We start from the raw sequence: 60,948 nt of genomic DNA on the forward strand, positions 1-60,948 counted from the left end.
TGGCGGGCGATTATATTAAGCATTTATCGACGCTTAAGAAATGAATAACGTCTTCATAAGCGAATCACAAGACGCACACGTTTAAATGTAGCCGACCTGCAACGTGATTGGCTGCCGGAAATTAGAGCGACGGGACTGTAGATGAAGCAATCTTAAACAGTGATCTATTACGTCAAGTTTTTTTTTTTTTTGTTTAGAGGTTGCTGTATTTCCGTTCCATAAGTAAGCTTGTTTCTAACGTGTTCATTATTTGTCATACATTTTCAAATATTCTGTAACAACTACATAAAAAATATTACCCTTTGAACTTCCTTTCGTATGACGTGTATTATTTCTTCTTAATGCACATAGCGCAAAGAAAAGTCTTATTCTAGACTGTTTTTCATTACATTAACAAATGATAGTCCACAATAACTGATACTACGTCTGTTGCAGACAAAGAGAAGACTGCTGACGGTTCTAGTAAAGCACGTGGAAGGTACAGGACCAGTGCATGGCATTGAATGTAGCAGATATCTTTTTGTCCCTCAGAGGGAGACAGTAGGCCAATATTATTCGTTAGTGCTGAAAGGAGTGTCTACATTACGATAACTAAGCTGCGAATCTATGTGGCAACACCGTTTTGACTTGTCATGTGGCGCTGTTGGTAAAGAAGTTCAAAAATGAACATTATGGAAATGTCAGAAGTCTGTTGATTGCTTTTGGCGGGTTTAACACGCTGACTACCACCGTCTTTTATGTTCATTACTTTTGAATACTTGTGGAGACAGTTGTCCTCTATGGCAGTCAACGTGTTAAATTTATTTATTGGTTGGAGTTGAGAGGCCTCTTCTTCCACATCTCCAGAAATACAACTGCAAAAAAAAGTGTTCATATAAATTTGTTATATCTTTGTATTCCATAGGAAGAGACAACAGTGGAAAGCACAAACTCCATCTCTGGCTTCAAATGGGAAATCAAATTTGAGGAAGTTGAGGTACCATCTCTTGTGATAAAGAGTGAACCAGAGGTGAGTGACGTTTATTGATTGGTCTGTTCTTAAATGTCTTGACATTGAGTTCATGTAGCCTACTGTTTTGTTTCTAGCATCCTTACAAAACTTAACAATCCTTTGAATATATATTTTGATGTACCCGGGTTTTCAGCTCTACGTGCTGATGCTTTATCCACTAAGCCACGCCGGATACAACCCCAACGCCGGTTAGAATCGTCTCAGATTAAGCTCCATCTCTTGGGTTCCCTCTAATGGCCGCCCTCTCCACTACGTCATAGATGTCTATGAACGCAGGACCGAAGTCCATACATGTGTTGAGGTGCACTCGAATGAGTGACTGGTTGGCCGGGATCCGACGGTATGGGCGCCGTCTTAAATCACAAAGTGATTTATTACGCATATCATATATATTTTGATGTACCGAAGTACATATGATATTTCCATGCAGATATCCTGCGTCATCATATGATGAAAGAGTGATGGAACGGAGAAAAATTCTCTCCGGCGCCGGGATTTGAACCCGGGTTTTCAGCTCTACGTGCTGATGCTTTATCCACTAAGCCACGCCGGATGACATGATTGAGACTACAAGATTACTAAAACAATTCTCGTGTTTCTCATTATGATGTAATGCAGTGACATGTCCGCTTTCAGGTAGAAGAGAATTTTAGCATTTGAATCTCATAGGCTACTTTATATGCAGTGGTTCTTAATATTTCCTTATTTACACTCACAATATGAGGCAGTATTGTAATTGTTTTAGAATGTTACTTTATCTCAAACAAATCTTTATTTATTCATTAATATTTTACTTACTTACAAATGGCTTGTAGAGAACCCGGAGGTTCATTGCCGCCCTCACATAACCCACTTCATTGGTCCCTATCCTGAGCAAGATTAATCCAGTCCCTAGCATCATATCCGACATCCCTCAAATCCATTTTGATATCCTCCCATTTACATCTCGGCCTTCCCAAACTTCTTCTTCCCTCAGATCTTCCAACTAACACTCTATATGCATTTCTGGATTCGTCCATACGTGCTACATGCCCTGCCCATCTCAAACGTCTGGATTTAATGTTCCTAATTATGTCAGATGAAGAATACAATGCGTGCAGTTCTGTGTTGTGTAACTTTCTCCATTCTCCTGTAACTTCATCCCTCTTAGCACCAAATATTTTCCTAAACGTGTTTATTTTTTTCCGGAAATTAGTAGTAGTTCTCTGGGACTAAATCTGGATAATATGGGGCATTGTCAGTCATTTCGAGTATACCGTCATAATTTTTTTGTAATGCAGTAAGAGTGATTCTCTTGCAAGCTGAGCACACTTTTTTGAAATCTTACTAGTACAGAAGAAGAATAATGCTCTAACATAGCAATTTCATCTTGTTCTAAGTAGTCTATTCTCCTGGGTCCTAGAGTATAGAATAGTCTATACTCTATATGGGCTATTCCATATGAAATCGATCAGTAAAAAACCTCGCATTTTTTTATACTCTAATTTTTTCCTTATTTTTACAAGGTGCTGAGGGGAGTGCATTTTAAAAAATATACTATCGAAAGTCAAACGGTTTTCGTATTATTGAGCGACAAATTTAGCGTATTTTATAAAAATAAGCCTCTTTCAGCGCTCAGAGCTCTGGAACCATTTACTGCATAACGTTGAACGAGAGCTTATTTTGAAGCTGACATTTGGTAGGTTATGTTAAGAAGTAATCCTTATTTTTATTGTACACAGAGAGACAGATAATCTGATTTTACTTACTTTTAGGCTTTTTGCCCATTTGTAAAAATGTAAAAAAATATTGAGAAAAACCTTGCATTATTAAGAGGGATTCGGCATTGTTTGCTTAGTGGCTCGGCAATAAGTTTCGAGGGTATTAAATAGATTATTTTCACACGCCTAGACTTGAACGGTGCAGTACTGCACGCACTGGCCGAGAGCTGAAGATAAGCGAGCATTGGGCGTCATTCTACTCCTGTGTTTATGAAAAGCTGTGATAAAGCTAGCCCAGCCATGACTGCTAGACGATACGTCACGTGTTTGTGTCCTGGCCTTGCTTGTCTCGGGTAGCTCCCGTCTCACAGTCAGCTGGTTAGTTCACGCGCGTACTATTTATTTTCTTTATTTCATATTTTCAGTACTTTATTATCAACATACCATCAGTAAAACATATGTGTTTATTTGTACTTTCAATGCGGAATCTAACTATATATTTTAAAAATATTTTTTCCTAGCCAAAGACGTCTTAATGAGGTAAAATCTAAATTTCTCCGTTTCCATAAAAAGTAAGAAAATCTGTTTATATGTCAATATAAACTTTAATTTCTCAGCATCAAAATAAACCATGATTTTGATCATTGGGTGAAAGGGTTTCGGAGCCACAACAGTTTGAAGTTGCTAATTTTATGAAAATACGGTAAATTTAAATATTTTTAATTTAAACACTATGAAGTTCTGATGCCTCAAACTATGCACAAAGCATTGTATCACACTTCTCTACGTACTAAAAAAGTTTCATTCTATTTAGAAATTGTAAGGTCAATTTTCTCTATATTTTGGTCGATTTGAGATGGAATAGCTCATTTAGACATGCATTTAGTTTCAAATTTGCCACTAGGTGGCATCGTTGTCGATCACTTCTTTCCTGTGCTGACATCTCTTGGGACTTCCAGGATGCACAGCAGGATGAGGTAGCACAAAATGCAAAGCCTGCAGTTGGGGAGGAGGCACCAGAACGTGTCCGCAAAAGAAGAACACCGGTCCCACTTCCGGCAGAGGAAAGCCGCAAACATCCCAGGCATATGCCAGAAATTGTAGCAACAAAAATATTTCAAAAGTGTAGAAAAGAAGGATGTAAAAAATTATCCAGGACAAGATGCCAGACGTGTAGGGTTTTCCTGTGCCTACAGCCAAACAGAAATTGTTTTGCAGATTTCCACAAGTAACTTAGTCTGTAGGACAAGATGCTCAACAAGTGAGATTCTCAAATTTGTTTCTACAGATTTCCATGTGTAGTCTTAATTTTACTTTTTCTGTTCTTTTTACGATAGTTGTATTCATCTTGACATTATATTTCTATCATTTATTGATGTTTAAGTCGCTGATAGTGAAGTGATGTGATATTTATTTTGTTTGATAAGTGACTATAAGGGTTAAAAAATATATGAGATGTGTGTGAAGGGACAGGAAGAATAGTAGAATATATCAGCGTTTGTGCCCTATTGTAACCTGCAGAATGTTTTCATAATGTTTCCTCATTTTAGTGACGCTTTTTGAAGTGCAGAATTATATTGAACTTTAAAAATAAAACAAAAACTGTCTCGGACTCTGGAGGCTATCTTAATTATTCTGCATTTGTCCGAGAAGCAATCTGATGCAAGTACCAAGTTTGTTCCTTGGTCACAATATTATGCAGAAAGTTAGACGAATCCTCTACAAAATTACGGAAAAACAGCGTGAAAATTTTAACACTGAATCGTTTGTCATCAAAGGTCAGACTATTTAACTGATAGGATGAATTTGCGGTATTGGCCAATAACATTTCGGAACCGTCTTAAAATCAACCAATTACAGTTGTGTTTTTTGATAAGACGCTTCATACAATACTTGAGTGTAACATTTCAGCTTTTCTTACTTTTGAGGTTAAGTATTGTTGTTTCGTTTTTCCGCTTTGAGTAATTGGTAATAGTATTTAGTATGCCGTGATAGCAGTTTGTTTTTGAACTTCATTACAAGGAAACATATTAATACCTTATTGCCGTATTTTATAATAATTATTATCATTTACGTAAGTAATTTCGGTTTTGGAAGCTATTTAATGTTATTCGTTAAATAAGTTTATTCTATTGCACTTGTGGTTTCATCTTATCAGTATAATTTCACGATGTACGATGTGAAAAACGCATACATAGGACATTATGAAATTTCCTACCATATTTCAACCCAATTCTTCTGTAGTACAGAATAGTTTCATGCATGGCATCAATATTAGCTACAATGGTCACAGGAACAGATATTTGAATTTTTTATGTTGGCTTACGAAGAATATTGATTCTTAAGTGTTTCCTTCATATCTACCAGGCAACCCTTCGAAAATTACATACCTCCACCAGTGATTCAATGAAAATTATAATTGGTACAATTTATTCGCAGATTCACAATATACTGGCCGCGAAACCAGGTGGCCCGGGTTCGATTCCCTGTCGGGGCAAGTAACCTGGTTGAGGTTTTTTTCGGGGTTTTCCCTCAACACAATATGTGCAAATGCTAGGTAACTTTCGGTGCTGGACCCCGGACTCATTTCACCGGCATTATCACTTTCATCTCATTCAGATGCTAAATAACCAAAGATGTTGATAAAGCGTCGTAAAATAACCTACTGAAAAAAAAAAGATTCACAATATAGAATGGGCTGATCTTTTTATCACGAAACTCGAAGTGACTATTTATCAAAGAATGGTATTTTTACTAAAGTAAAAAATTTTGCTTTTGTTCATAATGGAGGCTTATTGTTAACTCTATACGGGTACCCTTTAATGTATCTGGTGAGAGAAGCAGGGTTATTATATGTTCTTGGTTGCTGCCTCGCAGAACAGAATCAAAGTTGTTGTAGTTTGTAGACAAACCTTAGCGAAGATAATGAAATCTGAAAAACTGATATCCAGTCTACAAGTTCTAATCCATTTTAATATATATGAGAAAATTGTTCCAAAGTTTGAGACTGTCGTCAAGTGTAAGATATCTCAATGTAATATACAATATAGTCTTGTGTGGAATTTCCTTTCATCTTTTATTTTTCCAACTTCTATTACGAGTTTGTTTCATATAGCCCACTTAAAACTGAGAATTGTGTACCATATGTTTTGCATTAAAATTCATTTGGAACTCTTAATTATTCATCATTATATACTTTTAACTTGTTTTGAATATGTTTAATGATTTACAAAACTTATCATATTACTCAAAACATGTAATATTAATTAATATTTATTAACTAGATAATTAATTTTTATTTAACTAGTTAATATTAACTTTGTACATAATGAATATACAATAACTTGTCAATCATATTCATTGTATTAACAGTCCACTACTGTTGTAGTTAGCGCACCTAGTGCTAACTCCCCTTTCAACCCTTCTTTCCGAGATCATTTACCTAAGCACTACTAAAAGTGGGTTGGCGCAGTAATGTCTTTTAGCTGCCCATGATCTAAGGGATGTCATAGGGCATTAATTATTATATGCTACCATAACACTTAGAAAGAAACATGTTTTTTTCTCTTCTACAGTTGTCAGCTACCGTCCCTAAGAGTGACATGCAATGAATAAACCTTGACACTGGATTCAGCTGTAGAAAATATATAAGAGGACATTGCTTCTTTTGTTGAGGAAGGTTGACTCCTTGATCCTTATGATGAGTAAATTGTTATTGCAATTTAAGTCTCGTAACACGAGTTTAGATATGCTGCAGAGCAGGCGTCTTTCCTGGAAGTGAGAAGCCTCTAACTCATATTGAATCTGGAATATATTGGAGAGAGGTACACCAGTGGCTTGCAAAAGTTTACTGAAATTCATTTTTTCTTTTCTATCTCAGCTACTATAAAATCTAAATGAACAAAACTTTTCATACACTTCATAAAACACAATTCAGAATATTAAAATAGCTAATAATTACCTGTAAAAATAATATCAAATTTGTATATTTTTTGCAACCATAAACTGGGGTTACTTTGAACATTTTTTTTTTCAGAAAATCATGTTTAGCTTTCTACATGCTGTACTTGTGTTATAAATGGGGGTAAATTATCATAAATCATTCTCATACCAAATTTACCTCCATTTATAACAAGTGCAGCATGTAGAAACCTAAATATGATTTTCTGAAAAAATGGTCAAAGTTTCCTCTGTGTTCAAAGTAACCCCAGTTTATCTAACTGTAAAGCTTTACATAATAAATTTATAATGAATTAAATATCTGCATGATTCTTTTATAGAAATATTCTAAAGACTTGTATCAACAACATAATGTAGGATATTTTACCTATTCCTTCAGGAAATATAATTTTCTTAATAAAAATTTTTTATAAAATTTAATATTGAAGGCAACGATTAAGAAAAAAATATGTCCTAACAGATAGCTAAAAGATTCTAGACTATGATGTTGATGTATTTCTTTAAAATATTCCAGTAACAGAATCATACAGATATTTAATGAATTGTAGGCTATATTTTATTATATATATGCTTTGTGGCTGTAAAAAATTAAGATATTATTTTTACAGGTAAATATTAGCTATTTTACTATTCTGAATAGGTTTCATAAAGTGTACTGTATAGGGCTAGGATTTTGATGACCTATAAATAATGAAAAAATGTCCTAAAACAATGCATTTATGAACTAAAAATCTTATAAAAATGCCCTTAAAATTCCCTAAAAATTGTTCTTACATAATTGGCTAAGTAGGAATATTAATATTTAGATTAGTAATTAAGATAAATTCTAGTACCAACATTCAAGTTTATTTAATTTTACATATTTTTTGTAAGTAGTACACTTTAATTAATTATTTCACCTGATGTAGTTCCATGTAGTCCACCACAAGGTCACTCTGGTTGGCGAGTCGGTATAGCTCTGGCCTTCTATGCCCAACGTTGCGGGTTCGATCCCGGGCCAGTTCGATGGCATTTAAGTGTGCTTAAATGCGACAGGCTCATGTCAGTAGATTTACTGACATGTAAAAGAACTCCTGCGGGACAAAATTCCTGCACAACCGGCGACGCTGATATAACCTCTGCAGTTGCGAGCGTCGTTAAATAAAACATAACATTTAACTCTTATCCGGAACTAGCAGGTATAGAGGAGTCTATATTGAAGGGGTGGTTGGACTGATCCATTACGTGAGGATGTACTACGTTAAAATGACAATATTTGTGCAGAAAAAACGACTAGAATAATATACAAAATAATGGGTATTAATTGAAAAAATACGGAGAAAATATGAAAGGAAATAAATAATATTTTATATTAATAATGGGGATTTATGGCCAAAATTAAATGAAAATACCCCAAAAACGACAGAATAAAACAAAAAATGCTCTTATGAGTTGTAAGAGGTAAAAAATGCAAAGAAAAAAAATGCCCTAACAAATGTGTTTCAAAACACTCAATTTATCACATAACATAAATACTAAAGCAGCAATGTTTCTGGCTTACCAGAAAATAGATGCAGTTTCATCAAAATCCTAGCCTTAGTAATGTATGTATATTCAGCATGAAATGCTTTTATAGTAGTAGAGATATAAAAAAAATGAATTACACTAAATTTTTGCAGGCCAATGGTGTAACTCCCCCCTTTAAGTGTGACATGTATCTGTGAAAGTTATTTTATTTAAATACGGTAAACTTTAAGCAGCCTTCCTGCGTTTCTAGATATGCCGTTATGGCAGGGACTAATGTAGGGTATTATCCTTTTTGTCATTCTGTTATATAAATTTTATTCTTTTATAAGTAGAGTGTGATGTCTTCTGCATTTGTTCCTTCTACACAAATGGCAAATGTAACAGCAATTACCAGATCTGTTTTGAAGAGGAAAGCGCATTAGAAATTATAGGTTTGAGTTCGTTTTCAACATTTGAACAATATTGAAAAATTCGATTTTAATTTCACCCTTACTCTCTTACAATGTACAAACAATTACCATTTAGTGTGATTGAAGTTTGGTTCTGCTTCACTTAAATGTTAATAAGACCGGATAGATTCACTTTCACAATTCTCAAAAGAAAAATCTGAAGGACATTAATATTTCTATTCAAATCAATACTTATGTAAATGGGAAGCTACTAAATTCTTTTGCGTTACATTTGGTGATTGTTTGTCTTGGAGACCCCCATTGCACAAGTTTAATTTCTAAACCCAATAGCATTTGTTATCAAATCAGAATTTTGAGGACGATAATAAATCACGATGTATTAATGTCTTATTATTTCGCACACGTCGAGTCAAGGCTTTCATATGGTATTTGTTTTTGGGGATCTGGAACCATGCTGAATGATATATTTATTGCTCAAAAGTGTATTATCAGATGCATAGCGGGCGTTGACAGTAGGACCTCTTGTAGGGAACATTTTTTACAATATAATATTCTTACTGTTTATGGTTTATATATTTTTAATTTTTTACAACTAATTTATAAAAATCTGTCTGATTTTCACTTAAATTGTGACTTCCATATCTATGATACTCGTAACAAAAATAGTTTAACTATTCCAGCACACCATCTTACAAACACTAGTAGAACCTATATGGTCTGTGGTATCAAAATCTACAATAGTTTGCCTGATGACATCAAATATACAAAAAATTCTCTCAAATTTAGGAATTATATAAAATAAATTAATAAAATTCTGTCCCTACAATCTTGAGGATGCACGCATGGGCCCTCGAAATGAATAATGTTTTTTATATTTGACTTATTTTAAATTAAATTGTAATTTTATATATTTGACCATGTCTATGCATATATTATGCCTTCGACAATAAAGTTCTATCTATCTACCTATCTATCTATGCTTTTGATCACAAAGCATACTTGAAAATGTTTGACTCAGATTCTTTTCTATTGTATGGTAATTCAAATGCAGGGTGATACGTGTCTGTGAAATACAAGAACTCTGTGTTTTCTTTTCGGTGCGTGCAACAAAACCCGTTAATCTTCAGTTATGTAGCTAGTAAGGTTGATGTTTTCTGTGTAGGAGATTATAATATGGAAATTCTATTAATATTTTGCCATCTACAGAAGAATTGCATACTTTGCATTGAATCATTGTAGAAATATCTCGATGTTTACAACTAAGTTGTAAACTAAACATTTCACTCTAGGGTTGCAAGGAGTAGTGAAGTGCATTCCATAACCTCTCCTACTCAAATCCCATCCTCACCTTCCCGTGGTGCAACCTGTTTCTAACAAACGAGGCTCTGGGGACCGAGTCACAGCGGTATAACTGTTCCATCAAAAATGGAGGAAATGCCATTTCAGCGAGCTGACCTGTCCTTTAAATGGCTAAACAATGGCAGGTGTGATCTTCCAAAGAGTTTGGGAGTTGCTTACAATAAAATGGTGATTCTTTTTGCTACACGACTTCTATATTGGAGAGCAAGAATGTTAAGTGAGTAATTATTAAGAAGAACTCGCCATCAGTTACCAACAAAAACATTCTACCAGAACTGTTTTCGCGGGCTGAAGTAGCGTTAAATATCATCAATTACCAACTTTTCCTTAAATTTGTTTTCAACTTGTATATTCATTTAATTAATTTTATTTTCTATCTCTCTCCAACGCATTGTTATTGGTGAAAATACAGATCTGCTTTCATAATTCTGTGAGGTAAATGTATCTCATTGAAGGGAATTGCGATGTGAAATGTTGACAGTTGAAGGATGATCACCAAGTTGTCTTGCACTACATTATGAGATGGCGTGTGATTGTGATATGATTATTCTTTGTACTGAGTACACACAGAGCATCATCTCATCCCAGGTGTAGACCAGCCTTCTGAGACACACTTTGGAGAACGACTCCGTCTCGAAATTTATTTTTGCAGCTGGTTTCATATTTGTGAGTGACGAACAGTCGAGTATTCGTTATTAGACAGTTGAAGGGTTGGAAAAGGAAGTTATTCAATGCCACACTTTTAACAAAAATCCTTTTTGTTGTGCGAGTTCATTTTTTTTTTACACATATTCGGACATGATCAGTAAGATATAAAAATTTCCGAAGAAATGAAGTATGTAGGGATGCCGAAGAAATTATGATACCACACCTACTAGAATTGGACTGTAAACCTTTAGTACGCCATTAGGTTAGTACCAGCAGGCTATCATACAACAAATTTTGATGCGGAAATAATGGCTATTCATATCTCACTCAAACACCTACTATACAGAATAGATAAATTTCAAACTGCTGTCATTCTCTCTGATTCTGAAGCAGCATTATATGCAATAAATTCATATAAAATGATGTCAATCCAAATTAAAGAATGTCACAACAACTCCAAAAACTACAGAAAAGAATTCAATTGCAATGGATACCTGCACATTGCGGAATTGCTGGAAATGAAACTGATTTTCTTGCCAAAAAAGGATCCAATTTAATTGAGAATACAAATACAAGCCTACCTTTTACATCCATGAAAAGACTAATTAAAAACAAATATAAAATCAAGAAAAACCGAATACTAAGTAACAAAGCCAAAGATAAAAAATGGAGCATTTTAATAATAAAAAAAAAAACAAATTATTCCAGAAAATCCCAGTAAATCTGCAGTAGCAAAATTCAGACTGCTTACGTAACACGATTATTTGGCTTAACACTTGCATAAAATAGGAATTTACAGGAATCCAAATTGCCCTCTATGTAACAAAGATGAAGAAATGACTGAAGATCATCTACAAACCTGTGAAGTTCTACCTGATGGATCCACCACAGAAAAATATTGGAGAGCAAGAACGCTAATGGCTTCGTTGCCAAAGCCCAGCATTGGATAACAACAACCTTTAGTACGCTCTCCTGTAAAATCGTGTTGATGTGGGTGAGGACTATCATTTTCAACCCATCAATATTCTTTTTTACAATTTGGGAAGTTTCAGCGTGTATATATCATGTTGATTTTATTTGTTATTAAAGCATCGTCAGGTAAAACACTTTTCACAAAATATGGTCAATGTGTCTCAATTTTGGGAATTTTTTTATATGACGCTTTTTATGCACACCAATCTTTATTCTTAAAGATTTATTTTGTACAACAAATATATGTTTATCTTCAGATGAGTTGTTCCAGAATATTAATTGTTATCTGTGTCGAAACTTTCACTAATGGAACCTTTCAATTGCAGAATTTTTAATACTGGCGAAAATGGAATGACGTATAAGGAACACATAATACCTCAAAATTATACCTCAACAGCCTATATACGAAAATACACCTGAATCAGAAACGTCATCAAAATGTTAGAAGGAGAATTGACGATGCCTCTCACATCCGTAGTTACTTTTCCAAGTACATGTAATATTGGTGTCGATTTCTGACCCTGTCTCTGCAATGTCAAAAAGCCAAAATTCATATTCATAATGGTGGAAATACATTCACATGCGACTCTTATGTCCTGTGTTTCTCGGGAAAGCGACTTCTGAACGTCCACCTACGCGAACACACTGTTATGATCTGCAATATCTATGAGAAATATTTTCTCGGATAAACGTAAGAATACAGGAGAGAGGCCTTACAAGTGCGAAGCCGGTGGAAAATATTACTCAAAGCCGGGGACAATTTTTTTTTATTTATTTTGTTTTTTATTTATTATTATTTTTTTAATTTTAATATTATATTATTATATTTATATATATATTTTTTCGGACAATAAATGGTCATAAATTAAGACATGTGAGAGAGGCTTACCTAAATCTAAGAATTCATACTGGAGAAAAGCCTTTCAAATGCGATTACTCTCTGCCTTTCAACCGTGGGAAGTTTCTCTGTGTTCACAGTGGAGACAAGCCATTGATATGCGACATATGTGGGAAATACTTTTCACAGTCGATCTCTCTGAAAAACCATTGATACAGTCGCATGCCGAAATGCCAGTTAAACTCAAAGTGAGTGGAGGATGTGTCAACATGAAAGACTTCTGCATTTGCACACAGTTATGAACACCAATAACGTCTACGGGATATTATGTTTTGTAACTACCTCTAATCACGTATGGAATAATGTACTGTACGAGCTTACAGACTCTCTCTATGGAAAAATTCTCACGATTGACATTTTGTCCTAGAAATATTACACGTGATCACATGCGAGAAGCCATTCTAATGATGTCGGTGGGAAATTCACTATTTTATTACATAAAGTTTTAGCTTTTCTTTATGTAAGGTTCAGATAAATGTTTGCTAAAACGTCAATTACTTATAAGTAAAAAAAAATAATAATAATTCTGGGCATATTTTGTAATATCGAAATTGGAAAAAAAAAGAGTAAATAAATAATTGAATAAAATAAAATGGTAAAGATGTTGCACTTGTATTTTAGAATTAATTAACTGATGATAAGTTTTTTAAAGAAGATGGACTAAGAAATGTAGGAATTTCATAATCTCAGTAGCACGTCACCTCAACACAGTCAGTCATATCCGAAGTCTATATTGCATTCAGTAATTAATGTCATTTATCGTGTAAACGACTATCAATATTATTACAACTGAAATTTATGAAACTGTAACAAGTGCACCATACAATTAAGGGAGGACAATTTTTTTAAATTTGGCAAAAGTTGATATTTTGCCAAAAAAAGTGCCAAAACTGTTCTTTAATATATGTAGAATACAACAAATGTATTTCATTGGCTATGTTCCATTATTGGAGGTCATTAGTAGCTGCTTTAAATGGCACGCTGTTTCTTGATTTCCCACAAGCATGATTTTGTGATACGGTACTTGCCAAAGTTTATATAACTCAAGACCACTAAAGGAAATTTCATGAAGTTTAGAACACACCTTTATCAGACTATAAGTGAACTTTTGTATTAAACAAATAAGAAATACCGTATGTGAAATTTCACCATTATCTTCCCTTAATACTGCTATTTAGTTCATCTGTCCACTGTGAAGTTATGGACTGACGTTTTGTGCTGGTAGTGCGTAAAAGTTCCGTGATGTATTTAGGAATTTACTCAACTGCTCTTCAATATGGCAAAAATAATAAAAACACACTATACTTGTCATGAGCCATTACCTAATTCCAGTGTTCTTTCTGCGTTTAATTCTTTGTAAGAGTTTTCAATTGTTTTAAAGAAAGCAATAAATTAAGAGGAGTGCAATTCCAACACTTGATTTTGTACAAAGCTTTGCCTACTTTTATAAGCGGGGAATGATGGTTGAAAACAAGAAATTTATAGGCCTATTTGGTACAGCATGTTATTTGAAAGCCTTCATTTATGTTTTGTGCAATGACTATGAAGTCTTTATTGTAATGCTAGTACCGGTAGTTTTTATTATTATTACTTTTTTTTCATAGTATTCAAATGAAGATGAGAAATTAAAACATCTTTGCACTATCCCAAATACGAGAGGACGAAATACATGTACCTATTCAGGTTCGAGTTAAGAAAATATCAAGAGTGCATTCCACCCAAATGATACTAGGAAAGACAAAGTTTGGGTAGCCAAATAGATATTTGGATTTTTATTTCTTTCAGCACTGTTACGTTTCCTGTCCGAACATCGCTGCGACATGTTTCATAAGTCCAGTGTCATATTACATTCTATATATTATGTAGTTAATAATGTTCCATTCTGTGTGTATCTCTCTTACAACAGTCTACAACTCTACACAATCGGTATCAAGGTGGCAGTGACATTTTCTGTATAAAATTATTGTAAACGTACCTACCACATATCTAATTTGATTTCTACAAATATGGTATAATCAATTGGTGCAGGTATGTGTTATGTTATGTGTGGAAAAACCACCGTTTTATCATAACAATGCTTGTTGATCTGCTAGCATTGCTGCTCCTGTCACATAAATCGTGTTTCAACTTCACAATTTCAAAATCATCAAACATTTTCAAAACTGCATGTCCTTAACCTACAAAATGCTCGAATAATCGTGAGACTACTGCGATCATATTGTATTCTATTAAAAACTACTTTTGATGTTTCTGCAGCTGGAGAAATATGAGAAACTCAAGCCCGATAGTGCTTCCCCTATAATAAAAACACAGTTTGGTGACTGCATATTCTAGTACGAATGTTACAGGCCTATTGACCTTCGACAAAGTTCCTATTATTTACATTCATGCACTCAGTTTTCAAAATTCTTTTTTAGGTTCATGAGCCTTCAATTTACTCGTAGCAATATTCTGCATACTACAGATTTCTTCATTCATATCTTAAGAGAAATTACTCAGTATTATATACGTTTACGCTATTATTTATTGTAAATTAAATTAAATTATTAGGTAAGAAAATACAGAATTATGATATGATATATTTATTCCACCAGCTTACACCGGTCGTGATGGCCCTTCACATTTCTGTATACAGTGCCAAAACTCCCTTGCATACCGGTATATATTCTGTTTACCCGTTTTTAAACATCCGGCTGTTTCATATAAATGACCCTGATCACTTTTCTACCATTTCTCTCACCTCTCTTTCCCTCCCTTCTTTTTCTACTTATACCTCCCTTTCCCAATTATCTATCTTATTCTTACTAACCTCATTTAATTAAACAATCGCTCCTCTCAATTCCTTATTAATTTTTTTCCAAGATTGTTTACATTTAGTTGAACTCTTCCATAGTTGTTATCTTATTTATTCACTTGAATCACTAATGTTCACTGACCACTCATTCCCACTAATCTAATTCTTATCTTTACTTCCAGTACATTTCCATTCCCACATTTTTTATTATATTTGTATCACTACTTACTTATTATCACTCTCTGGTTATTACTTGTACTGTATGTTATCCTTTTTCACTATTAAGTTCTTCCCTTGCCTTACCGTCTTTTCTGTCACTCATGCATTCTATTTTCACTTTATCACTTTCCTATGCTTTGTCACTCATGCATACTATTTTCACTTTATCACTTCCCTATGTTTTGTCACTCTTGCATACTATTTTCACTTTATCACTTCCCTATGTTTTGTCACTCATGCATACTATTTTCACTTTATCACTTCCCTATGTTTTGTCACTCATGCATACTATTTTCACTTTATCACTTCCCTATGTTTTGTCACTTATGCATACTATTTTCACTTTTTCACTTCCCTATGTTTTGTCACTCATGCATACTATTTTCACTTTATCACTTCCCTGTGTTTTGTCACTCATGCATACTATTTTCACTTTATCACTTCCCTATGTTTTGTCACTCATGCATACTATTTTCAATTTATCACTTCCCTATGTTTTGTCACTCATGCATACTATTTTCACTTTATCACTTCCCTATGTTTTGTCACTCGTGCATACTATTTTCACTTTATCACTTCCCTGTGTTTTGTCACTCATGCATACTATTTTCACTTTATCACTTCCCTATGTTTTGTCACTCATGCATACTATTTTCACTTTATCACTTCCCTATGTTTTGTCACTCATGCATACTATTTTCACTTTATCACTTCCCTATGTTTTGTCACTCATGCATACTATTTTCACTTCATCACTTCCCTATGTTTTGTCACTCATGCACACTATTTTCACTTTATCACTTCCCTATGTTTTGTCACTCATGCATACTATTTTCACTTTATCACTTCCCTATGTTTTGTCACTCATGCATACTATTTTCACTTTATCACTTCCCTATGTTTTGTCACTCATGCATACTATTTTCACTTTATCACTTCCCTATGTTTTGTCACTCATGCATACTATTTTCACTTTATCACTTCCCTGTGTTTTGTCACTCATGCATACTATTGTCACTTTATCACTTCCCTATGTTTTGTCACTCATGCATACTATTTTCACTTTATCACTTCCCTATGTTTTGTCACTCATGCATACTATTTTCACTTTATCACTTCCCTATGTTTTGTCACTCATGCATACTATTTTCACTTCATCACTTCCCTATGTTTTGTCACTCATGCACACTATTTTCACTTTATCACTTCCCTATGTTTTGTCACTCATGCATACTATTTTCACTTCATCACTTCCCTATGTTTTGTCACTCACGCATACTATTTTCACTTTATCACTTCCCTATGTTTTGTCACTCACGCATACTATTTTCACTTTATCACTTCCCTATGTTTTGTCACTCATGCATACTATTTTCACTTCATCACTTCCCTATGTTTTGTCACTCATGCACACTATTTTCACTTTATCACTTCCCTATGTTTTGTCACTCATGCATACTATTTTCACTTCATCACTTCCCTATGTTTTGTCACTCACGCATACTATTTTCACTTTATCACTTCCCTATGTTTTGTCACTCATGCACACTATTTTCACTTCATCACTTCCCTATGTTTTGTCACTCATGCATACTATTTTCACTTCATCACTTCCCTATGTTTTGTCACTCATGCATACTATTTTCACTTTATCACTTCCCTATGTTTTGTCACTCATGCATACTATTTTCACTTTTTCACTTCCCTATGTTTTGTCACTCATGCATACTACTTTCACTTTATCACTTCCCTATGTTTTGTCACTCATGCATACTATTTTCACTTTATCACTTCCCTATGTTTTGTCACACATGCACACTATTTTCACTTCATCACTTCCCTATGTTTTGTCACTCATGCATACTATTTTCACTTCATCACTTCCCTATGTTTTGTCACTCACGCATACTATTTTCACTTCATCACTTCCCTATGTTTTGTCACTCACGCATACTATTTTCACTTTATCACTTCCCTATGTTCGTCACTCATGCACCAACCTCTTAAGTTATAACTTTTCTGTCCCTTGCTTCTTCCCTCTGGCGTACCTCTATTCGGTATCGCCAATGTTATTTAATCCCATCCAGTTCTTGCAGAATCTTGACTTCTTATCTTAGTTTCTTCTTCATCTCTCGATCCGTTTTGTAATTGCTGACGCATATTTGTTCTTGCAACTAGATTCACTGAACCCTTTTTGCTGTTCTCAGCTCCTGTATGCCATCGTTCGGTTCTCCTCTGTCTACCTGATGCCGTCATTATTTTCTTCCTCAATCGCCTTTTGACATCCTCATCCACTGTTGTTGCTGTGCTTGACACTGTTACTTGGTCGCTGGCCTCTCTTCGTGGTTCACGTGGTTCAGTGACTGTATCATTTCATTGCTTGCTATTCTTTGTAATGACCTCTCCACCTTCTAATTTTCAAATAGTGTGCATATATCAACAGCTCAAAAACAGGAAACAGGTAATTTTCTTACATTGTTCTTTCAGTTGAAATGGATGTTATCAAGACGGAACCCGAGGTCGATCCTTTGGCAGTTAGTGCGTCTGATGACGCAATCAAAGAAGAGGCACCAGATGTAAGGCCATTTTTTATGTCCCTTGTTCATTTCTTCACTCCTGTACTATGAATTACTACATTATGCAACGAGCCTATAATGGTAATAATTATGACGCGAGTATGTTTATGAAACGAGCGCAAGCGAGTTTCATAATTTTCATACGAGCGTCTTAATTACCATTGTAGGCAAGTTTCATACGACTTTTTATGCTCGACCATATTTCTAACTTGAAATTATTCATAAGTATTCATGTTATTCTTATCTGACTGGGGAGCGGAACTGACCTTGTGCAATATCTCATAAATTGTGAGATGTGCGCAGACGCGAAAGTATTGATTTTTTTCCGAGAAACAAATGTCATTGACCTTGATATAATCTAGAGAGTAAAATAAACATTAATCTTGATATAACCTTGAAATTGATTTAGACATTGAAAAACGAGATGACAAATTGAATTTATTTGAATATTATTTAAAATTAACGCTAATTATTATAGTAACAGAACATAACCTTGTGCGACAGTATTGGATTTCCAGCCTCCGTGACGTTTCGCTAGTTGTCTTTCGATTGCATATCCGAGAATAATCGATACTTGCGCTTTGATATTGCTACAATGGTATTTTCTGATTGGTGGAACACCTGAACTATAATGAATAGGTGTACTTTAATGAAGTCCATTAAAGGGCTTCTACCAGGTGTATAATTACTACATTTCGGCATGGTCGAGCATAAAAGACTTTTTTTGGTTCAGTTCCTTGCTCAAAAACACGACTCGAGTATATTTATCAGTTATTTATATGGGATTAAGGCTATCAGGCCTCTTGTTCCACATCTCGAGAAATATAATACAACTACAAGAAAAAAGTTCATATATACTTGTGATATCTTTGTATTCCACAGGAAGAGAACATGGTGGAAAGCACAAACTCCATCACTGGCTTCAAATTGGAAGTCAAAATTGAGGAAACAGAAGTGCCAATCATATCACCTGTGATTAAGTGTGAACCGGAAGTGAGTGAAGTTTACTGATTACTCTGTTTTTAAATGTCTTGATATTGAACTCTTATTGCCTACTGTTTTCTTTCCAGCATTCTTACAAAGTTTAAATATCCTTCGAATGCTATGATTGAGACTTCAAGATTACTAAGGCAATTCTTTCGTTTTTGATTACGATATAATACAATAAATATTCGCTGTTATGACGAAGAGAATATTAGAACTTTAATGTCTAGGTTACTTTGCATGCAGTTAATATAAATGTATCATTATTTACACCAGCTATATCAGGCGGTATTTTAAGTTATTACCCAAGATGGAGAGAATTACTATATCCCAAACAAATCTTTATTTTTGCAATGATAACTTACTTCCTTACAAATGGCTTTTAGAGAACCTGAAGGTTCATTGTCGCCCTCACATAAGCTTGCAATCAGTCCCTATCGTGTGCAAGATTAATCCAGTTCCTAACATCACACCCCACTTCCCTCAAATCCATATTATTATTATCCTCCCATTTACCTCTCGGCATCCCCAACGGTCTTCTTCCTTCTTGTCTTCCAACTAATACACTATATTCATTTCTGGATTCACTCATGCATGCTACATGCCCTGCCCATCTGAAACGTCTGGATTTAATTATGTGAAATGAAGAACACAATCCGTGCAGTTCTGCGTTGTGTAACTTTCTTCATTCTCCTGTAATTTCATCCTTCATGGCCCCAAATATTTTCATGAGCACCTTATTCTTGATCACCTTTAACCTCTGGTCCTCTCTCAAAGTGAGAGTCCAAGTTTCACAACAATACAGAACACCCTATAAATTCTAACTCTCATTTTATTTTGAAAGCAGACTAGACGACTAAAGCTTCTGAACCGAATAATAGCAGGCGTTTTCCATATTTATTCTGCGTTTAATTTGCTCTCGAGTGTCATTTAACCGTTGCTTCAAGGTACTTGAATTTTACCACCTTTTCAAAGGATAAATTTTTATATTTCCATTTCGTACTATGTTCTGGTCACAACACATAATCATATACTTGTTTCTTTTCTTCAGTAAAGACACTTTTAAAACTCTGTTCAATTAGGGCATCAGTTACAAAGGGAGTCCAAGCTATATATATTTGTCTTGTTCGAAGGCCACTACTCCATAGTACTTATTACTGTTTATTAAACGAGAACTTCAATGTTTTAAGTGTTTTCCCCTCCCCCCACGGGAGGGGAAAATAAGTGATAGTTCTCTGTGACTAAATCTGGCGAATATGGGGCGTTGTCAGCCAATTCGAATATAACTTCATCAGTTTTCTTTAACACAGGAAGGGTGATTCTCTTGCTAGCAGAGCACACTTTTTGAAAACTTACTAAGTAAGAATAATAACTGTTTCATCTTGTATGTTAATTATTCTGATGGCAAGTATTGGAATGAAGGACTCAAATTTCTCCTTTGTTTACAATGTTATCCGGAAAGTTAGAAGATTCCTCATAAAAGTTGCGGAAAAGTTGTTGTTGTTTTTTAATGCTAGGCGTTTGACAATACAGTCATTTGACCTTCTGCACTCCAATATTTTTCAAAGATATTGTCACGGTTAGCCATTGAAGCACAGATTTTGAGGTGTTCCGAATCCATTTCTTGGTTTGAGTTGCACAATGGTCAGTTAGGGGACTGATATATTCCAATTCTATGCAGGTGTTTGGCCAAACAATCATGGCCTGTTGCCAATCTAAATGCAGCTACAGACGATTTTCGTGTCTCTTGAGACAGTGAGTGGTTTTTGTTATCACGAGTTTAGGTATTTAGGGATACATTTTTGAAGATTATTTTCTCATTTTCGTTTCATGATGTACGACGTGAAAAACGCATATATGGAACATTTCCAAATTTTCTCCAATAGATTTGAGACCAATTCGTCGATAGTCCAGAATTATTCTATGCATGGCATCGATGTTATCTACAGTGTTCAGAGAAACAGATTTTTGAACACCCAGTATTTTATGGTGACATACGAAGAACAATGATCCTTCAATGTTATATATATATATATATATATACACTGTACATAAATGCCTTTGGCATTACGAAAATTTGTGAGTTGATATTAAAATCCGTTCTTCTTCTTCTTCTTCTTCTTCTTCTTCTTCTTCTTCTTCTTCTTCTTCTTCTTCTTCTTCTTCTTCTTCAGTAGGTGCTACAACTTCGTCGAAGTTTTGACCTTCTCAATTAATTTACGCCATTCTTTTCTGGTATGAACAAGATTTTGCCAATTCTTCACATTCAGTATTTTCAAATCGTTGGTTATGTTTTCCTTCCATCTACTTTTTGGTCTTCCTTTTGCTCTTTTAATGATGGGGTTCCATTTATATATTTTCTTAACTGTTTTTCCTTCGTCCATACGATTGATATGGCCAAACCATGCCAACCTTTGCGCTTTGATATAGTTTACTATGTGTTGGTTTTGTATTAAAATGTGTAAGTCTTTATTATTTCTAATTCTCCACTCATCGTTTGCATCTTTTATTGGGCCAAATATCCTTCGTAATATTTTCCTTTCAAAAACCAGGAACTTTTGCTTAGAGAATTCAGTTAGGGTCCAGGTTTCACTTACAATTGGTTTTATTACTGTTAAATATAGTCTTAATTTTGCTTGTTTGGATGCGTATTTGCTTTTGAATAGGTTGAGATTTGCAAAGTATGCTTTATTTGCCATAACAATTCTATTGTTTATTTCTTTCTCGATATTGTTTTCGTCGTTTACTATTGATCCCAATTACTTGAAGGATTTTACTCCTTCAAAAATAGTATTAAAATCCGTTAGATTCAAAATACTGTATTTCTTTAGGTCAAAGGTCGTGAGCCTTATGTATTTATTGTTTTCAGGAGGACATGTTTCTTGTGGTTCCAGTCAAAGAGGAGAATAAGTTCAAAGTAACGATAGAGGAATCTGAAGTCTTGACAGGAGGGAACGAAAATCACAGAAGGCCAGTATTATACCGACTGCGCTACCGAGGCCGACTTGCCTTTATCTTTGTTATGATGACAGTTCTTTCACTAATAACATAATTTTTATTACAGCACATCGAAGACAAAGGAGAATGGAACAACACACGTGAAATCCAAAAGACCTAACAATGATGTATCTGCAGAATATCCTGTCGCAGAAAGTACACTTCAACCACATGCGCATTCTGGCGAGAAGGCCTTTAAGTGCGATGTATGCGGGAAAAGTTTTCTAAAGGCACGTTATCTCAAAGCCCATTCTCGCACTCATTCTGGCGAGAGGCCATTCAAGTGTACAGCTTGTGGGAAGTGTTTCGCTCGGTTGGAAGGACTGAATGTCCATGAACGCACGCACACTGGGGAGAAGCCGTTCAAATGCAACCTTTGTGGAAAATGTTTTAATCGGTCTGATCATCTGAAAGTGCATGAACGTACCCATTCTGGCGAGAAACAATTCGGTTGCGATGTTTGTGGGAAAACTTTTCTTAACTCTGAAAGGTTATCACGGCATATACGTGTTCATTCTGGTGAGAAGGCATATCAATGCGATATTTGTGGGAAATTATTGGTGCATTCCGGTCATATGCAAGATCACAAACGTTCTCACTCTGGCGAAAAGCGATTCAAGTGCCATATTTGTGGGAAACGTTTTGTACGCTCTGATGGATTGACAGTGCATGAACGCTCGCATTCTGGTGACAAGCCATACAAGTGCAACGTCTGTGGTAAATCTTTTGTATCGTCCGGTCATTTGAGGAGTCATACGCGTACGCATTCCGGGGAGAAGCCATATATTTGCGAAATATGTGGGAAAAGATTTGTACAATCTGGTCATCTGATTGAGCACGCACGTTCTCACTTTGGAGAGAAGCCGTTCAAATGCGATGCATGTGGGAAATGTTTCGTACGATCGTGGCACCTCACGGAGCATGTACGTTTGCATACTGGTCAGAAGCCGTATAAATGCGATATTTGTGATAAATGTTTTGTACGCCCAAGTGTTCTTCTAATGCATGCGCGTACGCATTCTGCCTAGAACCAAATGCACCGGTTGTAGAAATTTTTTTTCGAGTGCATTGTTCAATATCTCTGGTCTATAAAATGAGCCTTTTTATTGTACCACAATTAAGGATATATGTACCTGAACGACTACAATTATTATCAGAAAATGCAGGCTCTAAATTTCTAAAATTTAAAAGGAAATGAACTCACAATTGAGGACCGATTTTGCAAAACTTGCTAACTGAAAAAAAAACTAAATTTTACAGGAGAGACAAAACACTATAGTAAGCAAGTTTTACTGTATCTCTCATAGCAGAAAGCAAGTTTTGAAAAAAACGTTCACACACTGACACACTACGATGAAGACAAATAACCCAATTTTACTAAGACACTTAGAACATCGTGTAGAGGCCTGCCTCATGTTAATGAATCCATCAAAATCTCAATTTTGCAAGTTTTGCAAAACCGGTCCTCAGTTCGACAAAAATTACAAAGTACCACAACAAGACTTATTAGAACTTAAATATCTGATAAAAGTTTAAAAAGATTACTAACTAAATTTTTTATGAATTCACATTTTTAAATTAAATTTTCGAAAATGTGAAAATTTTCACACATTTTATTTCATAATTCCATAACCATTAGAGGTAGAATTCTGATATTTTGTACACTGATTTAATATGAATTTATGCAATACGTAGGTTACAATAATGCCCATTTCTTTGAAAATAGAAAAATTAGGTCACAAAACATTATGTAAGTTTTAATATATTTTATATGGGACAAATAAAAAATTAATTGTATTAAAATATACAACTATACATGTCTGAGAGTAGTCTGCATTTCAGAAATAAGTGTTTGTTATATGGAGGAAAAATATTGAAGATGTCACAGAGACCATTACAATTTTATGGTTACCAAATGATGTAACTGCAAATTTTGTTTTTTTTTTTGTTTTTTTTTCATACTCTGAGAAAACTGGTTTGAAAAATATTATTAGTAACCTTTTTTATACTTTTATCAGATATTTAAGTTCTAATAAGTCTTGTTGTGGTACCTTGTAATTTTTGTCCAATTGTGAGTTCATTTCCATAATAAAATTTAGAAATTTAGAGCCTGCATTTTCTGATAATATTTGTGGTTGTTCACGTACATATACCCTTAAGCTAACTGGATCCAAGTGTCTTTGTCATGCTGAGTTCAGATTTGTTTCATTAGGTAGGGTTTCTTGTGACGCATGGGTAAATTTTTATACAATTATAACATAACACTAAATGATAAACATATACCTCATTTTGGCTTTTATATGACGATTTTCGGGCATATTTTGCTTTTGTGGTATCTTTCTTCATCGTAGTTTCCTTAGCACCTCCTTTCCATCGTAGAAATCTATTGATGAAAATACTGTTCATGTCCATCAATGACAGGCGAAGATTGTCGGGAAGAAGTATAGGTGGGAGGCCAAGAAGTGAAATTTTAAAGACTAGTTGCTGCGCGTAGCTTTGTTCGAATTTGCAAGTTCTCTCACTATTTCCCGATAGTTTTCTGCTCTATGACTTTCAAGAAAACTACAACATACTTTATTTTTAACGATTTTCATGCTGTTTTTTCCAGTGAATTTAACAGTTTCTCTAAAAAATTTAATCAACTAATATTAGTGATCTTATCTGTGACTCTATAAAAATTCCTTCTTTGAGTTTTACATCATTAACTTTGGGAAATTTAGATTTCAAATACATAAATGCAGCAGAGATTTTATCAATTGCTTTCACAAAATTTTTTGTAAAGTCCCAGTTTTATAAGAATGGGAGAAGAATATGCTTTATCTGGACTTTCTGACGAGGTAATATAGGCCTCGTTACAGATAGTAATTTGGGACAGCTAACTGTATATTTTTGTTTTAGATTTAGATGTAATTCCTCTAATATTAGTAAAACAAAATTAGCAGTTGTATGGTAATTATGTTCTCACAAAAGCCTTAGGAATTGCAAATTGTTCAATTTTTCAATCCAGTCCGAAGCGCATAGTGCTGCCAACCCAATCCGAATAAAATTTCCATATTTTACAAAAAATTGTCTCTTCTTATAACTTGAAAAATTTCTAGGAAAGAAAGCCTGATATATAGAAGTATATTATATAAAAAGTGACTGTCACAAAAAAAATTCACACCTGATGCAAAAATTGTCATATATTTTAATTCAGCATAAAAGAATGCACTAGAATCTATATTCAGTTTTCTTGTCGAAAAATCTTGTTGACCAGTATAATCATTTATATTTGCACATATGCTAAAAGGAATTCGGTGCGATGGCTGTAATATAATATTTTTCACATATTTGAGGACCACATTCGAGGAAATATTTGGAGCATTGAGAATCTTATCTGTCAGCTAGGTTCCTCGGTATGACATTATATTAAATATTGCTCACTAGTGGGAAACTTTTACTCGGATTTTTAAGTTTTTATGTGATCATACGTATTCTTATTTTCTTACCGGTAGGCACAATGCACGTCATTATACTTCAGAGTCACTGTCATCTGTGCCTTTGGTTCAACCATGTTCTGCTCTACATTTTTCGTTATTATTTATTGTAATAATACCTTTCTTATCCCCTTCCATCCATCCGTGCTTTGGACTGCACCTCACTGTACGGAAGTTACGTCGTTTTCTTTATTCTTTAAATAATTTGCCAAAAAATATAGATACAGATTCTTGAGAAATACTCTCTTAAATATTTCATCGCGATATGATTCTAAGTTAGAAATTCAATTAATGCTATATAAGTAATTATTATATTCATATATAAGGATTAAAGCGTTTTACATCAGTTCAAGTTTTTTTACATTTTAACTTTTATAGAAATAAAATATTTCTTGGATGGCTAAACCTAGTGTAATAAACTTAGCACATATGTTAACAAGAGGACTTCTCTTGAAATGCTTTATTCATGTCTACATTTTCTTATTATTATTATTAAGAAAGCTATGAAAGGCAATGAATTAAAAAATCAATTCTTCAAAGATATATATTGTTTTAATTACTTATGGCTTTTATGGAACCCAGAGGTTCATTCGTGTCCTCGCCATCAGTCCCTATCCTGAGCAAGATTAATCCAGTCCATAGCATCATGTCCTATCTCCCTCAAATCCATTTTAACATTATCCTCCCATCTATGTCTCGGCCTTCTCAAAGGTCTTTTTCCTTCCAGCCTCTCAACTAACACTCTATATACATTTCTGGATTCACTCATACGTGCTACATGCCCTGCCCATCTCAAACGTCTGAATTTAATGTTCCTAATGATGGCAGGTGAAGAATAAAATGCGTGCAGTTCTGCGTTGTGTAAATTTCTTCAGTCTCCTGTAACTTCATCTTTGCCCAAAATATTTTCCTAAGTACCTAATTCTCAAACACCCTTAACCTCTTTTCCTCTCTCACAGTGAGAGTCCAAGTTTCACAATCATACAGAACAACTGGTAAACTGTTTTATAAATTCTGTCAGCTTTTTTGAGAGCAGACTGGATGACAAAAGCTGCTCAACCGAATAAAAGCAGGCATTTCCCATATTAATATAGCGTTTAATTTCCTTTCCAGTGTCATTTATATTTGTTAATGTTGCTCCAAAGTAGTTGAATTTTTCCACGTTTTGAAAGGAAACATTTCCGTTTTTTTATTTCAATTTCATACTAGGCCTATGTTCAGGTCACGAGACATAATCATATGCTCTCTCGAAGTGAGAGTCGAAGTTTCGGAATCATATAGAACAGCTGATAATATAACTGTTTATAAATTCTAACTTTCAGATTTTTCGAGAGCAGACTGGATGACAAAAGCTTCTCATCCGAATAATAACACACATTTCCCATATTTATTCTGAGTTTAATTTCCTTTCGAGTGTCATTTATATTAATGTTGCTCCATTGTACTTGAATTTTTCCACCTTTCGAAAGGAAAAATTTCCAATTGTTATATCTCCATTTCATACTATGCCTATGTTCATGTCACGAGACATAGTCACATACTTAGTTTTTTGCGGTGTTTCCGTCGAAACCTATCTCTTTAGTTGCATCAAGTAAAATTCTCGTGTTTTCCCTAATCGTTCGTGGATTTTCTCCCAACATATTCTCGTCATCCGCATAGACAAGCAGCTGATGTAACCCGTTCAATTCCAAGCCCTCTCTGTTATCCTGGACTTTCCTAATGGCATATTCTAGAGCAGTTAAAAAGTAAAGGTAATAGTGCATGTCCTTGCTTTGCCCACAAACTTGAGCTTTTACTAATGATGTTTACTGTCTGGGAAATAACCAGTGCGCCGGTTCTCAATATAAAAATTTGTAAGGGGGGGGGGGGAGAAAGAATAACGAAAAACATTTAACAAAAATATTTTAGTAATCTAACTTATAGAAAGTTTTAAAAAAGATAAAATGAAACTGTAGACATTACAAAAACTCAATAGTGTATTCCCTCAACTCAGCAGGCACGCTTGAAGTTGGTATTACATTCAGTAATTCTTGTTTATGATGTAAATGAATATAAAAGTAACTAAAAATAGGCTATTCTTTAAGAAGTTTAAACAGTTAACAGCACAATTAATGCTCGTGGTACTGACCCTGCTTTACTCATCTGTCCTCTGTGAAGACATTTACTTGCAATGTGGTCGGGGTGCGAGAAAGTATTGTGATGTACTGAGAGATTTAGTGAACAGCTGATAAATATAGCAAGAAAACAAAAAACAACACTATTTGTCTTATGCGATTATGGATTAAGACAAATTGTTGTTTGAATGTGTTAATGTAGTAATAATTGTGTGCAATATGCGTACATTTGGAGGGTGTAGGCCTATGCATTACATTGTCCCCGTAACTTAATACCAGAAATCTCTCTCAATATAATTCTTTTTAGAAGTCACTAAAAGTATGAGTCGTAGGTTTTAATGGAAATGTTAAGAGGTAATGCATTTCCAAGCCTTGATTTTTTTTTAGAAAGCTTGGTTTACATTTATATGGAGAGAATGAATGATGAAAGGTCATACATATTTGGGTACAGTATTTTAATTAGCTGCACATGTTCCAAATTCGATAGTACCGAATTCAATCTATTCTGAGTGGAGGAGCATTGCCCCCGGATTAGACTTGGCAACACAAAGTTTTGGTAATAGCCCTGATCGAGCTAATAGGTATAACGTAAAATATTGGATTTTTTTCCTTTTTGCAGTGTTACATTTCCAGTCTGTATATCTTGCGACATATTTCATAACTCCAGCGGTATATATACTTCAATACAAAAGCGTAATGTTCCTTTTCCATGGTTTACTTGATACACAATCTGTATCAAAGTGGCAGTGATATTGTGAAATTATTCTAATAACTTACTCGCCCTATAGTCCTATTTAATTAGTTTTTCGGAAGTGTAGCCTACGTCTCCAATTAGTACTGGTATGTATTATGTTATCATTCTGGGTCCAACCGTTTCACCATGGGAATGGTCATTATTCATTAAAGTGAAATACTGCTGTAGTAGTTCCAGTGATTTCGAAAGTTAGAATTGTTGAATTTATAAGGGATCCCGGAAATCACCGTAACTGGCTGGCGTTCTAAAATCACTGGAACTACCTCAACGCTTGTTTGAAGGAATCAGGCTTAGAAAATCTGGGAAAATTTCAGTATACGAATTCCTCACTGATAATTATATCTTAAAATACTGAAAAGAGCAGATTTGTCTGCGTTTGTCCAATGCGCATCATAATGCTTACGGAAAGGCACTTTTCAGTGCCAATAATTTATTTTGTGTGCACAAGGTTGGGATTTTGAAGTAAGAGGGAAAGGAAGGAATCCGTGTTCTGAAATTTATCCGATAATGTTCCAGACATTCGTATATGCAAGGCATATTAAAAGCCTAACCTTACCTATCTCATTGGGATATATAATAGCTACCCAACAAAAGCCTAAACTAACCTAACCTGTGAGAGATTAGTACAGCTTAACAGTCTTACTAATAAACCGTGTATAGTTTTTATACGAGACTTATGCAGAGTTGAGACAGAAAACGTTACTAATAAACCGTGAATAAGCTATGGACGTATAAACAAGCTGTAACTATACAGTGGGAATTGCTTTGCAGTAGTTATATACACGAAACCCCTTGTTTAAGCGTTGTATATAGGGAAAAAATGGCCGCCCCTCTAACAGCTGTTCGTATCAACTGTCATTTTATGATGATGGTTACCTTGTAACCACAGAAGAACAAACCAAAGATCCTAGAATTATTAGAATAATATTGCTGTAGCTTGTACTCTTTGACCAAAATGTAGTGTGGTAATCGATTAGAGCCAGTTGTACTATCGATATTTAACACGCAACACTAGAGCGCTCTGCCGGATGCAATAGAGAACCTCAGATATTCTATTACCTTTCTTAACGAAGTAATGACGAAACTATGACGTAGCTGTGTAACAGGTGTACTGTTATACACGACGTATGTAGTGATTATTAGTAAGGAATTTACACACGGCTTATAAACGAGGTACTCATTGTATAAGTATAAGACAGTTAAAAGTCTGTATATAGGGTTTTTATTAGTAAGACCGCAAGTGTATACTACCGTGAAACTTTCTTAATGTCACGGATGTTACGTTGGTATTACGTGGGAATATTGAAGGTGTGGAAGCGAAGAGGGAAGGAAACTACCTCAGTGCTCGTTTAACCGATTATTTAAGTAATCGACTGTGCACACTGTGCATAAGTTCAGTTCACTGCATATATTAGTTTCGAGGGCCTGTGTTGAGTTTCCAATACATTAATCTGCGGACTGTGCTTGTGACAGAGTCCTTGCAAAAACACCGATAACAGAGGTAAGAAGTTCAGTACGCAACTCATGTACAAGCAATTTATGACTCACTCGTTGTAGGCAGGGTTGTTAGTGATAAATTTCTCCTGAAACAATTTTTTGTAGGTACTTAGCCTAATTATTGCGATTACAGTAAATAGTTGAAAGCTTCTTGGTTCTATATATGGCGGTAAGGATTTATATTATCACCTGCAATTATATTATGGAGTCCTTTACTTGGAGGGCAGCAGATGAAGGAATTCTGGTAACTTGTTTCTCTTTTCTGTTGTAATATAATTGATTATTACTTCCTCTTTCCATTTTTCTAGAATATAAAGACTTACTTAGTGGCTTTTAAGGAACCTGGAGGTTCATTGCCGCCCTCACATAAGCCCGCCAGCGGTCCCTATCCTGATCAAGATTAATCCATTCTCTATCATCATATCCCACCTCCCTCAAATGCATTTTAATATTATCATCCCATCTACGTCTCGGCCTCCCCAAAGGTCTTTTTCCCTCCGACCTCCCAACTAACACACTATATGCATTTCTGGATTCACCCATACGTGCTATATGCCCTGCCCATCTCAAACGTATGGATTTAATGTTCCTAATTATGTCAGGTGAAGAATACAATGTGTGCAGTTCTGTGTTGTATAACTTTCTTCATTCTTCTGTAACTTCATCCCTCTTGGCCCCAAATATTTTCCTAAGCACCTTATTCTCAAACACCGTAACCTATGTTCCTCTCTCAAAGTGAGAGTCCAAGTTTCACAATCATAAAGAACAACCGGTAATATAACTGTTTTATAAATTCTAACTTTAAGATTTTTTGACAGAAGGCTAGATGACAAAAGCTTCTCAACCGAATATTAACAAGCATTTCTCATATTTATTCTGTGTTTAATTTTCTCCCGAGTATCATTTATATTTGTTACTGTTGCTTCAAGATATTTGATTTTTTCCACCTCTTCAAAAGATAAATCTCCAATTTGTATATTTCCATTTCGTACAATATTCTGGTCAAGAGACATAATCATATACTTTGTCTTTTCGGGATTTACTTAGAATATATAGACTATTGCATTTAAATATCTGAATTAAATTTTTGCCTCCTTCCGTTTCTGTAAAGATTTATTGCAGTCAATATTGCAAATTTTTAACTCCTTTATAGCTAGGTCCAAGAGCCCCACTTACAATTTGACAAGACTCAATCTCGGAAAATGATTACTAAATGGGTTCAAACCATAGCTGGTTACTGTATGGGCAAACTTAATTGCGTATGTATGTTCATTTTGACACTTTTGGACAATTCCTCCATGCCTACACTAACTATATATTCTCAGGAAATAATGCCTTCACAGGGTTCAACTTATGTTGTTTGTAAATGGGCAAGCGTCCATTATCTATTAAATATTGACATCATTTAAACTACTGCTTCATAACTAGGTCCTAGAGCTCTACACCAAATTAACAAACAATAAAAATAATTTATATAGTTAATAATTCGGCCATCTTCACCTCAACTAAAGAACTAAAGAAGACATTAAATGTCAGGTTCTTGCTCTATAGTAGCCAGCACCATAGCCCTGGTAAGCATACAGCCTTAGAGACAAAATGGCCGGTGTCCTGTAGCGTAGGTTTGCTTACTTTTCTAAGTCCTCTTCAGGGAGCATTTCATCACACGACTAGGAAAAGAATGCTAATTTTGCAACTAATTTACCTCTGGAATATATGTGTGATATAGATTAGTCGTAACATATGATTTATGCATAGAAAAAGCAACAAACAATGAAAATAAAAGAATAACAGAGCAGAGTCGCGCATAAGAAATTCGTTAACATTTAAACCTAAGTTCTCACGGAATCGTCTGAAGTTCTCCAAGCGCGACTCAACATATGGCAACCAGTAATTTTTTTTGTGTAAGATTATACATGCTGCTATTTTTACAGAAAGGACATTTCACTTTTCATTATTATGGCCCATGGTAAATACTATTTTGGACTCCATTTGTACTTTTGGTCAAGGACACTTACTCGGCTAAACTTACGGCCTTTTATTCCCCGATGTATACAGGGTTGCCAAGTCCCCTGTATTTCCCGGGATTTCCCGTATTTGTCCCAAATATTTAAGATATTCCCAGCTCCCGTATTGTTCTCCTTTTCGATCATTTTTCTCCCTTATTTTTCCATAATATAAAGATTTTTATTCAGGACATTTCATTTTGCCATGAATGATGAATATTTGTATGATGAATTTTGTTGTTCAAGACTGGAATTGAAATGTGCCGTGTTTTTAGAAAGTAATGCTTACCAGAAATTTATTTCAGTGCACACCCGTTTTAAAATCGAACCATATTAATGCTATAAATTTGGAAAAAACTAGTGAGTATTGTTCTAAGTAGTAATTGTCATACAAAGAGGGTGATTTATCTCATGAACAATAATTGGACAGATTTTCGAAACATGAGCACGACACATCTAATGAAATCAGAGCTGAAAACTAATTCAATTATTACGCGAAACAAAATCTGTCTCCAAATACTCTTAATTTAAGCTTAGCTGCTAAAGTGTAGAATAAGTTGTATTTTAGAAACTGAACTGAATAATTTATAAATTTTCTATGTGTTTTTTGTCGATTCCTGTAGTCCGCCGTATCTTCTTTAAAAAAAGTTGGGAATCCTACATGTATATACAATTTCGGTACAAAATATAATATGAAAAAGGCCTAATTATCACCTAAGATTTTACGACTTTAAACTATATGCAGTGAAGGTAAAATGAAGTTTCATAATAGAAACTTTGATGTACAGTACAAATAAAATAATGTAATCAGATTATATTAAGGGGAGAGGATGGTATTTTTTTTTTTGTGAAAAATGAGTAAATTAAAAAAAAATTCTTTAAAGTACTCTGTGATATGTGTGGAATGAATAGCATTACATTTTGTGGGTATTTGTGCCCTTATCGGATGTTGAGTCGCCATTTTTAAACTTATTGCGGTATGGATTTTTAAATCACTCGCCCACTTTTATTGTTGTTTCTGGTAAATTAAATTTTCAAAATTTTTTTTTCTTTAAAATACCCTTTGATATGTGTGGAATGCATTGCATAACATTTTATGGGTATTTGTGCCCTTATCGTATGTTCTGACGTCATTTTTAAACTTCCTGTGCTAGGATTTTTAAATCACTCGCCCGGTTTTATCGGTTTCCAGTAACTTGATTTTATTTTTTTGCTGCATTCCCAGACAAAAATGGATATAATTATTAAATATACATGTATGAAATTTAGAACACACATTCTTTAGACTATTAGGAAACTTTTCTCTGTAACAGAATTTTATTAATTGAGTTCATTTAAAAAATACGTCCGTTTGTTTGCAGAAAAGGAAATCAGAAAATTGTTATTAAATTTTAATTGTTTATTTTACAAACGTAAGGATTAATATCAAAATTCTGTTGCAGACAGTTTGTAGAACATGCTTTTGCAAATGCAGTGCAAAAAATTGTTTGAATCTATCTTTAAAAACGGTTTAGATATATCGGTTTTAGTACTATCCTGCATTGGGTATATCTTTTTCAAATTTGGGCCCCCCAATAATTTTTTTTTTTAATATTTATATTTGGTTGAGTTGCCACAGATATGAGCTCTCTACATACAAAAAATCAATATTTTACACCAAATAAGAAATAAGTTTTAAAAAATAACATCCTGTCCCCTTAAGAGCACTAATAATCTGTTACAAATAGCAGCTAGATTATTTTGCTGAAACTCTTCTTTTAGTAGTGATGGACGTGATCAAGACGGAACCCGATGGTGATCCATTAGGTGTAGAATCCTGTGGTGATGCAGCTTCAGAAGTTCCAACTCCATCGTCAGAAGTAAATATAACCACATTTTTCATTGTTTACCATCGGTCTCCTTGTGTATTGTTATTGAGGTCTAAGCCACTGTTGTAGCTCAGTCGAATGAGGCGCTTGCCTGCCGTTTCGAAATTGCGCTCGGGTGGATGTTCGATTCCCGCCTGGACGAATTACTTGGTTGGTTTCTCCTAGGGTTACCATCAGAAGAAATTCTATAGCAGGACATGGAATCTAAAATAAGAGGACATTGCTGAAAGAGGAAGGACTTTTTAAAAATTGGTATGAACAAAATTAAAGATAAAAACAATGGCTCACCTTAGTGTTCTCACTAGTTGCTGGATCAGTATTACATCTGCACCCTACTTATCGGTAGAGCCCACTTTGTGCACAAGAGCATGAAGGGACCAACTTATATCTTGTAACAAATATCTATGGAACTGTTCACAGTACATGTCGTTGAAATTATATTCCATTCTGATGATACCTCTGACTGTCTCCGTTAGCATGTGATTTCGTTCTTTTGTCCATTGAGCAGATATTAGGGAAAATACTCTCTCAGCACTTCCATTGTGACTTGGGATAAATAAATAGAACTGACATATTTTTAAGAGTTCTGAGAAAGTTTCAGTGCTCGCAGAACTATTGGAATTGAAGAATTTGCACCATTGTTATCTAAACTTAAATCTTTGGCCAAATTAACTTGATTGGCATACCTTTGTACATTACAGAATAAAATTGATAAAATAGCTTAGAATCATGAATAGTGACATTTTTAGAGTGTAAGAATTCAACGCATGTCAATAGGTCATGATATTTTATGTTTTTATGTGCTCTAGTTTCAACCATTGAAAGCAGTTAAATTCTTTCACAGGTTCTCACATTTGTTTAGATATTCTATGCATAATATCGTACATTATTCAATATTCATATTAATTCTAGTTGAAATGCGAAATGCTGGACATTTCAAATATTTTTTAAATGCCTGCCGGACAGGATAAAATGATTAAAAAAGACATGTCCTCCTCTTGCTGAACGGATGGTAACCTAGTTTTTCCGAGGTTTTCCCCAACCATAAGGCAAATATCAGGTAATCTGTGGCGAATCCTCGGCCTCTTCTCGCCATTACCATCTAGCTATCATCAATCCCATCGGCGGTAAATAACCAGTAGTTGATACAGCGTCGTTAATTAACGGACTAAAAAAAATTTTGACATCTATGATCTTCGCAGGAATTTCTGTTATTAACAGTGGTTGCTTCTGGGATGTCTTTACAGAACACTGACTGCACATCGGAAGTGAAGACTGAGGAAACTCTGCAGTCAATTACTTTTCCTGTGGTCAAGTGTGAGTCTGAGGTGAGTGACATATATAGAGTTTCGCCTTCATAAGTCAGTTAATAGTTGCCCTGTATTACTTCTCTCGCAGTGCTCTAGTATTCCCCAGTTACTAACTGCTTGTCCCTTAGTTTGATGGGTTGCACTAGCAGTAATATATGTTTCTAGTTCCAGCGTCTCTGATGTGGCTGAATTCACACTCTGATTTCCTTTGAACACATGTCAGATAATTTGAGACATTGGCTACACAAAGCCTGCTAGGTTATTCAGCGTCTGTTTATGTTAATGTTCTGATTGCATATCATCAACTTTAAGGGAAAAAAAACATTGAAATTGCGAAATCCGCAGCCCATTCTTTACTCCTCCTGAGTATCAAATTGAACTCTAGTAAACATTAATTCTTTCTCGAAATGTTCGATTATGTTGATTGATCTCAAGGTCCTGATCATCAGAAGACTAATACATGCAATTTTCACATAACATGCCTCAGTCAATTGTAGCATTTATAATAATATTGTATTGTATTGTATTGTATTGTATTGTATTGTATTTATTAACATTCCATGGTATTCATACATTGCTTCACAGCTAGAATATAACAAGTCAAAAAACTTAATACTATTATAAAGTCTTAATTTATAGTCACAGTCTAGATGAAATATATACAGAAGAGATTTACAATATAGTCTACTAGTACAACACAAAGTTTTAGTATCAATTTCATGGAGTGTTATTGAATGTCATGAATTCACCTACAGAATAGAAGGCGTGAGAAATTAGGTACTTCTTTAATTTGACCCTAAATAATCTTATGTTTTGAATTTCATTTTTATATCGATAGGGAGGCTATTAAAAATTTTTACTGCCATATAACGCACTCCTTTTTGATAGCACGATAGACTTGCCGATGGAGTATGAAAGTCATTTTTTGACGCGTATTTATGCTATGAACTGTTGAATTAGTTACAAAGTTTTCACGATTACATACGAGGAAGATTATTAATGAAAATATATACTGACAAGCCATGGGCATTATTTGTAGTTTTCTGAAAATAGTCCTACATGGTTCCCTAGATGATATGAAAGTGAAACCTTTTGAGGTTTTATATAAGTAGACGCAGAGAAAGATTATTTTAAATTAGATCTTTATTTCTATAATTTACTGAGTAACAGCTATATATATTGTTACTGAAAATTATAAAACTTACGTAAGGTAATAATATTGTTATTAAAAATGAAATATTTTTATAGTTATTAGTCAAGTCATATGGGTTTTTTTTCATATATTTAATGGCGGTGTGATGTAGATATTTATATGTGTGAGTCTCTAATTTTCCTAGGTAGCAGTGAGTCATGCTTCGTATATTAGCTGTGTCTTAAAACTAAATCAAAATTAATTTCATATTTCTTTGGTTTAATCGAACCTGAAATTTTCTTAACTCTCAGCTGTAATCCGCAATGACCTGAAATAGCTACTGCATTATTCCCACATGAAAAAATTCCCTGATCGTCTTAACATTGTTACTTGCGTTTTCGCATTGAAACTCAAGAACTGAAGATGGATAGGTTCAAGGAAATGTATTTGGCATAAAAAGCATTCAGAGGGAGTATGTTTCACTATTATGGAAACAAATAACTTTCAAAATGTCTGGTATTCTTCATTGGAAATAAATTAGAAAAATTTTAATTTGAACTTCTAATGAACTTAGTTTGCAGCATTTGCTGCACAAGCCACTAGTATATATAATATAGCTTATATATATATATATATATATATATATATATATATATATCTGTGTGTGGTAGCGTCGTGGATAGAGTGTAACTCTGGAAGCCGAAATGTGATGGGTTCGATTCCTCATGAGGTCAAGGATTTTTCCATTCACCTTATCCTTCCAGCACCCCAACTCTGGCTACTAGCAACAGGCATCTATAATGAACACCGATCAAAATATTCCTCATTTCTCGTGAAAAACAAAAACTGAATAGACCATAGGGGACTATAGTGGACTTTATGTTGTCAGCAAACGGCTGGATACATTAAGAAGATTGATTAATTGATTGACTGATTATCCTTCTAGCCGCACTATGGGCCTGGTTTCTAGTCACCCTCTAACAGGAATGAGTATTGGGATACTTCTTTGGGTGTAAAGGCAGCGCGCACATAGGGTTCACATCCTACCATCTGGTCAAATTTGGCCTGTCACAGGGTTGAATTTAACTTTTAGAGATTTGTAACTTTTTCGTCCTGTAATTTATGATTAGTACTTTCTTGAAACAGGATCCTGATATAGAATTACATTTTCTTTGTATTTCTATGACCATCTGCTCTTCAATGTACCTCCATCAATCTTTCTGTTATACATGTATTTTCAGGAAGGAACATCTAGCGAGGTTCCAGTAAAAGAGGAGATTAAGCAGGAAATAAAAACAGAGAAATGCGAAGTCTTACCTGAGAGGTGAGTGTAGTTTGCATGTGTTCAGTTGGTGCTTGGTTTAACACATCGATCTAACTTCTAACAAGGGAGGTATGAAATGTGAATTTGTAATACCATGTAATATGTTTTAACTACATGCATCTACTTGCATATTTAACATCAATAGAAGATGGCAAAAATAGGAATACAGTTATACAGGGTTGGGCAGATAAAACCGGCCCGTGTTATGACATTGATAGGTACTAATGATTTGAAAGAAACTTCAAATGGAATGAAAATAAAATGCATTTACCTTCATAATAAATGTCGGAAGTGCCCTCCATCTGCATCTAGACACTTCTGTGCACGTTTTAACAGGTTCATGAAAACACGCGTCAATTCATCATGGGTGATACTGCGGATGCAGTCCGCAAGTTCTCCTACTCACATGAACCTGTTGAGCCAATCTCGTGGTAGACTTTCGAGGACTCCTAGTCATAAATTCATTAATTCGCGCCGTAAGTTGAGGAGTCCGGACAGAAGGAGTTCTGTTCCTTGTTACATTTTTGATGGATCCAGTCGTATGCCATTTTCGCACCAAATCTTGAATGCTGCTTTTCGCTGGTACTGAGCGAAGCGGATATTTGTCTCTGAATAATTGTTGTTTCCTTAATAGAGCTGGTCTGTACGTACGCCTCCACAATGAATATTTGCTCTGGTATTGAATAAGTCATGCTTATTTAAAGAACAACTCTTTACATGTGTTTAGAACGTCTGACTTTTAAACAGCAACCAGAAGAGGTTATAAGCAACAATGGCGCAACAACAATGACACAAAACACGCGGAAGATACAGTATAGCCAACATAATTACATTTTCAAGAAAAAAGAAAGAAAAGAAATCAATACCCTACATAATTTATTTTACAAATCATATGACATGAGATGGGGCCGGTTTTATCTGCCCAACTCTGTACAATATCATGTTATAAACTGAACTGATGCCAGTTTATATCCATATTAATTTTAAAAGTAAAAGTGTACGTCGTAATTATCATTATTGAACAAATTGCGTGTTCACTTGAGAGTATTTTATATGTTTTAATATCTTTTGCATTATTTTATGCATTATGACATTGACATTAGGTAATATATGCGTAATACAACATACATTAGTTCATGTAATTCCATCATATACACTGTAAATCTTATGTCACATTCAGACAATTTTTAAATTTTCAAATGATATCAGATATTACTTGTCTGACGATACCGTTTTAGGCTAAGACATTAACAATAAATGTATTTAATGTAAACTGTTTGTAAGATTGCATTAATTGTCATAAGTCAAAAACTGATTTACAACTGATTATTATTTTAGATATTTGATTCACTTCTCGAATCAGTAGAATATTTACTCGTGTGACTAGTCTTCATTGCACTTGCGTTTCTCCCGTCCTTATACGTTTTCTTTTTCAGCATATTCCTCAACTCATTATTTTTCATTTTCTGGTTCTGTGTTGCTTCGCTCGGCACGCTCTCTTTGCTCTGCATACTCAGTGTCTTATCTCCATCGTTCATTGATAGCTACTTCCCACCGCAACTGAAACTGTCCTTCACCTGTAACATACTTTCTGTCCCAGTTATAAACCCTGTCTATTCGTAACCTATGATTAGTTATGCCAGTTGTTAGTTTGGATTAATTTGATTACTTGTAAAGGAAGCTATTTTATATTGGATTTTCAAGTTGTTCTTCTTGGACTCGGATTTATTGGTCCGGAGTTCATTATAATTACCCAAAACATGCAAGAAGTATATGGAGAGCAAACAAGAAAGCTGGTGCACTGAATATCATGGAGTGGCCAAGTTAGTCTTGAGTCGAGCCCATATTGTATATTCATTATCATGATAGTTTTTCATAATAAGCCAACACGGCTGTCTGTGGAGGTAGGTTCTATCCCCGTTGTACATACATTTATTATTTACGTTGGCCAAGGCAATGGTCCAGCTAGCCCAGAGGCTTTCTCCGGAAAGACCTCTATGGCATCCCAAAACATTTCTAGAATCATCTCATCGCAGGTGTAGTGCAAACCAACCCTTAAGGCGCACCCTGGAGAACAACTCTGTCTCGAAATTGGTGATGCAACTGACTCCATACCGGTCAATGATGAACATTCAAATAGCCATCATTAGACAATTTTATTTTTTACAATTTGGAAACTTCCTGCGTGTCTATATTTCATGTTGGTTTTATTTTTGTCGAACCTTCCACTAACGAGAGCTACGAGACACCTACTTCCCAACAATCCACGACCGACTCAAAAGCCATCACTTCAAACCTACTTTCGTAACAACGCAGTTTCTTTCTGGACATGGGAAATGTGGAACATACTTCGACAGATTCAACATTCCAGCAGACATCGACTCTACATGCTCCTGCCGCGAAGACCTTCACAGTGTGGAACACCTTCTACTTGACTGTCCTGTTATTGAAGCAAAGAGATTTCACATAAAGACACATCTTCTGGACTGCGACACCGAATACAGGACTCAACTATGTGAAGTGATCAAAAAACCTTGTTGCTACAGACAATTTATATGGCCGTGTGCACCATTCTCGATTATCTAGCCAGTTTATCAGCAATCACGGAAACATGGTTAATTCTTGACAGCGATCAAGTTACAGATGCGGTGCATCGACATTTTCCTCGAAAAACTCAGTACCGTCAGGTGACGGTATGCTCGCTTGAGAAGAATCATCTGAGCGCTAGGTTACCGCGTATAAAACAGCGAACGAACGCACTCTGTCAATTATCGCTTCGTGTTTGTTTGTCGCACTGCTTTCAAACATCCTCGCAGGTTTCAAATAACAAGTTTCAATAATCATGGAAGAAAAAAAGAAAAGAGCACCGAACTTCTCACAGTTCGAAGTGGGAATTCTTTTAGAACTCGTCAGCAATTCTGCATCCATATTAGAGAATAAAAGTACTGACGGAAGTTCTCTAAGAGAAAAGCATGCTACCTGGTTGGTTTTAACCTCACAATTCAACATGAGTTTTACGTGTTTACATAATTCCACATAATTTATACAGCGGTTATTTCATATTATTGATAATAATTGGGAAAATTTCAGTATACAGATACCTCGCTAACAATTATTTTGAAATAAAAAAAAAAGCAGTTCTTCTGTATATGTCGAATACGCATCATCATGCATACAAAAAGGAAGTTTTCTAGTGCCAATTTATTTTGTGTGCACAAGGTTGGAATTTTGGAGTAAGAGGGAAAGGAAAGTATCCTTGTTCTGAAATTTATCGATTTATTTTGTGTTCACAAGGTTGGAATTTTGGAGTAAGAGGGAAAGGAAGGTATCCGTGTAATTTCTCTTAATTCAAGCGTAAATAGCCTAATTGTCCAAAACGTCATGTAGGTCCTAATAGTTTCAAACGGCAAATCTATAGCTAATAAGTGATAATCTCGCATTCTACAAAATGGTCATTTAGTTTTACTATATTATTATCGGCATAGAATAACTATTTTATTATTATGTTAACAGATTTGGACAGTTAGGCCTAAATAATCCTCAAGAAAAGTCTCGATCTTTCAAAGCAGAAACATCTATAAAACATTAATCTATTTTGCGAAAAAAAACATTTTTCTTATTCATCTACAAACTTACTCTTTCTACAATAACACCAATTCTGTTATTTCCGCAGTGATTTGCGTGTTCAAGATGCATCATTTCATCTGCAATTCCATCACGTACGTCAAATCGTGCCGCCATTTTGGTTTTCTCGACTTGACCATGTTCAATTCAAGATAATCGGTCCCACACCCGTGATCAAATTTGATCATCATCAACTCTCTTGTTTAACTTTGATCGAGATTGATACTCCGCAAATTGGCGTTGAAGGTGGTCAAGTGCCGACTTAACCATGGTCAAATTTTAAACGAGAATGGTGCACACGAGTAATAGACTTGCTAAACTTTACCTTTAAAAGACTGTAGATACATATTTCACCATTATCTGTGTAAAAATAATTAGTATAGATAGTAGTATACCGCATAACAAAAACTAAAACCCCAGCATACCGTTTGGTGAATTAGGGCTCTTTTCCACGGATATTTAATAATAATAATAATAATAATAATAATAATAATAATAATAATAATAATAATAATAATAATAATAATAATAATAATAATAATAACGAGAGCTTTCCTTTCAATTGCAGTGTTTTGAATACTGGCGCAAATGGAGTGACGGAGGAGAATCGCAAAAGTCCTCAGAGTTACATCTCAAAAGCATATCTTCCTTCCGCAAATACACCAGAATCACAAATATGCCAGCAGAATCTTGGAAGAAGAATCGACGAGGAGCCTCACCTCTACAGCGACGAAGTGATTGTTCCAAGCACGTGTAACATTGGGGCTGAAGTCTCATCCAATGTCCAAAACTTCACAAAGCCAACATACACATTCATAGGTGGCAGGACATACATATGCGACACTTGCGGCTTGTCTTTCCAAGGAAAGCGACTTTTGAACGTCCACTTACGCGAACACACTGTCAAGAAAACACTGAGCTGCAATATCTGTGGGAAAGATTTCTCCAGAGAAGGGCATCTAAGAGATCATGTACGGCGACACAGAGGTATCAAGCCATTCAAATGCGATGTCTGTGGAAAATGTTTCTCGCAATCGGGAAACGTAACTGTCCATATGCGCACGCATACTGGCGAAAAGCCATTCGTATGTCATACTTGTGGGAAATGTTTCTCAAAGTCGGGGAATCTTAAAGTTCATATACGAAGGCACACTGGGGAAAAGCCATTTTCGTGCAATGTCTGTGGAAAGTGTTTTCCGGAATTTGCCACCCTCAGAGATCATGTGCGTACCCACACAGGCGAAAAGCCATTCAATTGCATGAACTGCGGCAAATGTTTCTCGAAGTCGGGATCGTTGAAAATTCACTTACGCACCCACACAGGCGAAAAGCCGTTCAAGTGCCTTATTTGTGGATTGTGTTTGTCTGATTCTCGAAGTCTTAGATCTCACATACGAAAGCATACCGGGGAAAAGCCATTTCAATGCGACGTTTGTGGAAAGTGTTTTTCAGATTCAGCAATTCTAAGAGGCCATGTTCGGTCGCACGGGGAGAAGAAGGCATTGAAGTGTGAATTCTGCGGGAAATATTTATCTGATTCCGGCTCTCTTAGAATCCATTTACGTACTCATACTGGGGAAAAGCCATTCAGATGTAATTATTGTGGAAAATTCTTTTCTACGTCGGGCCCACTAAAAATCCATATACGAACACACACTGGTGAAAAGCCCTACAAATGCCATACCTGTGGGAAATGTTTTTCAGATTTGGGCACTCATAGAATTCATGTTCGTAGTCACACAGGCGAAAAGCCATTCAAATGTGATATCTGCGGGAAGAGCTTTTCAAAATCTTCGTCATTAGCTATTCATAAACGTAGCCACAGTGGCGAGAAACAATATAAATGTGATGTGTGCGGCAAATGTTTTTCAGTATCTGGAACGCTCAACATTCACAGACGTATGCACACGGGCGAGAAACCTTTGAAATGCGAAGTCTGTGGCAAATGCTACTCAGACCCGGCGTCTTTCAGAGATCATAAGTTAAGACACGCGGGCCATAAGCCTTTCAAATGCGATACCTGTGGTAAATGCTTTCCTAAATCTGGAACTTTAAGGGCACATGTAAGAATTCATACCGGGGAAAAACCTTTCAAATGCGATTACTGCAGTAAGTGCTTCTCGGAATCTGGAACTCTCACTGTTCATATACGTACGCACACCGGTGAAAAACCATTCAAATGTAATGTTTGTGGAACGTTTTTCTCAAATTCAGGCGGTCTCAGAGTTCATATGCGGACGCACACTGGGCACAAGCCATTCAAATGCGATAAATGTGGGAAGTGTTTTTCACAGTCCGGTACTCTCAAAAGCCATTCACGTAAACACCTGTAGAATGCCTCTTAAACAGAAAGTGAGTGGATAATATTTCCGCATGAAATGCTTTCTGTGTTTGCAATTTGTTCGGAATGTTTAAATGTTGTATACGGGATATTTTGTATTGTTACTGCGTACTTGCGATTGTAATAACGTACTAAAAACTGAATGTGAAAAAAATTCTCATGATTGACATTCTTCCTACAAATTTTGCACACGCGACAACAGGTGGGAAACTATGCTAATTTGACGTTGATAGTAAATTGTCACACATTAGGAATTGTAGAATTGAATGTTGTCTAAATTGATGACATTAAATATTGTAACTTTTATTCTGCTTTAACCACAACTCACTCGACAACAATGTGACTTTGTTGTTAATACTTCAGCCGACAAGAATGGGTATTCCACATAACATAGCAGCACAATAGTCGTTATTTCACTCCACATGATGACAATGACAACGCACGACGTGTATTATTGAGAAGAACAACAATGTACTCCTAATTTCAATTAATGTTCATAAAGCACTATGTTCAGAACAAGTCTGTCAGTAGTCAGTTCACAGTTCGCTTTGTTTTGTCTAGTTCTTCTAACTCCCTATTCAAGTACAATGCACGTCGAAACCCGGTCTCCCAGATGTGGTCCACTGCATGTCGAACTCAAGTCTTCCAGATGCGATTCACTACATGTCGAACCCCGGTCTTCCAGATGCGGTTCACTGCACGCCGAATCCCGGTCTGCCAGTTGCGGCCCACTACACGTCGTTCCCAAGTCTTCCAGATGCTGCCCACTACACGTCGAACCCAAGTCTTCCAGATGCTGTTCACTGCACGTCGAACCCCGAAGGCTGGCTTCCTTGCTTGCTCGAAGACACACTTGTAGACTTGAAGGTTCAAGACTCACTGACTCTCTGTCGTCCACTAGCGCTTTTATTACTACGCCACATGTTCTAGAATCTTCGATTCGCGTGGGTTTCAGAATCTTCGAGAGAAATCTCTTTCGGGATACTTCTTTACTTCTGCTCAGTCACAGTAGCTTTTCTCCCCCTCCCCTCGCTCCATACCGCGGCTGGCGTCAGGGGTTCGTGTTTTCCCGCAACTTCTTCTTGCTAGATGGCGCCACAATATTATGAACGCCAACATGTAGAAGCCATGTTATTCGATCTCTTTAGAAATAGAATTTTGTGTGATGTGTAAATGAATTTAACCTTGATAAAATAGACGAGATTCTTTGAAATCCTATGCTATGGTCTTTTGATGAGGAATCCTTAAATTATACTATATAACATTGACGGTTGTAACAATTTTGCAGAAATATCAGCTATTCACTTTTCTTCTAATTCTCGTAATTTTAAATCATAGGTACTCTACCTCATGTTGCAATTTCCCACGGATTTGTTGTGGGTTTGATAACCAACCTAATTTTATGCCTATCATCACACCAATTACAATGCTTGTAAATTCCATTTGTGGGGTGATATTTTCTCACAGTGAGATCCTATATGAGCAGTAAATTTTCCAGATATGAAGAGTTAAAAGCAAAAGTAGCATAAATCAGGAATTGCAAAAATCAGACATTTTAACTTTTGCGGTCTATCCAATTGAAAAATTTGTTGAAATGTTATTTAAGGGTCTCTTTGTGCAAGTGTAATCTTGCTCTGTACTTCAACTACAACAGAGAACTTCACACTTTTTTTATGAGTTGAAAAGTCGAAAAATCTAACTTACGCCAGTGTTCCTTTGAACCCCTCATATGTGTTAATAATGAAGTAACAAGGTTTAGAACCCACGGGGTTTCTCAAGCGAAAGGTCAGTGATTGGAATACGAACTTTACAGTATGGTTTTATTGAAGTAATGAATAGGGACATTGATGATGACTAGCATTTAGGGTCGAACATATTTTATAAGTTATGTGTGTGGTAAATGGTTTCTGTAGTGACATAATGACAATCACAATTTACGGTAGTGATTTGCTACAAAGCAAATATTCGAATTCATTGCAAGACGTTCACAAAATATACAAGTATCTGAAACTTTGTACCCGATCCTGGATGTGAATACCTGTTAGTTGCGATGAACATTGTTAATCATCCATACGAGATGTTGGAGAACTATAAAAGGAAGAAAAAATGCAAATAAAGAAGTACCTCATTATGTGTCATTTATAGCCACCACTCAAGTAGGATTACCGTAAGCTACACAAAATGTATGGGGCAAAAATTATAGTTTTTATTTTTGTATACAAATAATTTTCCTGGAATGTAACAGACCCACTCCATTTTGGGATTCCAGAAACCCGACAGATAAAGTGGTGACTATATTTTCGTTTAGTGTCATCGCATTCACATCACTCTTCATTTTGTACGTTAGAGCTGGCCATGTTCCTTGCAGGACGCCCATTTCAAGACTGCATATAAAGAAGACTGTAAACGCCAAAGAGGAAAGCCCTAGAAGACTAAACTGTGCAACTAAATACCGTATATTTTTACAGCTGTGGCAGTGGCAAGTGTCTGCATAACATCACGATGGGATGACACTCTGGAAAAATTAATTTCTATGGATATTGACAGAACCTTTGTGTGTCGTCATTTTTGTGGCGTTTAGTGTAATAGTAATTAAAATATTTTCACTGTCTTCATGATTATTATTATTATTATTATTATTATTATTATTATTATTATTATTAATTTTACGATTTCTGGTTTTATAAACTTTCATCTCAATATCTTACATCTTTTTCAGTTCTTGACTCGGTTAATATATTTATTAAAACTATTGCAATTATTATATTAAGGTGATCAACGAACTAAACCATTTAATAATCTAATTTCACCTAATAAATTTAATAAGATGGAGCAGCCATGTTACAAGATTGATTATTTCAGGACTCATTTGTTTCTCTCCCCCTTTCCACTCCTGTTGATCATCTGCATCCCAATCCTGTTGATTATTAAAATTAAGTCCTGAATATAGCCTAGTGCATGCCATGTTAGCTGAAGGCAGTATAAAGGGGAATTAAACGCATGGGCATGCTTCTTCTCAGTTAATGTAAAGTATATTTGAGGGATGTTGTACATTTATATTACGTGGGGAAATGTTGCTATGAAAGATTGCGTGGACAATTTGTGGGTCATTTCTATCCTATGACGAATTTCAAGGCTTCCTAGCATCAGCAGTTGTAAATTTGTTACATTAAATACCACTGGTTCTATTTTGAAGTAAAGATATCACAGGGATACTGTCTTTCGCAGATTTGCTATATTATTGGAAACTATTTGCTAATTCTGCTATTACGCGAACAAGGATCACGGTATCGTCGATCATTTTACTCGCTGAACATGCAGTGCAATCAAGTTGTACTAGGAGTGTTGTAGATCGTAGTGATTAACACAGAAGTCAGAAGAGCAGGTATATTAGTACAGTTATTGTTTTGCAAAATGAAAGCGTTTTAAAGGGTTCTTCTCCATATAAGCGTTAGTGACATATTTTCCTTACACAGGAACGTCGGTCGAAATCAACAAAGATCACTTTCCAAAACATTTACTACTGTTTGCCTTCATAGTTACTGCAAACATCTCAGAATTTTATTTATTCACTATTTTCAATCCAACTCTGTTGTATTAGTGTATCAAATAAGTAATTGCCTTGCAGGTAAGTTTATTTGTACTCTATAGTGGTTCCTTTGTGGCTATTTGAATTTGGTTTATTTAACGACGCTCGCAACTGCAGAGGTTATGTGAGCGTCGTCAGTGTGCCGGAATTTTGGTTGAAATGAGCGTTGAGCGACTTCTGCCGATTTTGGAATAGACACCGACGCACTTGTACTGCCAATATAGAAAACAAAAAAATCACATTCAATCGCTTTCACCTTCATCTTGACGGGATAATAACAGCCTAAACTAACCTAACCTAAGTGCGTCAGTGGCTATTCCGAAATCGGTGGAAGTCGCTCAACGCTCGTTTAACCAAATGCCATCGATCTGGACCGGGATCGAACCCGCAACCTCGAGCATAGAAGGCGAGCGGTATACCAATTATGGTACCGATGCCGACTTGTTGCTATTTAGAGTTCAAATTCATGTATAATTTACGTTAAAAGTAATGATATTGCTCTTTAATATATTTCAGTGTCACTTTTGTCGAAAATGAAGACAATCTTGTATAATTATGGAAATCTCTACTTTCTATTTTTATTACATTTCGCTAAAATAGGCCTAAACCACATGTGAGGGATGTTGTAAAATGAACCGTCCCTGGAGAAGTATAAGAAGATATTAACAAAGTTATAAACGACTTTAGGAAAAACGTATACATGTTTCTCTTTTAACTATAGAAAAACGTTATTTGCAGTTGAAAATAGGCCGTCTCTGATATCTCTCCACATTACGCACGTGAGAGGAAAAACAGTAAATTATTGAAACCTTTTCACATTCTTCACTTCACTTAGCTACCCTCTTATCTAAACCATAACGAAACTCAAATCGGACGTCATTCTCATGTGCGGTGAAGGAAGATATGGAAGATTGGACGAAAAGGGTAACAACTGGGCAAATAAATTTCATAAAGCATCCTGTAAATGAAGAGAGCTGTATTTTAGTGTTTCCAGAAGTAAAATCTTTAGGCTTAATTAATTCAGATTCCATCACGTTGGCTCAGCGACAAAGTTAAAGTGAGTTAGATGGAAGAATGCCGGAATTTCACACAACTATGCTCCTGGAACTCAACTGTACCCCACAATACAACCATTCAAAAACATTGTAAATGTATCGCAGACCGTTGATAAATAGTAGCAGTAACTTGACTTCAAACTTCAATATAGTTGTTGTTTTCTAATGCCAGGCGTTTGACAATAAAGTCATTTGACCTCTTGCACTCCAATATTTTTCAAAGATATTATCATGACCAGCCAATGAAGCACAGATTTTGAAGTGTTCCGAATCCATTTCTTGGTTTGAGTTGCACAATGGGCAGTTAGGGGACTGATATATGCAGGTGTTTAGCCAAACAATCATGGCCTGTTGCCAATCTAAATGCAGCTACAGATAATTTTCGTGGTAAATCGGGAATTAACTGTGGATTTTGATGCAGAGAGTTCCATTTTTTCCCTTGGGATTGTGTTATCAAATTTTGTTTGTTGAAGTCTAAGTATGTAGATGTAATAAATCTCTTCACATAGTAATATGTAGATTTAATAACAGGTCTGTAAGTATCAGTGCTGCCCTTCTTTGCTAAAGCATCCGTATTCTCGTTTCCCAGGATTCCACAATGGGATTGTATCCATTGGAATACAATTCTTTTATTGAGTGATATTAATTGAGAGGGCATTTTAGTTATTTCTGCTGTTTGAGATGAAAGTGAGTGTTTAGAGACTATTGATAGAATAGCTGCTTTGGAGTCTGACAATATAACTGCATTCCTAAATTTATTGATGTGGCATAGAAGATTCCTGTGACATTCACTTATTGCAATGATTTCACCGTCAAAACTTGTTGTTCCATATCCAAGAGATCTATAAAGTGAGAAGAGACAGCACGTAACACCTGCACCGGCACCTTGTTCTCTGGAGATCAAGGATCCGTCGGTGTATAAATGAAGCCAGTTTTGTGGAGGGTACCTAATATTAATTGTCTCTAAAGACAATTGTTTCAGTATTTCAGTGTTTACTTCTGATTTCAGTATTTCTTCTGTTAAATTTAGATTATATTCTATATTTAGTAGAGTTAAAGGGTTTGGTTTAATTTGTAAGTTTTCTTTTAAATTCGGGATATTATAGTAAAAATGTGGATAAACAAGTTACCAGTACTAAATTATAGAGTGCAAAATTCGAATGGTTGTATTGTGGATCATATTTGTGTTCCAGGACCATAGTTGTGTGACAGGAGCCGAGTAAGGTCGGATTGGAAGTCGAGGACTGTGACAATTTAGTGTGATTAGATAAGGAGGAAGCTGAGTGTTACGTGTTATATTGTGTCGTCACATTTTAGACCTATTGTGGTAAATCAAAAATATCTTTACCCTATGCTTTAAAAACTGTAATAGGTTATTTTCAACATGATGCTATAATTCCATACTTACTAAGCAATCTTTTCATCCAAAAGACTATATTTCAACGTCATACAAAATTCTCAAAACCTGAAATTGTTAGTGTGTATTTTATTCTATAGACAATATTAACCGCAGTTACGAGCATCCACTTGAAAGGAATAAGTTATTGTAATATTTAGGAGACATACTTTTAAGTATGTCGGTTGTTTAAATACACAGAAATACGGCTAAATATTACAAGCATGAAAACTTCTAAATTCGTTATGCTTATGAAAAAATCCAGAAAAAAAAATTGAGAATAATTACGAACTTCCCAAGAAGGCCCAGAAAATATTGTCTCTCACAAGATCTGACATAAGGAAATCATGGGATTTTACTATACAGAAACTGTAATGAAAGCGTCTTCGTGACTACATGAAACTGGATTTCTCCATCACTCTGTTATCACATGGTTGACAAGCTTATGTATGCCCTTTCGATATAAATCTAGTTCGCAATTTACTATTGACGTGGATGTCTTTCAGTTGTGATGGATGTGATAAAGTCGGAGCCTGAAGGAGACCCATTGGCTATACAAACAGTTGATAACACAGATAAAGAAGAAAAGAAGCCTTTACCAGAGGTAAATTGAAAATTCTTACAGGTCTTATATATCTGCCACTGAGCAGCGTCAGAGTTTGTGGTGAGGAGGAAGAGATGTAGCGAAATGTTTTACAAATCTGTGAGAAAAAGTATGTCTAAACACTCATGTTACGCAGGCAAACAGTAACCAGAGCATTGGAATGAATGCTTTTCTTTTTAGTACTCTGATGCCCATTACCGAAATTCAATGGTCACTCATTGGCAGATATAAAATGCAACATATGTGCTATGTCAGAAGTAGACTTTTGGTTATTCCACCATGTACCGAGTTTCAAAATTACATACAGTTTCCAACATAAACAGACCGTGAAATACGCGAAACTGTACTTCTGAAGATATTGACCATAAAAGCCTAAAGTCTCTTTTCTAATATAACATTTCTAGAATAGAAACCTCCTATGTCAAAGATTGTTAAGTTTTCAGGAGAGCAAAAAACATTTTTTTAACCATGCACATATATCAATAAAATTAATTATAATTAAATTCTTTTAAAAATAAATAATTTTGGGAGATTGATATGATATAAGAAATTACCGCATCCGATCCGAGAATATTTTATGTATTTATTTATTCACACTGCAAATGGGTATATACCCGGTGGCAGTGATAACTAATTACACTCAATAATGACAATAATAAACACAACTAATAAAAAAACAATAATTAATAATAATAATAGTAATAATAATAATAATAATAATGATAATAATTATAATGATAATAATAACAACAACAAGGAGCATCCTAAATTAAATGAAGCATGGTCACTTAAAATAACATTTAAAGTAAATCTGATTTGTATCTTAACCCTAAGTTCGAACTAAGACCCACGATTGTGACAGGTTCATACCTACACAAGTACCTTTCGGCACTACACTAATTTCGCTGTCAACTCACTCACTGCATTGATTCTATCCTGATTTCACTAACACTTCTAACCATTTCACTGTTCAAATACTTTGCACAGCCACTTCACTGACACCAACACAATAGACTTCACTGACACTACACACTTCACTGACACAACACACTTCCTCACTGATAGAACACGTCAAATAACAAGATATCAATTACACCCTTTAAGTAGTGTGTATAATATACTACCGTCTATTAGTAAAGTCCTTAAGCCTATTTATAAATACATTTTTGGTTGTTGGTAAAGCCTTTAGTAAGTCTGCAGGTAAAGCATTCCAGTCCCTGATAGTACGATTGAGAAAAGAAAACTTTCCAGTGTCCGTCCTCTGTCTTCTTTCCCTCAATTTATATGAGTGGTCGTTCCTTGAAGAGTAATTTGGCGGCTGCAACCTATCTTTTATTTCTCTCCAGGCAGGCTCACCTCTGTATGTTTTGAACATTGCGCATAATCGAATTCGCGTTCTCCTGTCCGTGAGTGTGTCCCATTTTAATGGTGAATTATTACGACAACACTTGAGAGCCCGTTTTTGAATCTTTTCCAGTGTCTTAATATGTTCTAATCTGTAAGGATCCCAACATGCAGCACCATATTCCATTACTGGACGAACTAGTGATTTATAAGCAATCTCTTTGGATTTATCAGATCCTTTTCTTAGTACCCTCATCATAATGAATTGTGAATTATTGTTTATGAATTGTTTGGTACCATAACCCAGAAATAGCAAAATTTGACATAGGAGGTATCCATTCTTCACCATCGATTTGTAACAGTATGCCTCAAACTGCATTTCTAATGAGTGGCTTTGCTAACTGTTTGGTGTAATGTTGCCGTTTCTGTACAATCTACTCATCCAGTGTTATCATTGTACATTTTAGCCAAGCATTCGTATACAGACCTAGATTGCTGCTTATAACACTTGTAATTGGTTGAAATAGATGTCCATGTGTTTTCTAGGAAAATAATATATTCAATCTGCAATCGATTCAGATAAAGACGGAATGCGTGGATGACAGCTATGATGGTACATCCGAGATGAGAGTCGGGGAAACTCCAGTGCCACTTAGTGTTGCTACAGTTAAGTGTGAAAGTGAGGTGAGTGTGGCACAGGATCATCTTTAAGCCTGTAATTTGTCTTCTGTTCGTCACATACACCATCTCAATATAATTCCCCTGTAATGCAGTTTGCCATATGAGAGATCCATGAACATTCCCAGTGCAGTATTAATTATTTTTGTTTGTTAGATTATGATTCTATCAACTTAAAATAATTTACTACAAATACTTATGAAATTTTTGGAATGTATGTAAGTAATATTGAATTGGGAGATATATTCACTTATAGAATCCAACACCTCTTATGTCAGAAGCCTTAATCTATATTTAGAGCAAGACAATCCTTAGGGATCGGCACTACAGTCTGGAAAGCAGATTATCTATTCTCACTTATAACTTCCTTGCCGTTTTATAGTACTACAGTGTGGCAAGTGATTTTTCGCGAATCTTGTGAGTTTTTTTATTTAAGAAAATATCTGCGCAGGTTTTATGGACCTTGTAAAAATGGTTTGTTGAATGTATTGTAAAGTAGATAGTAATATAATAATTTCAACTATCTAAGTAGTTTTTCCAGACTTTTCCATCTCACTGTACCCTATATTCGCGATGCTGTTATTCCTCAGCATGACTCCTCCTCTTTGCTTACGTCATAGATAATGAAGGCTCTATAAAGTCTAGGTAGGTAGTATCGTTCGCCATTTTTGTTCTTTCGTTGCCGAGATACCGGACGAGGGATCTATTTGCCACACCGTTAAACATTATCATGTCATAGCTCCTATAATAAATCAAACAGACTGTAATTCAGCAAATAATTGAGCGGCAAATAACGTGCTCGTGTGCTTTCTGCGAATGCCAACGAAAGAGCCAAAATGGTGGGCGATTATATTTAGTATTTATCGAGCCTTCTATATCTTCATCAGCAAATCACAAGACGCACACGTTTAAATGTAGCTGACCTGCAACGTGATTGGCTGCCGGAAATAAGAGTGACGGGACTATAAATATCCAAAGAATACAATCCCAATTATTTAACCTTTTCTTTTGTTTTCTATTCCTGTTTGGTTGTATTTCAAGTAGTTGTATTAGTTGATAGTGTAAAATAGACCATCTCTTTCATCTTGCTATTGGCTCCAATAAGAATTTTCAGTGGAAGATGTGAGGAATAAAAATTTAAACGTTTCATTTTAAATTGAGTTGGTTTGAGAATGTGGGGAAGTGAATATGTTCTGCATATAGTTTAACTTTTCGCCACCAGAGTCTCAGCTGGATACATGGAGTAATTAGTTATACTTTTCGCCATTTGGTCTGCTGCTAGATGTAGTAAGTTCTCCTAAAGATAAGAGATGGCAGAAAAATAAAATTCTATATTAGTGCCTCTAGCGTGTTTAACGGGAAACACATTAAGTTACGCATCATATTATATATTTAGCCATGCCTCCGCACTGAGAGACTAGCAAAAATATAGTCATGTCAGGTATGAATTCTCCCTTAAGGCTATTACGTAGTGTTAGAATTTTGTGCTCACACAGTAAAACTCCTGCACATTGTTTTGTTGTTATGTGAGGCAGATTCCTCCAATTTCGTGTTTCAGGAACGAAATAAGGTTCACAGATCATTTCCCCACAATATTTAGTCTCTAAAAATTCCAACTGTATAATTTCAGTGCTTATCTTTTGCATCGAAAATCGATGGACAATTTGTGAGGTTAAATTTGTGCTTCATTTGCTCTTAACTTTCAGAACAGGTGGTGGCACTTGGACACAGTGAAGCAGGAGCTGAAGGTGGAAGAAACGGCAGAGGAGAATAAAAATTTCACTGAGAGGTAAACATAATGTGCAAATCGTTACTTCGTCCTTTCTTTCACAGCTTCATAACAAAACTTTACAGCATTTTAGCGTATCGCTGATAGACAGTTACCGGGATCTTGAGGGTGCATCACCCGCATTCATTTCAGTTAACGTACGGAAGGATTGCGGCAACATAAATTGAAGAATTGAGGATAAATTAAGTAAAATTTTCTCTGCAACATAAGACACAAATAAGGAAGTTGAAGATAAATTGAAAGATAGATTCTCTTTCTCAGTCTTAACTGAATGTCATAGGAACTGCTGAAAGTGATGCCTGTTTTGTTCCAGGTACTCCTGGTATCTCCAAATAAAGTTTTGTGACACTCGTTGAAACTCTTCTTGCGTAATTTCATTTATCACTAACCGGATTTCGTTCTCCAAGCCCTCAAGTATTCGTGGATTTCTTCTAACACTATTTGTTTCAGATTCCCAGATCAGTAAAAATCGATGGCCTCTCAGCATCAGGGAAATGTATACGAAATTTTCATAGACAGCTACATAGGATTTCTTCTTTTAAGTTTCGACAATAAACACTCTCTGTTCAGTGGTGTGCGTAACCATGATTCTAACCCTAACCCTGTTCACAATAAAAACACAAGGTAGCAACTGACTTCAAAAACTTCTTGACAACAACTCCGTGCAAAGGACAAACAACGTGCTGGCAATGACCCCATTTCTTACCGTTAACCATTCAGCAAACCTGCACGCTAAAATACCGTAAAGTCTTGTTTGGTCCTCTCTGTATAATCATATAATACAACATACATTTTAATGTGTGTTATTCCATTATGTTGTTGTTTCTGTTCGTCTAATGACTTCACACGTGACAATGAAGTTATTCGCCATGTTGCACTCCAATATTTTAGTACGATGCCATCTTGTAGCAATGCTGTGCATCTTTTAATGTGTTCCATATGCATCTCTTCATTTGCATCACACAAACACAGGCGGATGTATCGGAAATTCCTATCCTGTGCAGGAGTTTGCGAAACAATTATGACGTGTTATCAATCTGAACATCACAACAGCACAAGTACGTAGTCCTTGAGGAATTATCTTGGAGTTAGTCAATAAAATTTCCCGAGTTTTATCTGTTGCTCCATCCGAATTTTATATTCTTTTGAACACATATCAATTTAGTGTTGATTAGTTGCTTTTAGAGTAAAATGCATGTCCGTCATTAGTTGGTTATAAATGGGAAGATAGATTATTTTTTTCCATTATGTAACCCATGTTTCGAAGTGATTGTTGTTCAGATGATTGGGTCTACACATTTTGGTATCCATTAATAAATGAATATATTACATAATTTAATAGTTTATAGGCCGGTTTTGCATTAGCGTATACGTAACTCTCTAGGGCAATTCTGTGGCGGTTTTACGTACACATGTACGCATCATGCACGATTTCGCAAATCCGGCCAAAGTTCGTAATCTATTGGCGATATTTTCATGTGGTTTTTTCGAGTGAATTGCAGGGAGTCTGTTTTCATGCCATATGGTTGTATAATGTTTAACCATTTCGAAAATAGAAATAGAAGAATTACGTCACATAAGTTTCATTCAACTAGAGATTTTAATACCTCTTCAGTGCTTAATGCTGGGACCTTTAAATACTGGGTTGAGAGGTTGATTAATAAAATATAATTTCCCATTCACTGATTTTCGACAGTATGATATTTTCAGTAGTGAGATCCCGTACAGCTTCTTGTAGCAAATGATAGTGTTGTCAACCCTAAGGGAATTATCTCTAGTTTATGTATTTAGGATTACGTAAGAAAGGGGTGGATTTTATGTAAGTGAGTAGATCTACTGGAAATCTGCTGACAATTACGTTAATCTTATGAAACTAAAGCAAATAAACCTTCATATGAAAAGTTTTCTTTCTGTGACACGATATTAATATTGTATATTTCCAAAAATGTATAGTCAGGGAAATGAAATGAAATAAAAGAACTGGAAGTTCCCCTTAGTTGATAATACTTTACGAGGGCTAATGTGTGCAAAAAAATTCCATTAAATACTGATATTGGTCCTTCAATTGTGTTCTATGGTTATTATAAGTTAAATTGATATAGAATACTATTGAATCTTAAGCCGAAATTATATTTGGAAATCTAGGATTTTTTAATTGAAATCGAGGGGGAAAACAGTAATTATTTTAAGGATTTTTAGTGAAAACTGGTTGACAACACTGGTCAATTCAGAGTGCATCCCATCCATAATGCTAGTGTTGAATCATCATCATCGGCCATACAGGTTACAGTTCCAGAAGGCCTGTTACGGTCCACAAAAGTTGTCAGCCCATCTCTTCATGGATATCCAGTTGATCTGCCTCTAGGTTGGTAATGCAGGATTGCACGAGGGATTCTAATCCTAGACATACATCTCACATGCTGACGCCAGTTATCTTGATAGTGACATATGTCTGCTAGTATAGAGTTCATTTCAAGTTCCTTTATAAGATATCTTCATTTGTTTTATGGTCCCAGCTGTTCGGCGCATGAATCTCATTTCACTAGCAGTGATTCTGCTTGCGTCACATTTCCTTAGAGTCCATGCTTCACTTCCATAGCGCAGAACTAGTCGTGCTAAAGTTTTGTTGCCCACTGATTTATTATATTGTAAAATTTTGTCATGAAGTCTAAATCTGCTGACAAAGATCATTTGTAGCCAAGATATTTAAATTCTTTAACTCTTTCCAAGATATTTCCATTAATATAAATCTTGCTAGGAACAGGCTCTTTGCCACAAAAAGCCATAATTTTGGTTTTGTCGGTAGTAACGTTCATACAGTATTTGTCTGCTATGAGTTTCAAATTGTATATGGACCTTTGTAAATCGTTCTCTGAACAGGCTGGCAAGGCTAAATCATCTACAAATAAAAATACGTCCAAATTTAAATTGAGGTTTATTGTCGGACACCAGAAGAAACCATCATCCAGACTGACAATTTATCTGCAATTTTAATTGAAATTGAAGTATCTTTATATGTATTATAAATATTCTAAACAGTTTGTTGTTGGATGCAATCTTCTACTAATATATTCAATAAGATGTTACAATTTAATTATCAAAAGCTTTCTTGAAGTCCACAAATGCAATGTGTGTTTCAATTTTGAATGCTCGATTTTTCTCAATCAAAAGTTTAATTGTGAAGTAGCCATCATACCATGATCTGCTTTTCCTTAATCCTTTTTTTGTTCTCCGCCCAAAATGTTCTCATAATATTGATATAAGTTATTTTTTATTATATTTGGAAATATTTTTTATGCTCGACCATGCCGAAATGTAGTAATTATACACCTGGTAGTAGCCCTTTAATGCACCTCATTAAAGGACACCTAATCATTATAATTCAGTTGTTCAGCCAATGAGAAATCACCATTGTACTGATTGTACCATTATAAAAGCGCAAGTATCTACTATTCTAGGATATGCAATCGAAAGACAATTAGCGAAAAGCCACGGAGGCTGGAAATCCAATACTGTCGCAGAAGGTTATGTTCTGTTGCTATAATAATTAGCGTTAATTGTAAATAATATTCAAATAAATTCAATTTGTCACCCATTGTTTAATTCTAAGTCATTTTCCAGGTTATGTCAAACCTAATGTTCATGTTATTCTCTAGATTATATCAAGGTCAATAACATTCATGCCTCGGAAAAAATCAATACTTTCGCGTCTGCGCACATCTCACAATTCAGGTCATTTCCGCTCCTCACTAACATAACCATAACATGAATACTTAAGAATAATTTCAAGTTAGAAATATGGTCGAGCATAAAAAGTCGTATGAAACTTGCCTATAATGATAATTAAGACGCTCGTATGAAAATTATGAAACTCGCTTGCGCTCGGTTCATAAACAAACATACTCGTGTCTTAATTACTACAATTATAGGCTCATTGCATAATTTACTAATATGCTGAATTATATAAGATTAGAAAAGTCAGTTATATTAGACTATTACATGGAGTTGAAAAGTTTAGATCCTTCTTCCCACTATAGTCGGTGAGAGCTTGATATCTGTTACTGCAATGTTTTGTATAAATGTGATTTCTTGCGATTTCTTCGTGTATTGGTGAAGATGCTTCTGTCGTAACAATTGTACAGGCTGATGGTTTATTTTCTTTCCAGCATTGCAGTTAAACATGACAATTTTGTGTCATCAGTGTGCTATAGTATTGGACATGAAGAAGACGTGAAGATAGGTCAGTGCGCGAAAAGTTCTGCTAGTGAATGTTTTAATGAATACATTATCTCTGACAAAGAGTTCATATCGGAAGTCAACTTGGACTCACGGACATGCAACAACAGAAGTGAATGTTCATCTAACAGTGAAAGAAGTAACAATTCAAGCAAGTGTTCGATTATTTCAGGAATTCCCTTGCCTCAAACGGAAACTGAAACAGAAGGGAAACGGTTTCAATGCGAAGTCTGCTTGAAGTATTTCTCGCATTCGATAAATCTGAGAAGACATCTCCTCAAGCATAAAGGCGAGAAGCCATTTCAATGTGATCTTTGCGGAAAAGGTTTCTTCGAGTCGGGCCATCTCAAAAGTCATATACGATTACACACGGGGGAAAAACCATTCAAATGCAATTACTGCGAAAAGGGGTTTTCTCATAAGACGAATCTAAAAAGGCATTTAATGGTGCATACAGGCGAAAAACCATTCAAATGCGATATCTGTGGAAAGTGTTTTTCGGAATCTGTGCCGCTTAGATATCACACATTCCAACACACAGGCGAGGAGCCATTCAAATGTGACGTTTGCGGGAAATCTTTTTCGCAGCCGGGTCATCTAACGAGTCATTCTCGTTTGCATACTGGCGAAAAACCATACATATGCGATGTTTGCGGGAAATGTTTCTCAGAATCTGGATCAATGAGAAGACATGTGCGTCTGCATACCGGCGAGAAGCCATTCAAGTGTGATGTTTGTGGGAGATGTTTTTCGGTTCCTGGGCAGCTGAAATCTCATTCTCGGAAACACACAGGCGAGAAACCATACGCTTGCCCAGTATGTGGAAAGTGTTTTTCGCATTCGTCATCTTTAAAAATCCATACACGCCAGCATTCTGTCTAGAGGACATTGCAATTGATGTTATGAATTTTTGTAACGCGACACTCCGTCTCAGGTTCCTTAGTCATAGACTGTTCACAGGAGACATTTCTTTATATTTGGTCTCAGTACACAAAATAAAAAAGAAACTGATCATTATTTTTAAATTCTGATATGATTTAGCACATAGAAATAACAGATCTCCATTAAGTCTTAAGAACTCGCGCGATGTGTACCGACACTCACCTGTATTTAAAATACTACGTGTCGCAAATTATTGGACCCGCAGTACCTTTCAGGACAGTCTTAAGCTTTGACACAAATAGTCAATTTTGACAGGTTTTGATGAAACAGGCATTGTTGTCATGTTTCAAGTGCTCCGACAGTTCGGAAGGGCATAACAGTGATACAGTGTGAATTATCAGGATTTGCTTTTTATAGTCTTTTTTTTTTTCTCGCGTAATTAATTGACTATTCTGTTGTGTAAATGTATTTTGAAAGTGTCCAAGGGCAATGAAGATGATTTGATGTACTAGTGTGTGCTACATGTCATATTTCACTGTTCGTTAACAGAAAAAAATTCAAGTTCCACAGAGTTTGTGTGCACTCAGTGTTGGTTGTTTGACGGTTGTGAGCTGCCTTTGAGGTCTGTGGATATAAAGGAAGTAATTGAGTCGAGGTATGGTAGAGTTCCTGGGTAGTTTTGTTGGTTGAGCCTTGGAGCGTTTAGCCAAAGGTCCCGGCTTCGATATCTGACCCCGGAACAATTTTTCCCTTCTAATTATTTATGCTTACATTAACTTTATTTGCTAAATAAAATTTAACTAGAAAAATGCTGAAAGAAATTATTGAAATGAAAATAAAGAATGGTCCTTATTAAATTTTTTATTATAGTGTAATTTATAACTTATACTTGACCACTTTTCTAAAGGTTTAAGAAATGCGTCAGGAAAATAATAATAAAATATAATATAATATTTCAGAACTCTGTTATTCGAAAAGCAGAAAGAGTGACACTTAATTTGATGAAGAGACTGAAAGAGTGCATGGAACGAGACAGACTACATTTGAGAGATGTAATTTTGAAGAAAGTCTTAATATACGTACGAAATTCTAGATGGCACACACATATCAGGTAGAGTTAGACCATATTTTTTAAGCTGCCATTATTTTGGAGTTGTCGCGTCTAACATAAATAATATAAGCACTACTATTTAGGAAACTCGTTATTTAACAGATTGGTCATAGTATGTCGCCCAAAAATTATTTTGTTTTTACATGATTGGTCCATCTATCCTTTGGTATGGTGAGTGAGTTGAACCGAGTAATATGATATAGAGGGATCGGATAAGAAGTATGAATAATTTTAATGTTAATTATGTAACTTGAAAATTAATAATGTATTTAAATTAAATGATGAATATGATAATAACTACAATAAATACAGTATTAATCTCTTGTCAATAATAAGGTAGTACAAAACAAAGAGATGTTTAAAAATTACTGCAGTTAAACTGGTTCAGTGTTTTGTACCACATGGCTGATATTTATTTTCGTAACTGGTTTAGCCTTCATGCACGCAACGAGAACAGGTAACACACTGTATCCAATCATCTCTCTTAGTTGTTCATTATATTAATCCTCCGCACAACCAACACATTCGTTCTCATCCCACTCTTGAAAATCGTCTCTTTCTTGACACAGCTTACAGAGCTGTTCTCGTCATTAGAGCTTGCTTTGCCTTCAGAGACGCACTAGGCGAATTTTCCTTGTGTTTCCTGACCTTACGATGCATTATGTTTTCAGAATTTTAGCAACACACTATCCATTCTTCCTAACGTACTTTCCCCAGAACTGGCACAAGAGAAATAACGTTCAACAACATGCCGGGTGTGGGCTGATCGACCTGGATCTTCTCTTC

At 35.3% G+C, this 60,948-nt stretch overlaps 4 protein-coding genes across 7 annotated transcripts in view; all 4 read left to right on the forward strand.

Annotated features, from left to right (window-relative positions):
• Positions 1-6,513, forward strand: part of LOC138691944 (uncharacterized) — a 23,880-nt gene extending 17,367 nt beyond the window's left edge. For all 3 annotated transcript variants that reach the window (XM_069814607.1, XM_069814606.1, XM_069814609.1), the window contains 2 exons: positions 905-1,009; positions 3,672-6,513. In XM_069814607.1, coding sequence (XP_069670708.1) covers positions 905-1,009; positions 3,672-3,944 — 378 coding nt within the window. In that variant the 3' untranslated portion in view covers positions 3,945-6,513. The remainder of the gene's footprint in view (positions 1-904; positions 1,010-3,671) is intronic.
• Positions 6,514-22,085: 15,572 nt separating this feature from the next.
• LOC138691437 (zinc finger protein ZFP2-like) lies at positions 22,086-26,041 on the forward strand (the record flags this gene model as incomplete). The annotated part of the gene is made up of 1 exon (XM_069813364.1): positions 22,086-26,041. A coding segment is annotated over one exon (978 nt), but the record flags the coding sequence as incomplete, so codon positions are not given.
• Positions 26,042-28,378: 2,337 nt separating this feature from the next.
• On the forward strand, positions 28,379-46,331 carry LOC138691929 (zinc finger protein 665-like). 2 transcript variants are annotated; one of them, XM_069814580.1, is made up of 5 exons: positions 28,379-28,465; positions 33,641-33,738; positions 34,995-35,075; positions 37,431-37,513; positions 41,706-46,331. In XM_069814580.1, the coding sequence occupies exons 2-5, from the start codon at positions 33,646-33,648 to the stop codon at positions 43,468-43,470; spliced, it is 2,022 nt and encodes a 673-aa protein (XP_069670681.1). In that variant the 5' UTR covers positions 28,379-28,465; positions 33,641-33,645; the 3' UTR covers positions 43,471-46,331. The 2 variants fall into 2 exon arrangements, with proteins under 2 accessions (XP_069670681.1, XP_069670682.1); XM_069814581.1 differs by having other exon boundaries at positions 28,389-28,465; positions 33,644-33,738.
• A 478-nt stretch (positions 46,332-46,809) lies between these two features.
• LOC138691939 (zinc finger protein 235-like) lies at positions 46,810-60,632 on the forward strand. Its single transcript, XM_069814596.1, has 5 exons — positions 46,810-47,106; positions 50,025-50,122; positions 52,013-52,150; positions 53,851-53,933; positions 58,100-60,632. The coding sequence occupies exons 2-5, from the start codon at positions 50,030-50,032 to the stop codon at positions 59,049-59,051; spliced, it is 1,266 nt and encodes a 421-aa protein (XP_069670697.1). The 5' UTR covers positions 46,810-47,106; positions 50,025-50,029; the 3' UTR covers positions 59,052-60,632.
• The last annotated feature ends 316 nt before the right edge of the window (positions 60,633-60,948 follow it).

This window comes from Periplaneta americana, chromosome 16 (genome assembly GCF_040183065.1).
Source record: "Periplaneta americana isolate PAMFEO1 chromosome 16, P.americana_PAMFEO1_priV1, whole genome shotgun sequence".
NCBI classification, from domain to species: Eukaryota; Metazoa; Arthropoda; class Insecta; order Blattodea; family Blattidae; genus Periplaneta; species Periplaneta americana.

What these genes read in the sequence shown, in the direction of transcription:
- LOC138691929 (XM_069814580.1), top strand. Translation starts at nt 33,646, where the DNA reads ATGGACGTGATCAAGACGGAACCCGATGGTGATCCATTAGGTGTAGAA. An exon ending in TTCCAACTCCATCGTCAGAA is followed by an intron (nt 33,739 to 34,994) that starts GTAAATATAACC and finishes ATGTCTTTACAG; the next exon opens with AACACTGACTGCACATCGGA. An exon ending in TGGTCAAGTGTGAGTCTGAG is followed by an intron (nt 35,076 to 37,430) that starts GTGAGTGACATA and finishes ATGTATTTTCAG; the next exon opens with GAAGGAACATCTAGCGAGGT.
- LOC138691939 (XM_069814596.1), top strand. Translation starts at nt 50,030, where the DNA reads ATGGATGTGATAAAGTCGGAGCCTGAAGGAGACCCATTGGCTATACAA. An exon ending in AAAAGAAGCCTTTACCAGAG is followed by an intron (nt 50,123 to 52,012) that starts GTAAATTGAAAA and finishes TGTGTTTTCTAG; the next exon opens with GAAAATAATATATTCAATCT. An exon ending in AATAAAAATTTCACTGAGAG is followed by an intron (nt 53,934 to 58,099) that starts GTAAACATAATG and finishes TTTTCTTTCCAG; the next exon opens with CATTGCAGTTAAACATGACA.